The sequence below is a fragment of the Trachemys scripta genome, chromosome 12 (genome assembly GCF_013100865.1).
Source record: "Trachemys scripta elegans isolate TJP31775 chromosome 12, CAS_Tse_1.0, whole genome shotgun sequence".
Lineage (NCBI taxonomy): Eukaryota > Metazoa > Chordata > Testudines > Emydidae > Trachemys > Trachemys scripta.
In genome coordinates, this window is record NC_048309.1 from 44,735,600 (window position 1) to 44,807,688 (window position 72,089).

General features: G+C 43.7%; 4 protein-coding genes and 1 pseudogene across 4 annotated transcripts; 3 read left to right on the forward strand and 2 right to left on the reverse strand.

Annotated features, from left to right (window-relative positions):
* Positions 1-6,382: 6,382 nt before the first annotated feature.
* LOC117885584 (olfactory receptor 6F1-like) lies at positions 6,383-7,312 on the reverse strand. Its single transcript, XM_034786847.1, has one exon. It carries the CDS (start codon positions 7,310-7,312, stop codon positions 6,383-6,385), a length of 930 nt encoding a protein of 309 aa, XP_034642738.1.
* A 24,862-nt stretch (positions 7,313-32,174) lies between these two features.
* LOC117885585 (olfactory receptor 13A1-like) lies at positions 32,175-33,113 on the reverse strand. Its single transcript, XM_034786848.1, has one exon. It carries the CDS (start codon positions 33,111-33,113, stop codon positions 32,175-32,177), a length of 939 nt encoding a protein of 312 aa, XP_034642739.1.
* Positions 33,114-46,504: 13,391 nt separating this feature from the next.
* Positions 46,505-47,447, forward strand: LOC117885586 (olfactory receptor 13A1-like). The gene has a single exon (XM_034786849.1). It carries the CDS (start codon positions 46,512-46,514, stop codon positions 47,445-47,447), a length of 936 nt encoding a protein of 311 aa, XP_034642740.1. The 5' UTR covers positions 46,505-46,511.
* A 14,909-nt stretch (positions 47,448-62,356) lies between these two features.
* Positions 62,357-63,289, forward strand: LOC117886126 (olfactory receptor 13A1-like). Its single transcript, XM_034787766.1, has one exon. The coding sequence runs from the start codon at positions 62,357-62,359 to the stop codon at positions 63,287-63,289; it is 933 nt and encodes a 310-aa protein (XP_034643657.1).
* A 5,504-nt stretch (positions 63,290-68,793) lies between these two features.
* LOC117886188 lies at positions 68,794-69,701 on the forward strand (annotated as a pseudogene).
* Positions 69,702-72,089: the final 2,388 nt, after the last annotated feature.

The following is a 72,089-nucleotide window of genomic DNA, read 5'->3' on the forward strand; positions in this document are numbered from 1 at the left end:
AATCCAGCAACCCAAAAAATCACCCAGAGTCTCCAAAGTCCAACACCCCCAAAGTCTCTTGGGACCAGCAACCACCCAAAGTCCCAAAAGTCCAACAACCCCCAAAGTCTCTGTCCCTGGTCAGTGCTGCCCCAGAGTAAAAGGGGGACATGCAGGGTGTTAAGGGGCACTTTACATGATCCGAGGCAGGCCGTCTCTCCGTGGGCCGCAGCCTTCACCATGAGCCAGTCCACTTGCTGCTGTCCCACGAACTGCTCCGCTCTACAAGCTGCTCTGCTCTGTGACCTGTGAGCCGCTCCAGCCATCCCCGCAAACAGCTCCACTTGCCATTCCTTGGGCCGCTCCAACCATCCCCGCCAGGCTCCGTGCTGCTTGCTGCTCCTCCAGTCATCCCCACAAATTGCTCCGCCAGCTGCTTAGCAATATAGCTTCAGGCTCCCCCACTAGTTAACACAGCACTTAATAACTTTAACTCTTTTGTGATTTCAGCTTTTAGCGATTTCAGCTCAAAGTAGAGGAGCCCCAGTGCTGGTGCACCATTAGCCCCAAGTGAATTCAGCTCAGCAGCCTGTAACTAGACCCCTAATGGAATCAAAGTTAGCTCTGACATTCAACAGTGGAGAGAGGAGGTGGTGCAATTGGTGTTTCAAGCCCTCATGGGAGAGGATGGGCTATCCATATCATCAGGTACAAATACCTGTCCCCATCCTCTCTCAATTCACTGGGTTTTGTAACCCATGCCCCTTGTCAAGCAAGTGCTACTTAGGTAATGGTGGAGGACTCACTCAGTCCTTCTGTCATACAACAGTTCCACTGGCCTTGTTTCACAGAATCAGGGTAACAAAACTTTATTCTTCCTGCCCCAATAACAGAGAAACTGGGGATCCCACACCAGCCAAAGTAACCACTTTCAGTTGCTGTTGTTTCATGCCAGGTGAGTGGGTGTGCCTATGCAAACAAGATCAGCCCCTGGAGTTCTTTTCCACACTCACCATAATTCACCACCAGATGTCAGGGTAGAGCTCATCCTGACTCTGCTTACACTAAAATGAAATATTTTAGAAATTTAATTTTTCAGTACATTTCAGTGTTTGGTTCTGATTAGGGATGAAAGGACATTTCTGAAGTGTGCATAGAATGAAAATTCTATTTCCTAACAAACTTCCACTGGTATCATTATCTCCATTTCACAGACAGGGAAACTGAGGGCCAGGACATGAAAGTGGGGTGGCCAAGGTCACACAATGAACAAGTCTATTGCTGGCAGAATCCCTACTCAGTGTATCATCCGCAAGGTCATGCTGAATTCCTTGTCAAATAGCTAGTAAATTCCATTAGTTGACACATTTATCTTCAATTTTCCCACAGTGGACCAAAAGATGTCCTTTCTTGGGACTAGATTCTGCCACCCTTCCTCTCAGTGAGTAGCACCTTACTCCTTGAGTAGTCCCACTAAAATCGTGATCAAGGGTGATAGAATCTAAGTCTCAGTTTTTACTTAGGGTGGAGTTTTCTGAGGAGGTTGAGGAAGTTAAGTGCTTAAATCCCATTGAAACTCAACCAGGCTCATTTGAAATTCAATCCTTAGCATGGAAAACTCTCCTTTAACATCAATGGGAGTGTTGCCCAAGTAAGCACAGAGTAAAACCTTTGTACATGAGAAAATAAGAATGTCCATACCAGGTGAGACCAAAGGTCCATCTAGCCCACCATCCTGTCTTCTGACAGTGGCCAATCTCAGGTGTGTCAGAGGGAATGAACAGAACAGGTAATCACCAAGTGATCCATACCCTTTCGCCCATTTCCAGCTTCTGGCAAACAGAGGCTTAGGGACACCATCCCTGCCCATCTTGGCTAATAGCCATTGATGGACCTATACTCCATGAACTGTAAAGAAAGACCCGACATTTTGTCCCAAAGCCAAATAAAGCATGTGCGTGTTAGGCAAAGATTTAAGAATGATACATACACATTGCATTTTTTTCTGTACCGTGCTCATTGGGCCTGACCTTGATACCCCTGTTTATGATGAATGGTGCCTTACTGCGCACATAGGTTGGGATTTCCAAAGGGACCAGATGGACTGTCTAGTCTAGAAAACTGGCATAGCTGTGCCATCAGAGCCTGTCACAGAGCTGGCTGTTTCAGGGATTCAGATCCCAAGCCTACCTGTTACAGGCTCCACTGAAGGGGATGAGTCAACCCAGATCGACCAGGGGATAGTTACCTGAGAAGAAAAGAAGCTCCAAAAGAAGAGAGTTCCTCAGGAGCCTGAACTAGGCGAAAGGATAACAGATGAGGAGGCCTGGGGTAGACCTTAACAAAGCAGAAGAACGACTACAAAGAAAGGCTGGCAGAAATCATGAGCAAACAGGGGGAAGACTGCAGAGCTCCACAGGCAGTGGAGAAGCCTTAATCTGTACAGCAGAATAAGCTGCTGTTGTAATCTAGAGATTTTTGTTTTTGGACTTTAAAGTTTTATCCAGGCTCCGAGATGAGAGCTTTTCAACCTTTGTACAAATGCTCCTTTCAGAGGGCTTTATTAGAGGGAGATAAACAGCTGTGAAGTAGACTGTTTGGCTGCTCCTTGACCAAGCTCTTTAAGTAACCTCACCTTACTGTCACCTCATTAAGGAGGGGAAACTGAGGTAGGCCACAGCAGTACCATCCTCTGCTGCATGGAGAAGTTTGGGAGGTGATGGTGCCCCTTCTACAGTGCCACCTAGAGGAGAAGCAGCATATGCTGACAAAAGGAGTTCTTTTGTCGGCATAGCTACACCACCTCCCTGCATGACATTAGCTCTGCCACCACAATAATTGTTCTTTCAATATAGTTGCAGCATTTTTTTCATGCTCCTAGCCAACATAAGGACAGCGGGAAAGCTTTACAGTGCAGCCCAAGCCGAAGAGAAGTAGGCAATCTTCTCCCATTAGTGCCTAACTCCCCTAAGCTTCTTTGTAAATCTCAGCCATAGTCAATGTGATTAATGGCCAGGGAAGAGATTGGGAAAGTTCTTGAGTACTACCTCACCATGCAAGGAGTGGCATTGATTGATCAAGCAGTCTCCATTGTCTATGTGTTCTCTCTGAGAAGTCTTCTGGGATGGCTGTTGGGAAAGTGGATTCCCTTTGATGGGTCATCAGTGCGTCTGGCTTATCCATTGTTGTACCTAAAAGGCTGGTTGTGGGTGTTCCCAACTTCCCACCATATTTCAGTAACACACACATAGCTAAACTTTGTAACTTCATACACAATGATAGCACATACAATCCAACAGTAAATTTATGTCGAACAGATCAAGACTTTTAAAATGATACCTCACACGGCATACATTGTACAAAACATATCATAATTATATGACAGTGGTTAATATGGGATCCCCAGAGTGCTGTGTCAAAAATCTGGTGAAGTTGTCCTCATTTACACTGCTGTAAATTGGGAATAATTCCACTGAAATTTGTTGGAGATAGTTACAATGAATGTGAATCCAGACTAAGAGCAAAATGCTGCCCTGTATGTGAAATGTCTTGAGTTCCTGCTGTTTTATTCTTCCAGCTTTTCCGAAGACATAGGGATATCATGTTCTCTGAATACAGATGCAGAATTCCCACAGGATTTGCCCAAATGGGTTGAGATTAAGGTAAGTCCCTGAGCTTGTTAAGGCAAGAAAGGAAGCTCCACTACCCAGCAGCCCTACTTTCCATCCTTTGCCTCCAGGAAAGGGTCTTCATGCGTACCTTCAATGGAGCAGGAATAGCCAGTTACATGGTGATTGTTTCCAGTGCGCTCCATCTGTGACATCAAAGTTGAGTGCCAGGAGTCCCAACCCTGGGCACACACATATACTTTTGGTCCACTGCCTGGCCCCTTGTGCCCTATATCCACCAGTTTACAATCTTGGCATGGTATGGAAATATCTCTGGTATGCTGGAATCTGAGCATGACCGAATCTATCTTGTTAGGTTCCTTAGGCCTACTATGAAAGCAACCTGTTAGGGCAAAACAAGGATCATCTTGTAGATGGAAAAAGTTTTATACAACTTCTCAAAAGGCATTTTCAAAGGGGCTAAGTAAGTGGATTCTGATTTTCAATGGGAATTGGGTACCTAAGTCCCTTAGGCCCTGTTTAAAAATCCCAGCCAATATTACCTTGGGGCAAACCAAACTCTACCTTTCTGATAAAAAAAAACTTCCCTCTACAAAGAGCAAGCAACATCAGTTATGAGGAAAATGTGGTTAATTTTGTTCAGTACGCCGAATCTTTGAACACATCACTTTGATATAATCTAAAATACATTGATCAGAGACACTTAACATTTTGACAAGACTCGGACATGACTTGAAGGCTATGACAATACTTTGTCACATCTGTCAACATTTGGATATATATTTGACAGGCTTCTACAAACTTTTACATAACTCTAGCTCTATTACAAAATTTTGACAAGGCTTGAAAGCCCAGACCTTCAAAGGTGTTTGGGCGTGTAACTCCCATTGACTTCAGTGGCAGTTAGGCACCTAAATACCTTTGGGCATCTGGTCCAAAAACCTTTGCTATGTTTCAGAAAGCTATGAAAAAAACATGGACATGGCTCTGATAATTACAACATCCATTTGTCATGTGTCTACAAACTTTCACATGATGCAATTTGTATTTAAGATTATGACGAAAGAAAGACTTCTCTCTAAAATGTTGGCATTGCTTTAATGCATCTGAAGACATTTCTATGATGTTCCCATGTCCCTAAAATGTATTTAAAGACTTTGACATGTCATTAGAAGCTACAATAAATCTTTGACTTGTCTCTAGAAATCTGTAAATAACTTTGGCATGTCTCTGCAAACTTTGACTTCATTTGAAATGCCTCTATTATGACAAAATATTGGAATCATCTCAGAAATTAACCTCACTCGGTTATGTTGCTAAAAATGCTCCTTGGACAATGAAATACCTCTACTGTCTTTAAAAAGACTGTGATGTGTCATTGATAATTTTCATGAAAAATGGGATGCAATGTATTGGTATGTTTCCAAAACTATGGCATTTTGACATGCCACTAAAACCACTGACATTTATTTATCATGTTTCTAAAGGCATTAGTATAACATGCCTACACAAAACAACTTGACAATGGTTAGGCAGCTAGTGTGCTGAGATGTGTGTCATTCTTACCAGTAACATAAGAACACAGAGCATGGTTTTGCATCCCTGCCCATCCCGGCTAATAGCCATTGATGGACCTATCCTCCATGAATTTATTTGTTATAGACTTGGCCTTCATAACATCCTCTGGCAAAGAATTCCACAGGTTGATTCTGTTGTGTGAAGAAATAGTTCCTTTTGTTTGTTTTAAACCTGCTGCCTATTTATTTCATTTCATGACCTGTAATTCTTGTATTATGAGAAAGAGTAAATAACATTTCCTTATTTACTTTCTCCACACCAGTCATGATTTCCATAGATCTTTATCATATCCCCGCTTAGTGGTCTATTTTTTAAGTCCCAGTCTTATTAATCTCTACTCTACTATGGAAGCTATTTCATACCCTTAATTATGTTTGTTTCCCTTTTCTTCACCTTTTCCAATTCCATGTATCTTTTTTGAGATGGGGCAACCACATCTAGATACAATATTCAAGATATGGGCATAGGGTGGATTTATACAGAGGCAATATGGTATTTTCTATCTTGTTATCGCTTTCTTAATGATTCCCAACATCCTCTTCACTTTTTTGGCTGCTGCTCACATTGAGTGGATGTTTTCAGAGAAATATTCAGTGACTCCAAGATCTCTTTCTTGAGTGGTAAAAGCTAATTTAGACCCCATCACTTTATATGTATAGTTGGGATTATGTTTTCCAATGTGCATTACTTTGCATTTATCAGCATTGACTTTCGTCTGCCATTTTGTTGCCTAGTCACCAAGTTTTGTGAGATCCCTTTGTAACTCTTGACAGTCTGCTTTGGACTTAACTATCTTGAGTAGTTTTGTATCATCTTCTCATTTAATTACTTCTCTGTTCTCCCCCATCTATCTGTCAATATAAGACTGTTGTCTTTTGCCAAATATTTAGATTGTAAGCTGTTTGGGGCAGGATCATCTTGTTGTTCTATCTTTGTACAGCACCTAGTACAATGGGGTACTGGCCCATGACTTTGGTTCCTAAACACTATTATAAAGCAGACAATAGTACTACTAATAATAAAAATTGACATATCTCAGAAGTTTTATGTGATGTTCTTTGATGATACTTTTAAATGAGTTTGACATGACCCTAGTAACTTTGCTAAGGCTTTAATAGATTATTAAAATTATTGACATTGTCTCTTTCCATGTTTTCTGCTACAATCAGTGACCATCAGGACATCTTACAATGACTTCAAGTCCCCCCGCTGAATACCTTTTTCAAGATCTCTCTGACCTCTTTGTTTCTCAATGTATAGATGAAAGGATTTAGCAATGGAGTCACAATTGTGTTCAAGATGGTGACTATTTTGGTTAGTTCCAAAGAGGTTTCTATGGATGGTTTAACATGTAGAAAAATGGTGGATCCGAACCATATAATCACAACTGTGAGATGGGAAGAGCAGGTGGAAAAGGCCCTTTGCCGACCTCGTGATGAGGGGATTTTCAAGATGGTGGAGATGATATAAATGTAGGATACCAGGGTTATCACACAGGACCCTAGGATGACGATGGCAAACATGATGAAACAGACCATCTCAACAAGGTAGGTGTCAGTGCAGGAGAGAATTATCCAGGGAGCTATGTCACAAAAGAAATGATTGATGATGTTTGGACCGCAGAAGGACAACCTGGCAATCAGACCTGCTGGCACGGTAATAACCAGGAAACCACCCACCCAAGAGCTAAGGGCCAGCTGAACAGAGAGAGTGCTGCTCATAATAGTGTTATAATGCAATGGGTAGCAAATGGCCAGATAGCGGTCATAGGCCATGACAGCCAAGAGGAAGTATTCTGTGCAGCCAAAGGAGAAGACAAAATACATCTGCAGAAGGCAGCTGGTGAAGGAGATGGATTTGCTTTGAGACACAAGATTGGCTAGAGTCTTAGGGACACAGGCTGTGGTGAACCAGATCTCCAGGAAGGCAAAGTTGCAGAGGAAGTAGTACATGGGGGTTTGAAGGCATGTCTGGGTCCTGACTAGGAAGATGATGGCCACATTACCAGTGATGATCAGGACATACATGATGAGAAAGAGTATGAAGAGGGACAGTTGCAAATACTGAGACCCAGGGAATCCCAGAAGGATGAATTCCTTCACTCTGGTGTGATTTTCCTCGCTCATCAATACTGGGAGTTTTACCTGATGAAACAAATGGACCCATAAAAGAAAGATAGTTAAACCCGTAGTCAAACTTTGTCATATAGAGCTCATTTTTGTTAGATAATTGGGCTTTATAAGGACTTGATCCTTGTCAAGTATTCCAACACTAGAATTATGGGTATTTTATTGTCCTTGGATGGAACTGTCAATGGGGATCCTAAGGGAGTTTGGCACCCACTACTCAATAGGTACCCAGTTACAATAGGAACTGTTGCCTAAATATTTTAGGCCACTGATTTTGACAATCTCATGACATATAACTAGATCCCTGTCTTACAAACAGATCTTCATGGCACACAGATCTTCATGGTCCTGGATTAGCATCAAACAGTTAAGTACTCACCAAAAGCAACTGGTCTGTGTGCGACTAATCTACTGCTTAGTGCATTTTATGAATACCTATCTGTGCCCAAGCTGCAGAGTTTATGAGTCTGTCACAGGCCCAGCTAGAAACCCCTTGGTTCTTTCACTCAAAATATAGGCATTCATGGCTTTACTTATGCAGGTCCTTGGTTCGATCACTGAAGTCAACCAAGATGACAGGTGTAACGTATGTCTGGTTAATTGTCAACTATAAAAGGTCCTACAGGTCCTATAAACAACAGATATTGGGGGTCCTAATTCCTAGCACTATTAGGCACCTGTCAAAATCCCAGTCCTTGGAAATAGACCTACTCCCTGCTATCTCCCGCCTAGGAGTAGCAGGTAGAAGCAAGGTTAAAGCAGACATCAATACCAAGTAGCTGTGTGTGTGCATGTCTAGATATTCTTGAGCTATAAAAATTGCTCAGGTCTTAAAAGCTGCAGAGCAGTACAGATGAGAGGTTGCTTCCCGTGGCAGTAGGGACTGCTTAGTTCATCTGGGATTCCAGCCATTCATCATCTCATTTCATCAGGGGGTTTCTTTGAATATACTTTAAATGCTGGTTATGTTTGCAAATGCAGCATCTGTCCACTGACTGATATCGGAAGGATGGGCAAAGCTGCTGTTAGACCCATAGTTATCCAGGGTTATTTTAAACAAAACCACACACCTGGTGTTATACAGGTGAGTGTTTGCAAGAGCCTTGACATCATTGAAGTCACTGACACGCTGACATTTTTGTCACCAAATGTTTTGTCCAGATTTAAAACTGCAGTGAGGAGAATGAAACCAGACAGTATGAGCCCTCCCTGCTCTAACCAGTAAGCAACATACCCCTAATGAAATGTGTAATAAATCGGTGATCCGGCCTAGAGTTGAGTGAATGACCAATGTTTCATTTTGGTAGCCAAAATGCCAAATTTAAAAAAGAAAAAAATTATTTCAGATCAACCCAGAATGTATTTTTTCCAGTTTTTCTTGCTGAGGGGAGGGATAGCTCAGTGGTTTGAGCATTGGCCTGCTAAACCCAGGATTGTGAGTTCAATCCTTGAGGGGGCCACTTGGGGATCTGGGGCAAAATCATTACTTGGTCCTGCTAGTGAAGGCAGGGGGCTAGACTCAATGACCTTTCAAGGTTACTTCCAGTTCTAGGAGATGGGATATCTCCATTAATTATTATAAATGAAAAACTGGAAAAAAAATTGTTACAAGTGAAACAAAATATTTGTACAGCCAGAAATATTTTATTTTATTTTGTTTAATCTTTGGGAATTTTTTTCACACTGTTTAATTGTTTTTGAGAAATCTAGCTAAATTTCTAAACAAAATGTCCTTTAGAAGAAAAGTGAAAAATGTTCATTTGAAATGTCAGTATGAAATTTCTCAGTGTTTTCTTCTTTTTTTGGCCAAAGATATTCCATGAATTCATGAATAGTTTTGATTGTCTCAAAACATCATTATTTTTGTGAATAAATTATTCATCTCCAAAAATTCAACCAATTCTAGTCTCATAGACTTTAAGGCCAGAACGTACCATCATGATCATCTAGTCTGACCTTCTGCACATTGAGGTCATAGAACCTCGCCCACCGACTCCTGTAATAGGCTGTAAGGCTCAGTTACTGACGTCCTCAAATCTTGATTCAAAGACTTCAAGTTACAGTCAGATCATCAGCTGGTATGAATCAACTTAGCTCCATTGTAATCAATGTGCCAGAACTCAGCTGGTGAAAGTAATTACAGAAATTAAGTTTATTAAATATTTTGTGTCTTCTGTTAGAACCTTAAGGTCCCAGCTAGGGTTGGGACCCCATTGTGCTGGGCACTGCACTAACATAGCACAGAAGTCTTTCCCTCCTCTGAAAAGCTTACAATGTAAAAGACAAGCCCGACAAACAGGTGGAATCAAACAACAAAGAAAGAACTTCCCAGAAATATAGTAAAGTTGCATCACATTTTCCTTCAACATAACAACCCTCCTCTTTCACTCACCTCCCCTGGACTCAGCTTTCAGTCAAACCATTACAACCTGGGCTAGACCGGAACAATAGTCTAATTAGTTAGGAATCATGTTCCAATCACTGCCCAATGCCAAATGCTTAAGGAACAACGTATAACCCACCCTACAACTCTAGGTATTTCTGCCACATTGTACAGAGGATAGTCCTACCTGAACTGAGACAGCCATCAGTTTCTAGAAGAAAGAAAGAATTATTGATAGTCATTGTAGTCTAGTATTTCCCAATGGGTCAGAGGGAGTTAGTGCAATAGAAGCTAGGACACTAACCCCTTATGCTTCTTTGAAAATCATAGTTGTGATGCCTGTCCTCTCCATTTGAATTTATTCTTGCACAGCTAACAATATTTAGCACTTGTGCAGATCTTTACATCTGCAAAGCATGGCTATTAATCCACACAAGCCTTTCACACTAGAGACCTGCTTTACGGAGTGAATGGTGTGACTAGGTGAGTATGGCTTTTCCCTTTTTATAGGTGCGGAAACTAAAACAGGGATGGGAAGTGATCTGTTCAAATCACAGAGACAACTGAGGATAGAACATGAGAGCTGAGATTCCCACTTCTGGGCACTGATTGGAAATAGGTCTGTCTATCTACCTACCTACCTACCTGCCTATCCATCTACCTATCCTTTTATAGTTGCTTCAGTAAAGTTATTATACTAATAAATTCCACAGGTTAACGTATTACAGATGCTAGCAAAATTTCCGTCAACACCTTTTTTCAATGAATATTGTCTTTTTGATTAAACAGATTTTTGCAAGTAAATAAACAAATAAAATGTTTGGGGGATTTTCATGAAAACAAGATGTTTCTGGCAACTAAAGAACATGTTTAACTTTTGGTTAACTGAAAACTTTTTGGTTTGTGGTTTTCTTTGAGAAAAACCTGGACAAAATAAAAGAAAAATGGGTGAAAATGAAAATATTTTCATTTTTGTAAATTTTTTGAAGTAAAACAGTAATTTACCAATTGGCTCTATCAGTTAGAAAATTTACCAAAAAATACTATTTCCTTTTATTCATCCTAGATTTTATACTACATTAACAAAAGGAAAGAGATACACTGATACTTTCAGTAAAGGTGTGTTGACTCCTCAAGGAAGCAAACTTTTTGAATGGCAATTTTCAGGTTGCTCATTATAAAGAATGGCTAACCTATTTCACAATACAGTTACTTTTGTGGTTCTAACTTACCATGTCTTCCAGTAGAGCCTGTCAACACAAACTCCTTTCTTTCACAATCTTTTTTTCTCTGGATGACACACAATAGCATGCCTGCTGGAAAATGGTGCATCAGAGGATGATATATCTTCCTTTCCTCCCCAAGCTAAATATATATCAAATATAGGAATATTTCACACCTGGTTCATATTTAAATCAAGACCACTCTCCACCACTGTAGCAGTATAAAGGGCTTTAAAATGGGTGTGACATGTATGATTCACTCAGTTTTAAGCTCCAATTCTACTGCCAGAGTGGTGTGAAGTGTTGTTAATATAAATGAGAATCTGTCTCTTCAAAACCAAAAGACTCAGGCAAATGCTATAGATTTTGAGATTGGTGGGATTCTCTTTCCATCATCAACCAACTGGTTTTACCCCTACCTACCTTGCTAATGAGCTGCAACTCACACTGGCTGCATGAAGGGGTTGGTTTTGTACTCTGCCCCCACCCCCCTAGCACACTGGGGTATTTGATCTCAACAGAATTTCACAGACTTCCCTAGAATGTGCAATGGACTCTGCTGAGTCGAGCTGGTCACCAGGTGAAAGCACAGTACTGGTAGCCTGAAGACCAGCGTTCTAGTTCTGTCTTTGCCAAACACTTGCTTAACATTGGGAGCTTTGGAGTGTTACTTAAGACCTCCCTCCCCCATCCTCATTTTCCCCAGCTGTAAAGTAATGGTAAATGCCAACATTTGACCCTTTCCACTTTCTCGACACAAACAAAGAACTGGACAGAGGAAGCCCCAACAATGAATTTTATTGGTCCTACAAAACCAGGGAAGTATGCTTCATATATGTGACACCATCTACAGGCACCTAATCTATTCTCCATTTCAATATATACAGATATATAGCACTCCTGTAACAGAGGAAATTAAGCTGCACCATGTCTAGTGAGTCAGGGAAGAATTGTGCCTTGGAGCCGTGCCTCTGAAACAGACAGTAAAATGTGGACAAGTGTCTAAAGGCCAGATTTTTAAAGGTATTTAGGTGCCTAACCCCACTGAAATCAGTAGCAGTTAGGTGTCTAACCTGCTTAAGTGCTTTTTTGAATCCCTCAAGATATCTACCTGCAATTTTCAAAGCCTAAATAGCTCTGAATATCTAGCAAGGGTAAGATTTTTAAAGTGATTTAGGTACTAGAGGCTGTTCCAAAGGCATTTAGGTACCTTACACCCATTGAAACCAGGTGCTTTTGAAAATCCCACCAGGTGCCTAAATACCTTTAAAAATCTGGTCCTAAGAAACCTTTGAAATAAGACTTAAGCACCAAAATTCCTTTGGTGCTTTTCAGTATTTTAACCCAAATGCCTAGCAGGAGGTAACACAGAAGTAGGCCTCTTGTGTAGCAAGGTAAGCACATTTGTGTGTCACAGATGTAGTCCTTTAACCCTAGAGGTTGCTGGGAGTTGTAGTCTCCAGATAAGGCACATGATGAAGTTTGAGCAAGCTAACCAAATATTATGTGACTACCTGCTGGAGACTATGGAATTGGAGGTTATGGGATCAGTCTTTCGAAGATGAGGGTTGAGGAAAGACCTTCAGGTTATTCCCTGCCTAGATTCAACAGGAGGCCAAAGGGGTAGCCAAGAAGAGCTAGCTATTTTTCCCTCACACAAAAAGCTATTACAGCAGAAAATGTGTTTTTGTTTAAATCAACATTTTCCACAGGAAAACATCAAATCTGACAAAAATCTCAATTTTCTGGTGGCAAAAGTATTTCATTTTCAAATATGGACCCTAAATCATAGAATCACAGAAATGTCAGTGTCACGTTCTGTAGATCGTGGGAACACCATGCACCCCATGTTCATCATTATTGTGTGGTATCCAGTGCAAAGTTTGTCATTTCAGGTGTCTTCGGATGGCTCATAATGCACTGACCATTATTGTTAAAGTAATGACATAGTTATTGTTGTTATAGTAATGTTATAGTAATGTTATAGGTTGTAATTTCATTATGAGGCTGCAAATGTGTCCTCATGGCTTAAAACAAGCCCAGACAAAAACTCTCCAAGAGCAGCAGGGCAGTTCACACCTCATCAGGGCATGTATGGGACAAACCCAGCCCAGCCTCACAGGAACAAAGGACACTGGCCTAGGCAACAACAACAAAGGATCTGTTGGACTCTTGAGTGAGTCACCCGTGTTCCCTTGGTCAGTTTGGGACTACGGTGAGGTAATGCTCACCTGACTCTGAAGGCAGGGCAGCAAAGCCAAGAGGGAAGAAAGAACATGATAAAAGGGAGAGAAGTTTGTCATGCTCCCTCACTTCCACTTCCATCTACAGACATCACCACCAAGCGACTGAAGCACTGATCAAAGGGTAGAGCCTGACCGAAGAGCAACCAGCCAGTCTTTGGTTAGAAGCATCTGAGTTTGTAAGGGCACTGAAAGTGTTAAGATCAACTTAGAATATGTTTTGTTTTTATTTCATTTGACCAAATATGACTTGTTGTGCTTTGACTTAAAATCACTTAAAATCTATCTTTGTAGTTAATAAATTTGTTTGTTTATTCTACCTGAAGCAGTGCGTTTGGTTTGAAGTGTGTCAGAGACTCCCCTTAGGATAACAAGCTTGGTGTATATCAATTTCTTTGTTAAATTGATGAACTCATATAAGCTTGCAGCGTCCAGTGGGAAAACTGGACACGGCAAGATGGCAAGATGTCCCAGGGTTGTGTCTGGGACCGGAGATATTGGCTAGTGTCATTCGGTTGCACAATCCAAGGAGCAGCTTACATGCCAGAGGCTGTGTGTGAACAGCCCGGGAGTGGAGGTTTTCACAGCAGAGCAGGGTAAGGCTAATACAATAATACAAGCTCAAATTGAATGCATACACCAAAATAAAAAAAAAATAAAAAAAAAAACATAGTAAGAGGACCAAAAAAAGTGCCCCATAGCGAAACAAAGTAAAAGAAGAAATTAGAAGCAAAAAGTCATCTTTTAAACATTGGGAGTTAAATCCTACTGAGGAAAATAAAAAGGAGCATGAACTCTGGCAAATGAAGGTGTAAAAGTTTAATTAGGTAGGTCAAAAAAGAATGTGAAGAGCAGTTAGTAAAAGACTCAAAAACCAACAGCAATTTTTTTTAAGTACATCAGAAGCAAGAAGGCTGCCAAACCATCAGTGGGGTCATTGGACAATCAAGGTGCTAAAGGAGAACCCAAGGAAGACAAAGCCACTGTAGAGAATCTAAATGAATTAGAATAATAGAATATCAGGGTTGGAAGGGACATCAGGAGGTCATCTAGTCCAACCCCCTGCTCAAAGCAGAACCAATCCCCAACTAAATCATCCCAGCCAGGGCTTTGTCAAGCCTGACCTTACAAATCTCTAAGGAAGGAGATTCCACCACCTCCCTTGGTAACCTATTCCAGTGCTTCACCACTCTCCTAGTAAAAAGTTTTTCCTAATATCCAAGCTAAACCTCCCACACTACAACTTGAGACCATTACTCCTTGTTCTGTCATCTGTTACCACTGAGAACAGTTTAGATCCATCCTCTTTGGAACCCCCTTTCAGATAGTTGAAAGCAGCTATCAAATATCCCCTCATTTTTCTCTTCTGCAGACTAAACAATCCCAGTTCCCTCAGCCTCTCCTCATAAGTCATGTGATCCAGTCCCCTAATCATTTTTGATGCCCTCTGCTGGACTCTTTCCAATTTTTCCACATCCTTCTTGTAGTGTGAGGCCCAAAACTGGACACAGTAGTCCAGATGAGGCCTTACCAAAGTCAAATAGAAGAGAATGATCACGTCCCTCAATCTGCTGGCAATGCCCCTATTATACAGCCCAAAATGCCGTTGGCCTTCTTGGCAACAAGGGCATACTGTGGACTCATATCCAACTTCTCGTCCACTGTAACCCCTAGGTCCTTTTCTGCAGAACTGCTGCCTAGCCATTTGGTCCCTAGTCTGTATCAGTGCATGGGATTCTTCCATCCTAAGTGCAGGACTCTGCAATTGTCCTTGGTGAACCTAATCAGATTTCTTTTGGCCCAGTCCTCTAATTTGTCTAGGTTCCTCTGTAACCTGTCCCTACCGTCCAGTGTATCTGCAGCAGTCTGGGAGCTGACCTTGTTCATGAAGACAGAGGCAAAAAAAAAAAAAAAAATTACATTAGTTTTTTCCACATCCTCTGTCATTAGGTTTCCTCCCTCATTCAGTAAGGGGCCCACACTTTCCTTGACTTTCTTCTTGTTGCTAACATACCTGAAGAAACCCTTGTTACCCTTAACAAAAGTATTTTTTGCTTTAGTCTTCACTGCAGAGGATGTGAGGGAGATTTCCACTCCTGAGCCATTCTTTTTCAGTGACAGATCTAAGGAATTGTCCCAGATTGAGCTGTCAACAGAGGAAGTTTTGGAACAAATTGTTAAATTAGACAGTAATAAGTCACCAGGACCGGATGAGATTCACCCAAGAGTTGTGAAGGAACTCAAATTTGAAATTGCAGAACTACTAACCTTGATATGTAACCTGTCACTTAAATCAGCTTCCGTACAGGATGCTAGAGGGTAGCTAATGTGACATCATTTTTTTAAAAAGGCTCCAGTGGCAATCCCGGCAAATAGAGGCCAGTGAGCCTAACTTCAATACGGAAAGGGACATAAAAGAGTTAAGCAGCCAAATCCCATTGCCTGTCAATTGGATTTGGGCACCAAACCCCTTCAATTATCTTGAAAATCTGACTTATGCAACAAATCTCTCGCTGGAGGGAGCAAATGTTATTTTCCCTCATCTGCAACATGTGTGCACTGAGAAACAAGCTGGTTCAATGACAGAGCTAAGAATCAACTCCATTTTGACTCACTGTCAGCCATTCACCTACCTATAGTTGGAATAGGTAGCTTTAAATGTTCATGACATCACATGTCTACTGACTCAGAGGTATAGTTTGTTTGACTACACACATGGCTTGGTCTTAAAAATGTTCAAGAGACCAAATAATCAATCAGAGCTAAATGTATTGTCTAAAGTCAAAGCAGTACAATACAAAAAGGAGATATACCCTCATTCCTGGAAGCATATTCTTGCAGCGTGTTCACTTTACACAGAAGGTGTGCTTCAAAGAGATGCATTTCCGCTGGCAGTGTTTATAGTACAATCATTCAAGTTGCAACGTTCTTTACTCAACACTAAAATCCATCCCACTAGTTTGTAACTGTTTCTAAACTTGCTGCTTTGTTCTGTATTTTTCTAATCTCTCTTTTGGATTTAAAAAAAATTATTAAGGTGATGTTAAAAAGAAATAGTGAACAGAGTTTGAGCATAGAAGTTTCTGGTTATCAGGGAATAACATACAGATTATCGAGGGTGCAAAGTTTGGTTTAAGATCAGGTGGCATGAGGAATACATAATCTGCAATATCCCCGATTGGGGGTAAAAGGTTGATGGGTCAAAGTACAGACACTGAGATATGAGGGTATGACGTTCATAGAGTGGCTATGTTCGGGTGTGGAGTATAATGAGTGGATATGATGATGAGGGTGGATTGACCCTCATTTGGTGAGATTTAATGTTCAGGGAGTTTATGGTTCCAGTTCATATGATCCAATGGAGAAGGTCACTTGGTCCCTTTCTTGTAGTGGGAGAACGATGTCACTCTGGCTCACGCCTCCTGGTACTGTTGGTGACCGGTGGTGTGCTCGATGTAGATGTCCCTGGACCATTGGATGGTGTCTGAGACCATGAGGCGCTGCATGAGACATGCGTAGCGTCAACCGATCCCACAGGTCCTCAGCACACGCTCATTGCAGGGGTCCCAGGAGCCCAGGGCTCCGACAATCAAAGCATCCATCTGCACCTCGTAGCCCTTCGCTCTCAGGGTGTCAGCCAGGGGGCCTACTTTTCCAGCTTACGAGCTCGGGCTTCGCGAAATGCCGGGGTCCTGTTCTCAAAGGAGACCGTGACGTTGATGAGGATGATCTTTTTCTCAGCCTCGTCGGTGATGACCATGTCAGGTCGTAGCTGGCTGTCGGTACCGGGGATGGTGCAGTTCACGGAGATCTCCCCCAAGCATGGTGTGATGGCTTTCACCAGGCGGTTCTGGATGGCGTTGTGGCACAGCTGCCAGGCTCTGAAGTGGGGTTTGCAGCTGCACAGGATATGGGGCAGGGTCTCATTGGAGTAGCCGCACTTCCTGCAACGCTTGTCTCGTTTCCCGTGGCGGATGGCTCCGTTGAGCGGGACGCAGTTGAGCCGGGCACGGTGGATGAACCGGCAGTCGGTGAAATGGGTGAAGCCACCCCCGGCGAGGAAGTGGTTGCTGGCATCCCACTTGCTGGTCAACTCAAAGGCTTTACCCTGGTCCGGTTTACACTTCAGGGTTTCCACGTACAGCGAGTGGATGGCGGCCTTCAGAGTCTTCTCCAGCAAGCCCCTGGTGCTCAGGGTGACGATGGTGTTGTAGTCAGACGAGATGTGTGGCACCCAGACTCCCAGCTCCTGGCTCTCCTCGCACCCCTCCCAGTGGCAACCGATGTGCTTCCCCAGGCGACGCGTGGCTTTGCGAGTGCGGGACCACAGCGAAGCGATGTCATGCCCGTCCCATCCGAATTCCCCATCCAGGGAGCCGCACAGGAAGGTGGCAATGTCTTGGTTGGAGGGAGCTCTGCTGATCCGCTTCTCTGTCACATCATGCAGGGCGTTCGCCGCGATGTTCATTATCGTGGTGTCGGGACATGTCAGCAGGCGGAAGGCATGGGTGATCACCGCGACATCACACAGGTCACCCATGCGGGGGATGTTGGCGCCGCCGTGCCTGTGGGTGATGTAGACCAGCTCATTGCTGGCTCTCTGGGGAAGGAAAAGCCTCTTCTTTACCAGCTTCCAGATGATCTTGTCTGCCTTGTTGAGGGGCACCTTCACCACAGCGGATCGTCTTAGGGTGAACGAGATGCATGGGATCAGGAAGGTGTTCAGGGCATTTATCTTCTGCCACGGTGCCAGTAGGGAGGCATCAATCTTGGAAGCGTCCTGCAAGATCTCCTGGATGGTGTCCTCGGGTGTCTGCCGGACACAGAAACCTGTTGGCGTGCCCAGGTGCTGGTATGCCTGCCCCTCTGCCAAGGGGATGACGGGCTCACCCTGGATCTGGAACTCCGTTGCCTGCACCGAGTCCCTTTTGCTGCCGTCAATGTGCAGAGTTGTGCATTTCTTTGCATTGAAGCATAGCCCCATCCAGTCAGTAGCTCGGCTGGTGGCATCTAGCATACCTTGGAGGCTCTCTGGGTTGTCCACGGTCAGGACCAGATCGTCCGCGTAGGCCAGAATGCTGATTTTCTTGACATGCAGGTTGAAGCCAGTTGGGCCACTGGAGATGGCTCGGATGAGCGGTTCCATGGCCAGGTTGAAGATGATGGGGCTAAGGGGGCATCCTTGTTTCATGCTGCGGCGGATAGGAATGGCGTCCATCTCTCCGTCCGTGGCACTGATGGTGGTGGTGCAGTCCTTGTAGAGGTCCTGGAGGATCTGGATGAAGGTTTCTGGCATCCCAAACTCTCCCAGGGTGGCAAAGATGTGAAAGTAGGTTATGGACCCAAAGGCGTTTGTCAGGCTACTGCGCACTGCCTCTTGGACCTCCTGGCCTCCTGGATGGCCGTCTGAAGGAGAATGTTGTGCTCGTAGCATCCCTCGCAGGACATGAAACCCTTCTGCACTGAGCTGACAGCACCCCCGCACACTTACCAGTCTGTGATCCTTGCCGCAAAGCAGCTGGCATACAGCTTGTAGATGGTGGAGCAGAGGGAGATGGGCCTCCAGTTGCCTGGGTCGTCTCGTTCGCCTTTTTTGTGGATGAGCACAGTCATGGACTTTTTCCAGGAGTGGGGAACGTGATGGAACTGCTTGCATTTGTTGAAGATGACAGCGAGCACCAAGCAGCCAGGGTCTCGCTTCTTCAACATGGGGTAGCGGATGCCATCTTTTCCAGGGGCGATATTTTTGGTTCTCGCCTGCACCTCCTGCGGGGAAAAATCTCGCTCCAGGTCCTCTGTGAGGTCGATCCAGGGTAGTGGGGGAAGGCACTCTGGGCATCACAAGTTGGTCTGGGCCTCGTAATCAGACACGTCCTTGAACTAGGAGTAGAGTCTCTCGGGCTGGATGGCACAGTAGGAGGAGGTCCCACCGAGGATCTCCCTCATGGCTTTCATCCGGTTCTCCTGTATAGTTTCTGAATATGGGATGCAGCCACTGGATCATAGTGGTGGCTGATGTCCCCTCTCCTGCCTTCTCTGGCGGTGTTGTTATGGCTCGGTGCAGGGAATCTGCGAGTGGCCCACGTGGCCTCCTGGGGTTCCTTCCTTCTGGCTGTAATTTCCGCAGACAGTTCTGCAGTCAGTCTGTCCATCAGAGTGTCGAAGTTCTTGAAGTCCTCAGCCTTTCCCAGATCCTCCATCCAGGTGGATTGCCACGGCGTGGCGACCCTCGCTCGCAGCTGTTGCTCCTCCTGCTGCGTTGTCTCCGCGGGTTCAGGTGCTGCGGGGACGGTCTGCGGCCTTGTTGTCCCTTGGACTGGGGAGCGGTGTTCAGGTGGGTCTTGAGGCGGGGGTACTGGAGAGGTGGGGAGGGCAGCTCTCAGTGTCTCCGAGGCAGCGCTGGATCTTCCGGGAGGGAGTGGGATTCTGGAAGCACCGGTGCTGGGCTTTGTCGGGGCGCGATCGTGTTTGTAAGCGCTGGGGATGGTTCTGGTTCTTCTGCGGGCGGCATTTGGCTGGGGGGTCCTTGGTGGGGCATGGGATTTTTGGTGGTGGGAGGTTCGTTGAGTAACCTTGGAGGAGGTGTTGGGTATCCCGGGGGCGGGGTCTGGGCGTGGGATCTGGGGGCTGCGGGAGGCTCCTCTGTTCGCTGCATCTTGCCATGCGGCCTGGGGGGGTGGTGGTAGTTGCTCCTATGACAGGGCGGCATGAGGTTATCTGAGGGGGAGCGTGGCACCATCTCGTATCCGTGTTGTGCCAGAATGTTTTTATGAGGTCGCTGAGGTGTCTGGTGAGGTTGCTGACTTGCGAGGTGGCGGTGGTCCCCCTCACAGCAGAGTCCAGCGTGGGGATTCTGGAGATGGGACTGGTCCTTTTGGTGGCATCATCAGTCCTCGAGGCGGGGGTTATGCTTCCATCAGTTGGCGGTTGGTCCCCACTTACCTGCTGTGACTCTGGGGATGCTGGCTGGGGTGCTGAAGCCAGACCATTGGTGGGGGTCAGGGTTGGAACCTGCAGGATGTCAGTTTTCAGTGGGATTCACCTTTGCGGTCGTGAGGGGTCTCTTGCATGTGGCTTGATGAAACTTACATTTCTTTTGGGTCTCAAAGGGGAGATCACAGCGGCTACACCGGAAAGCAATCCGTTTGTTGTAGGTCTTACGAACGTGTTTGCTGAAGGCCCCGAGGGTCTGGACTCCATGGACGGGGAGGCAGAATGGGCAGAGGAGGAGACCTGTAGGGAGCGGGTACTGGAGGTAGATGTGGTCTTCTTCCCCTGCCTCATCCTCTGTGGGGCGACCTCTGTTGTGCCTGCAGACTCACCAGGTGATTCCTCTGGGTCTGGTAGAGAAGCTTGGGGAGGTGAAGTCGCTCTTGGGGGGGCGCTGGACTCACTGGCCATGATGTCTCTTTGCCCGGAAGGACAGCATGCAGCATCGAGATCTTTGGCTCTGAAGTGCATTCCCCTTCGAGGGGCCCTCCTCTGGACAGCCGGGTGGTAAGTAGTTTCCGGGTCTGGGGTTGAGGAGGTGGTTCCTTCTGGAGCATCACTTTCTGGAGCAGCGGGGCAGCGATCAGCATCCTGGTTCTGGGTCGTCGGGGGGGCTCCTCCGGTGGCATCCTTCCTGGTGGGGCGGCGCTCAGCATCCTGGTCCTGGGTCACCAGGGGGGCTCCTCTCGTGGCAGCCTTCTCTGGAGCAGCAGGGCAACGTTCAGCATCCTGGTCCTGGGAAGCGGGCAGGGTTCTCCGGGGGTCCTCCTCCTGAAGAGCTGTTGAGATATTCTTGCTCCTGGATGTGAGGTCCCGAAGAGCTGTCCATCTGGACCCAGGTCTCCCTGCAGAGGTATCCACGGGAGGTTTCTTCAGCCAGCTCCTAATGTTTTCGTTCTTGGAGTTGGTCCGGGTCTTCCATGAGGCACCAAGGGTGGTCTTCGGGATAGGTTTCTGCTGAGCTTTCTGGAAAGCAGGGAACGCAGGAACAGTAGCAGCTGACAATAATGTAGCTGAGGGTGAAGAAGAGTTTTTTTCCGAAGCAGCAGTAGTGAAGTATATCTTCAACGCACCATCATTTTTTTTCAAAAATGGCTGCAGGAGATTCCATCTTCAGGACAGGTGTTTGCAGATGTCCATCAGAAAAAAATTAAACTGATAAATGCTAAACCAGTTGGGTGTAGAGATTCATCCCAACCCGATCTAGGACAAAGCCATTGGCTTTGACAGGCTTCCTATTTCCTAATGCCAAAGCCAACTTCAGTTTTGCGAAGTGTTGTGGGATACTCGACATGGGCAAACAGAATCATGGGAAGAGCATAATACATACAGTTAATATAACTTCCCAACACATATATCAGTAAAAGTTCCCCCGAATCAATGGCTCAAAGATATATTGCATATTACATTAATAGTGCGCATAATACCCATTGATGTGGTGTACGATATGCACAACTTGTATGTATTGGCTAACACCTCTGTTGAGGCCTAATTCTACTGAAGTCAATGGAAAGACGCCCATTCATTCAGTGATCATTGGATGAAGCCCGTGGCCTGGGATTTTCAAAGGAATTAAAGGGAGCTAGGGCCAGATTTGCAAAGGTATTTAGGCACCTAAAAATGCAGCTGGGTGCCTATTGGGTTTACATAAGCACATAATGAGGTGAGGTGTCTAACTCTATATGTGTCTATGTGTACCATTGGTCTGTGTCCATCCTCCTGGGTACATGTGTGGTAGGAATGAACATTCAATTCATATTTGTGGCAGAAGTTGGATATTGTGATTATCTTACAGCTCTGACCAGGCCTCTCTGTGCATCACTTGATGCTACCCATCAAATTCATAGCAGCAATGGGAATGAATGAAGTTACCTGGACATCAAGGTCTACTACAGAAATCACCAATTAACACCCTCAATGATCTTTGTGAGACTCAGGATCCACAGCTAAATTTCACAGCCTAGGTCAGTCATTATTTATGAGTAGATCTGCAGCCATATGAAAATCACAGCACCCATGTATAACACCAATTGGCAGGCTGAGAAGACAGGTTAAGAGAAGACAGTCATGGTGTGGGTGCTGTCATCTGGTTCTCACCTAGAGAAATGATCTCCTTTGATCAGTTTTGAAGCACATTGCTGGATGGGACAATCCATAGTGTGTGTGTTTGTGAGCGAGCGAGAGCAAGAGCTTGTATTTTCACTGCTCTCTGTCCAATCATCTGTCAATCTAACCATCCACCTAATTATCCATCCTGTTACCTATCTGTCCATCAAGATGTCTGTCCATTTTTCCTCCCCCTGTGCTTTGCCCATCCAATTATCTATCCACGTGTATTTCTAGTTGCCCATTTACACTTCCGTCAATCTGCGATGTCATCCGTTCATCTGTCTAATCATCTCTCTGTCCACTTCGTGTTTACATTCACCTGCTTCTATCTACTGCTAATTGGCCCATCCCTGTGGGAAATGGACTTCAGTGATCGGGGCTGCTGACATTTCCTTATTGGTTTTTAAGGCCCTGGCTGGGATGATTTAGTTGGGGTTGGTCCTGCTTTGAGCAGGGGTTTGGACTAGATGACCTCCTGGAGGTCTCCTCCAACCCTAATCTTCTATGATTCTATGACATTTCTCAGTCATGGACACTAAAGGTAATTAAAAAATATCTATCATGATTATTGGTAACTAAAGGATATTCATTCTGACTCTGTGTGCAGCTAATTTCACAGGCAAAGCAGGTGGGAATTGAAGCAGAGTGTCACAGTCATACTGCAAGTATGACTGTGACACTCTGCTAAGGGTATCAGTGGCAAGGGGATAAACTGTAATAGGAGTTATCTCAGTCCCTGGTGGCTGACCAGACAAGTGGCAATGAACAGTCTGTCCCTAGGGTGTAAAGTGCTTGACCTTAAGGATGCAGCTGTTTCTATAGGTCTGATTGCAGATCTGCAGTGACAGATCTCCAGCATGAAGGAACCCAGAGCAATATCATCTGAAACATGTTAATTTCATTGACTCTTGCTTAAGACAAAAATAATAATCAGTTAAAAAACCCTGCTTCATTATGTGCTCATTAAAATCATCCCCGCTAGCAACACAGCTACTAAAGAGAAATCTCTCCAAGTAGGCAGCAGCTCTATAGGGATTTACAGGAGGACACACAGGTTGTTATAACTCCTCATGTCTTAATCAGCACTCTGAGAAATGTTTTGCTCAGCTGAGACCTGGACACTACCTGGAGATCTGACAAACCTCTAAGGGAATTAAGGGCAAGCGCCAGAAACAAAGTTACTTGTCATTTTAATGGGTCCCATGGAGGCTATTAGAATGGAAGCGCTGTTGGAAAATGCAGGTCACGGCAACAGTCCCATTGGGGTTGATTAGCAAGGAAAGTCAGAGGCATTGATTAATGTTAGACAAAGGAAGGGGAGGGTTTGTTCCTATGCAAGTAGGCTCCTGATGTGTAAAGTGAAAGGGGTCAAGCCAGTTCGGCCAGCTCCTGTGAAGGGTGATCCCTTCATTCATAAATTCCACCAGAATCTCACCTAGCTAGTGGATGTAGTGGGCGGGTGTGTGGAGTGCAGTGAAACTGACATGTAAACAAACCGGAGATTCCTACTGGGTTAGGCGAGGCAGAAGGGCCCAGGTGCAGTGAGTGAAAGGCAATTCCAGGTGCCTAGGCCTCAGTCACAGATCAGCCAACGTACCTGGATTGTGACAGGCTTTGCTGTCCTGCCCACACACCCCCGCTCTACCAGTGCCCCTCAGTTCTGACACATAGCCCTCTGCTTTCCCAGTCCTTGGTTCCCTCCACAGCTGTGCTGATGTGCCTCAGTCCAGTCATGTAATACCCCTACTATTCCTGGCCCCAAGCCACTTTCCAGCACTGCCAATAATCATAATAATGAGTTACAACCCCCTCTTTCCTGGCTGACCTGCCCCAAACACAACGCTGACAAATAGTCAAATTTAGCCCTGCCCCTCTCACTCCCTTCCCCACACAGAGCTCTCTCAATGCACCAGAGCTGTGACTTGCAGCTCCGCCCGCCCCAGTATTCCAGGCCTGGGTGTGCATGCACACAGTCCTGTTGGCACACTAGTCTGCGGCACTGGCCAAGGAGAGTACACCTGCACTGCGTTTTAACAGCCAGTCTCAGAGCCTGGGTCTGCAGACCTGGGCTCACAGGGCTCATGCTACGGCCCTACAAACAGCATGTCAGGCTGGAGCTCGGGCTCTGAAGCCTGGGGAGGGGATGGGCTTCAGATCCTCAGCCCAAATGTCTCCGCAGCTGTTTTCGGGGCTATAGCAGGAGCCCAATTCCTTAGATCCAGGCTCTAAGGCTCGCTGCTGAGGATTTCAATGGGGGACAAGAGCTAAATACCCCTGCACACATACACACGAAGCAGAGCCCAAACACTCCGGCAGGGGGCAGCAGCAAAAGACACAAAACAAATATACACACACATTCCTTCCATCAGGGGGCATCAGTCACACATATAAGTCCTGAGTAGATCTCAATCTTTCCAGCAGGGGCCAGCAGTGAAATACACACACACACACACACACACACATTTGAGATCTGTGGCAGTGCCACAGATGAACTACGTCTGGCATTTTGAAAGGAGATTATAGAAATTAGATGTCCAAACTCCATTGACGTCAGGTGTCTAATTCCCTTTGGCTCCATTGAAAATCCCAGCCTAATTATTATTTTTAGCCTGAATCATCCAATTTTGAAAATGTTTGGCCACAAATCAATGTGGCAGTGAATTATTATGTAGGCAAACCTTCCTAAATCTCTTCATTTGGGAGGAAAGGGGGGTTACAATTTTCATTTATGGCCAGGGTGCTCCAGGCTAAAAGAATGTTTTCAACGCATATTTTATCACATTTTCTCTAAGATCAGGTATACACTTAAAAACTCACACCCCTAACCAGAAAAGCTATGCTGACAAAACTCTCAGTGTCAGGGGCACTGGAATGGGCGGGGGGGACAGGGAGCCATGGCCTTCAGACTTTTTGCCATGCCCCCCCCCCAACCTCTTCCTCCCAAGTTCCTGCCCCTCTCCCCTGGACAGGCTGGCAGCTAGAGCCCAGTTGGGGAGTCCGGGCAGCTGTAGGGAGCTGCAGACCCCACCCCCTGGACTCCCCACCCAGGGCAAGTGGAGGATCTGCAGCTCCACACAGCTGCCCACACATCTCTTACCATGGCTGGGCTTCGGCTTCTAGGCCCCACCCCCCGGCTGAAGCTGAGTTGGGGTAAGAGTTTCCCAGGCAGCTGTGAGGACCTGCGGACCCTCCACCTGCCCGGCGCGAGGGGCCTGGGAGAAAGGGGACATGGGCTGGGAGCTGCTCTCAGGCTACCCCCACCCTGGACAGGTGGAGGATCCGTGGTTCCCCAGAGCTGCCTGGGCTGGGCTCATACTGCTGTCTCGGCCAGGGACAGGGCCTCATAGGGAAGAGGAGAGGAGAAGTGAAGCCACAGAGGGGTTGGGGGCCCCTGGTTCCCCCTCTTTGGGAAGGCTCTGCCACCCCTGCTCAGTGTATGACATCTGTTGGCATAAGCTATGTGGTGTAGACTTAGGGTCATATTTGTAAAGGTATTTAGGCACCCAATGAGATTTTGAAAAGTACCTAAGCACCTAACGCCCATTGAAATAAATGAGTTTGAGGGGCCCAGGGGCTTTGGAAATTCCCACTAGGCCCCTAAATACCGTTAAAACATGGCCCCTGTATGGACAGAGCACATAGCACTGGCCAGAGACCATCGCCCAGCCATTACAGCATGAAGATGAAGCCAATCTTATGTTTCAGGCACTGGACTGGCACTCAGAAATCTCAGCTCAGTTCCTTGCTTTGTCCCAGACTCTCTGAGGGACAATGAACAATGATTTCAACCTAAAATTAATGGGAATTGTGTGTCCAAATCCCTTAGGAAGGTTAGAAAAGCTCAACCTTCATTCTTGTGGGCCATATCCCAAGCTAGTGTAAATCTGCCTTTGTTCCACTGGATTCAGTGGGGCCAGACCCCCAACTGATGTAAATTGACTGTAACTACATTGGAGTGAATGGAGCCCGATTCCCAGCTGGTATAAATCAACCTTCACTCCATTGTAGTCCGATAGGTCAAATCCCCAGCTGATATCAACCAGACCTAGATCCATTGGAGTAAATGGTCCAGATACCCAACTGGTGTAAATCAGCCACAGCTCCATTGGAGTCAATGAGACTGTTACTTAGCTGGTGTCAATCAACCATCACACCACTGAAGTCAACGAGCAGGATTCCCAGCTGCTGTAAAGGAGCCATAGATCCATCCAAGTCAATGGGCCCCAGGGGCTACCTGCATGACTGCATGTTACTTAAGCTGCCTGGTGCTTCAGTTTCCCCATCTGTGAAATAGGGATAATGGCTCCTCCCTTCCTCCTAGGGGTGTTGTGACAGTAAATTATTAATTCCTGTCAGGCCCTAAGGTACCACAGTGCCTCGGAAGGTGGCGTTATAGAGTCTGAGGAATCAGCCATCTGTGTCTCAGCTCCCCTTCCTTTGGAATGAAGATAAAGCTCTTTCCCTATCTTACTGGCTGTGGAGAGTTGGGACACTGCTGTGCTCTGAAACCTTTAGCTACCTGGACAGACATTGCAATCCCAAACAATAGGCCCCAAACATAACCCCCCGGAGAGCAAAGCCAAGATCCCATTGGCCTCATGGTTACCAGGATTGTGGCCTGTGGGCCGTGCTTGCTGATGGATTAATAATAAAAAGGCAAATATCTTAGGTGACCTGGGACACTGTGATACAGTCCAAGTTCAGAGTGCCCCAATGAGGCTGGTGTTCTGGAATTATCACTGGCAAATACAGTGCCATAATGTAAGAGTGAGGAAAAAAAGATGGAGCATGCAGATGATATCAAAGAAATTGTGTTTTCTTTATGAGATCACAAGAGAGCAGCAAAGGAGAAGGAATGAGACAGAAGAGGCACTGGATAGAAGGAGATAATAATTCATAGATTTATAGATTTTTAAACCCAGAAATGATCACAGGGATCATCTATCCTGACTTAGATAACACAGTACAGAGACCTTCTCTGAATTAATTTCTGCTTCAGTCCAATAGGTGGAGGTCAATTAGAGAAACAAATTCAGTCAGCGGCAGCTACTGTGAAATTAGAATGCTAAATATGAATACATTGACCATCTCAATATGTTTATTAATTATTATTATTACTATTATTATTATAGCACCCAAAGCCCCTACATAGAGACCAGGATTCTTTTGTAGTATCCACAGTACAGAAACACAGTAAGAGACAGCCCCTGCACCAAAGTGCTTGCAATCTAAATAGAAAGGCAGCAAAGGGTAGGAGGGGAATCTGAGACATGGAGTTGTTGGGGTCCACTAGGCATAGCTACCAGGGAGAGTGGAAGGCCAAAAGTGCCGATGAAGCTCTTTTGCTCTGGGTCTGTGAACCACAGTGACTCCATCTTGGGAACTCTCACCTACTTCTATGCTAACTGCTTACATGCTCTGAAGTAGGCTGAAGCAGAAATGTAATGTCAGCTTTTTAGCAGATGGCTGCAGTTTCACTCACACTAGCAGAAATAATAGAGATAAGAAGTGGGGTAGTTAGTTTGCAGGCGTCTAACTCAAGGTCGCAAAGACTGAGAAAGTTTTCTCACAAGCTTATGTAGAGCTTATTGTAACAGTTGTCTGGAAGGGAGGGAGAAGGGGGAACAGCCAGACAAAGAGATGTATGCAAACAGTTTGGAGTATAAAAGGTAAAATTTGTTTGTATTTGTTGCACTGGATTTGAGACATGCTGGTCTCCTAGTGCCATTTCAGAGCTCTGAAATAAACTTGGCTTGCTTTCTCCCCTCGGTGTCTTTATTGGTGCCAAGCACACCGGGCGACGAACCCCCTGTTTGCCATCTCGGGCCCAGTTCTGGGCAGGCAACAGAGTGAGGAAGTGACTTGCCAGCTTCACACACAAGGTCAGTGGTGGATCCAGGAACAGAACCCAGGGCTCCCTCTTTACACTTTAGGAGAAGGGAAAAGTTGAGAGCTTGATGGTGCCCTGAAATGAAAACTAACCAGCATGTTTACATTATCCATCATTGTTATGCATTACTATAGCAACTAGAGTTCCAAATCAAGCTCAAGGCCCCATTGTGCTCTGCACTGTAGGAACACACAGCGAGAAACAGTCCACATCCAAAAGAATAACTATACAAGAAAGACAAAGTGTGGGAGGAGAAAGAGAGGCACAGAGGAATTAAAAATGCTCCCATGAGTATGACAGTCATTGAAACACAGGAAGAGTGATGGGAAGTCATATATTCCTAGATTTCAAGACCAGAATAGACAGTTCAATCATCCAATCTGACCTCTGGTATATCACAGGTCATTCAACTTCACCCAGGTGCCCCTCTAATGAGAATTTAGTCAAATTAAAACTTTACAGTTCTCAGGGGTGCTCAGGGCAGTGAGGCACCTTGCTACCACCTGTTCTGAGCTTGTCTGTGCCAGCCATGGGTCAACTCCCCAATGCCACCAGCCACAGGCAACACAAGCCACTCCCCTCTCAGCCTGCACAGGTGCTGTTGTCCCTCGGCAGGTCAGTGATAGACATGCTCCTCCTGGAGTGTCCAGCCCCTGGTGCATTGGACACTAGCAGTATTCACAGGTTAATTGCTCCCAAATGAGCAATATGCTACAGCTTCCTAGTTACACCTTAGATCAGCCACTCTGATGAACATGTAGCACTGAGATACATTGATAGTGAAAACAAGTAAAAGTTTATTTAACGATTCATAGCGATGTAAGTGATAGCAAGTAGAAACATTGAAAACAAATTGTTACATATAAAATAAAATCATCATATGCATTCTAGACTCTTAGACTTACTTAATAAGATGCTCTCAGCTGCAATAAAGTATTGCTGACCAGCACTTTTCAATCAAGCAGGCTGTGATCCCTTTTTCATGAGACAAACCATGCTATCCACCTGTCCCCTAAATGATGGATACCAGGTGTCTCCTTGCATTCTTCTCGTATACCAGACTAATTCTTTGATCTTTGTAATAAAGAGGACACTCTCCCGTTCTGTGTCCCTTCCTGCAGATTTTGTTATCTCCTGTTGATTTTGTGGTCTTTATTATCTGGTGGCTGTGTACGGAAATTGACTTGCATTGTGAGGCATAAAGTACACCGTGAGCAAAAGTAAAGCCAAGGTATTTACTGCACCTTCCTGAACAGCACCTGTTCAAGGTATGTCACTTCCTGATGGTCTGCATTTAACATCAAGGCTTTAACAACATCATTTCTAGTATAGATACTTTGCTTCTTAAATAATACATACATTCCTTTTATAATGATTATGATGACCAGTGGGCTACTGGCTCTCACTAGAGACCTTACATGCCTCCCTGTGTGGAATTATTGTACAAATACTTACCCAGGATATCCCTGTAAAATTCTATATCCCCTGGTGCCCTCTGCCCATTGGCACAAAGGAGTTCCTAGGCCACAAAGACTAAACTGTGCAGCACAGAGACCAAGTTGCCCTCAATGCCCAATGCAATTGGAAGGAACCGATTAGGTGAGACATGCCCAGATGACCCCAGCTGGTGATTTACACCTGATGCTGCAAAGCTAGGAGAAAACACCCAAGGTCCCTGGCTGTTTGACCTGGGGGAAAACTCCTTCCACACCCCAGATCTGGGGGTATGTTTGAGCCTGAGAAACTGATTAAAACATGATCTAGAAAGAGGCTTCTCTGTCTATGGAGGTTGTGGAAGCTCGTTCACTGGAGGTTTTCAAAAAGAGGCTGGATAGCCACCTGTCTTGGATGATTTAGACACAACACATCCTGATTTATGCAGGGGGTTAGACTAGACAAGCCTTGAGGTCCCTTCTAACCCTATGGTTCTATGGTTCTCTGTACATCCTCAGAGCACTGGCCCACCCTGTCTCCAGCTGTGGCCAATCTCTGATTCTTCACAGTAAGGCAAATAAACAAACAAAATTCCAGAACACCTGTGAACTACTGTGCATTGGGTGGAGAGGGGACTTCCTTCCTGATCCCTGCAGGCCACTGGCTGAGGCCCTCAACCCTGCTATTGAATTATAGTCATTTTCTTAACACAGAGCTGCACGTGTTATGAATGCGTTGAGGGCAATTTGGAGCTTCCTGTTCAGTCCATGGCTTGTGAAGAAAGAGGATGAACAGGGGGACTCAGAATCACAGATTCCAATGCCAGATGGGACCATAACAGTCTGAACCTCCCATGCACTGGCCATAGACTTTCCCACAGAAGCTGGATTGAAAAAAAATCTTTCAAAAAGATATCTAAATGAGGCTCCACCATCTCCCCTGATAAGCTGTCCTAATGTTTAATCACCTTGACAGCTAGGAAATTGCATCTTATTTCAAGGTTGAATTTGTCCAGCTTTCACTTCCAGCCCTTGGATCCTGGTATGACTTTGTCAGGCAGGTTGGAAAGCCCCCACTTATCAATGTGTAAATATCTAGAAACTGAGATTAATTCACCTCTCAATTTTCTCTTTGAGAAGTTGGATAAATTGAGCTCCATTAGTCTCTCATCATAAGACTTGTTCTCCAGCCCCTAGATCCATTTTCTGGCTCTCTTTTGAACTTTTTCTGGTATTTCCACATTCTTCCTGTAGTGTGGACACCAAAACTGGATGCAATATTCCAACCATGATCTCTCAAATGCTGTGTTCAGAGGCAAGATCACTTCCCCACATTTTTATGCATCCAAGGATCACGTTAGCCCTTTTTGCCACCACATCACACTGAAAACTCATGTTGAGTCAATTACCTGTGATGATCTCTATATCCTTCTCAGAGTCACTGCTTTCCACGAGAGCCTCTCCCAACCTGCATTCTTTGTTCCCCGATGTATTACAGGGTGTGGCGGGACGATGACTCACCGGCATGGCGCCTCCTGCCTGTTGTCTCGGGAATTAGCTCTTCCAGCCTGGAGCGCCCTCTGCAGGACGGTGTCTCATCTGCCACTGGCTCCGTGTCCCGTCCAGACCCCAGTGCCCTTTGCCCATAGGTTCTGTCCACCATAGTACCCCCTCACTCTGGGTCTCCCCTCCCAGGGGAACCCCCAACCCTCTAAACCCACCTTGCCTCAGTGGCTACTGCCAGTCACCATCTAGCCCCTGCTCCCTGGGGCAGACTGCAGTCTGTAAACCACTCATCATCGGCAAGGGGGGTTGGACCAGCTGCCTCTGCCTACCTCTGGGCTGACCCTCTGCAGCCCTAGTACCCATTTGTGGGCCCTTAACTCGGCCTGCAGCCTGGGGCTTAGCTAGGGTGGAGCTCCCCAGCTCCCTCTGCCCTTCTCCAGCACTGCTCCACCCTAGATACCCTTCTCAGCTTCGCAGATAGCCAGGTCCTTCTCTCTACAAAGCTAGAGAGAGTGTGCCTGTGTAAGCTTCTGACCCACAGCCCTCTTATAAGGGCCAGCTGGACCCTGATTAAGCTGGCCACAGCTGTGGCTGCTTTCCCCATCAGCCTACCTTTTCCCAGCTGTAGCCCTCTCCAGGGCTGCTTTAACCCCTTCAGGGCTGGAGCAGGGTGACCGCCCCGCTACACAGAGATATCCAACTAATCATCAACAATGGAATATAAATTTTATTCTATTTGAAATGTAAGTACAATGGCAAGAACTTTCAAGTACAATCACCCTTTCTCAGTGCATAAATACTAGATAGATAGATAGATAGATAGATAGATAGATAGATAGATAGATGTTGTAGCTGGGTTGGTCTCAGGATATTAGAGAAACAAAGTGGTTGAGGTGATATCTTTTACTGAATCAACTTCTGTTGGTGACAGAGACAAGCTGTTGAGCTACACAGAGCTGAAGAAGACCTCTGTGTAGCCCAAAAGCTTGTCTCTCTCACCAACCAGAAGCTGGTTCAATAAAATATATTACCTCATCCATTTTGTCTCATAGACAGACAGCTAGCTAGCTAGCTAGATAATATTATTGTCTTTGAAATAACCCAAGTCTACTTATTAGTTTTCTGAGGGCCTCTTTGACTTCATTGTTTCTCAGAGAGTATATGATCGGGTTGAGTGCTGGAGTTATAACGGAATATAGGACAGTGATCACTTTGTCTCTGTCTGGAGAGTAGGCTGAGGAAGGGTGTATGTAGGTGTAAATGGCTGTGGAGTAGTACAAGATGACGACTATGAGGTGGGAGGAGCAGGTGGAGAAGGCTTTCTTCTTGCCTTCTGTGGAGCGAATCTTTAAGATAGTTCTCAGGATGAAGAAATAAGACATTAAAGTTATCACACAGCTCCCTACCCCAAAGACTGCATCAGCCAGAAAAGCTAGGGTTTCATTGAGGCTGGTGTCTGAGCAGGAGAGTTTTAGAAATGGTGGCAATTCACAAAAGAAATGGTTGATGATGTTCGAGTTGAAGAAAGAAAGCTGGAGCACAAGTCCAGTGTGGACTGCAGAATTGGCCACCCCAATTATCCATATGCCAGCAATTAACCCAACACAAACCTCCTTCCTCATGATGATGGTGTAATGCAAAGGGTGGCAGATAGCAATATAGCGGTCAAAAGCCATGGCAGCAAGGACCAGAACTTCACTTACCAGAGTCCAAGTGAAGAGATAGATCTGTGCAATGCAACCTAAGAGGGCAATGGTCTTCCTGTGCTCCAGAAGGTTGTGCAGCATTTTGGGGATGGACACTGAGATGGATAAAAGGTTTATCAAGGACAAGTTGATGAGCAAGATGTACATAGGGGTGTGGAGCCTGCTGCTAGTAGTAATAGTGAGGACGATGAGGAGGTTTCCAGTAAGGGCTGCCATGTAGATGAAGATGAATACCACAAAGAGGAACATCTGGTGTTCAGGGAAGCTGGACAGACCCACCAAGATGAACTCTGTGAAAGAGGATTGGTTCTTCATTTCTGAATCTCCGCTACTCCTCACCTGTCGATATAAATCATATCATTGGGCCAGACCCTTAGCTGATGTAAATAAGTGTAGCTTTAAGGAAACCCAGAAGCCAAAGGAAAGACACTGATTTGCACCAGCTGTGGATTTGGTCTATTTACTCCAATAAAGCGATGTCAGTTTACACCAGCTAGGGGTCTGGCTAATTGATTTCAGTATAGCTACACCAATTCCTACCAGCTGGCCAGCTGGCCCATTGACTTAGAAGAACCTTATATAAATAAGAAGTAACTCCAGTGAAATTAATGGAGTTTCACTGAAATCATCATAGGGGAGATAAGAACGAGGCACATTACACCACAAATTTTAAAATTATCCATATCACAATGAAGGGACTAGAGCTGGTTTCAAGTAGCACTTTGGGGAACAGATACATACATTCCAAGGCCAGAAGGGACCACTGTGATCATTTAGTCTGACCTCCTGTATAACACAGCGATAGAACTCCCCCAAAGTAATTCCTATAGGAAAACTTTTAGGGGGAAAAATATTAATTTAAAAATTATCAGTGATGGAGAATCCATCATGACCCTTGGTAAATTGTTCCTATGGTTAATTATCCTCATTGATAAAAACATTACTCTCCCCCCCGCCCCCATTTTAAACCAATGATCTCTGTCAACTTGACTAAGAAGTAATTCATGATTTACACCGGGGTGAGTAAGAGGAAAATCAGGCCCCATCCCATTGAGAAGGGTGTGTAGCAATATTTCTTCCTGAGAGGTCAATCATTAGAGACAGAGATATCAGCTAGAATTTTTGAAGGAGACTAAAAAGGAAGGCACCAAATCCCATTGACAAGAAATCCCAGTCTATACACACGGACTCCACATGTTAGCTGAGTCTGTCTACTCCTCTGATCTATCTATCTATCTATCTATCTATCTATCTATCTATCTATCTATCTATCTATCTATCTATCATTTTGAATACAGAACATTAATTCTATTAAAATAGATCTGAATAAGTAGCTGTGAAAATTTACAATAGTGCACTATTTGGCTCTTTATATTTGAAGCTGAATTAACTATTTAAAAAAAAAGTTAAAAATAATTGAATTCCTCAATATTGAAATAACATGTCCAGACAAGCAAACTAAACCAGTATAGATAATATGTGACAATTATAAAATATCTGTAAGCGATAACAACAATAGAGATATTACATGGTAGCCATGTGGCGATAGCTAGAGAGGTAGAAAGGATAGATAGATAGATAGATAGATAGATAGATAGATAGATAGATAGATAGATAGATAGATAGATAGATAGATAGATAGATAGAAGTTCAAATTCTTCAGTAATTAGATTAGTAAAAGAAAGAAAGAAAGCCTCTATTCCAATTCATTTATGACAGTCCAATGAATGATGATTTACCTTTAATATATGAAAATGTATAAATGGCACTGCCCTTTGAATTAGATAATTCAGTCTCCTTAGCTCTTTCAACCACTTTAAAATTGTCACAGCTGGGAAGAGCTTTCTACTTCTTCTATTAGGCTGATGGCTGGATTTAAAGAGTTGTGTTTACTGTTGTCACAACCCTCTCATGGATTTGAAGATTCCTTGGCCAGAAGGGACCATTGCAATCAACTACTCTGACCTCTGAACAACACAGGCCAGAGTGTGTCTCCCAATTTTACTATGGTCACCCTATCAGTTTTCAGCAATGAATGATCAGCATCACAATACTTGTTAAATAACCTCCCAGTGTTATTAGAAGAGCGTACCTTATGTATCTTTTAGATGTTAATTATCTAAAGGCAGCACTGATTTTGTGTTTTAATTGTTTATGTTTCCTTTGGTATCATGAACAAAACACCAAATTCCTTGGAGTGCAATAATGAGGGATAGATAGATAGACAGATAGACAGATAGATAGATAGCGTTTTATTATGTCCTTCCTTAGGAAAAGCTCTAATTCATAGATTCATCGAGTTTCAGGGCAGAAGGGACCATCTGATCATCTACTCTGACCTTCTATACATCTTATGTCATTACATTTCACGCAGTTACCCCTGAGCTGAGCCCAATAACTTGAGTTTGAATAAAACATCTTTCTGAATGGCAGCCACTCTGGATCTGAAGACATCAATAGATGGAGAATCCACCACTTCCCAGGGTAGTGTGTTCCAACGGGTAATCACCCTCCCTGTGATTTTCATCTCAAGAAGTCAAAGGAGATGTACTGACTTATGTAAGATGTGGATCTGTCCATGTGCATGAAAGCATATAGCTCCTGTATGCATAGGACCCAGTGTCGTGCCAGTGCAGACTCGGGCAATTGGGACCCCATATTGGCACCCTGTGCATGGCACAGGGTGGTGGCAGCTCCTTGGGTCACGATGGAGAAGTAGGGGTGACATCAATGCCCCATTTGATACCCCAGCTGTCATCTGCATCAGCACTCCGGACTCGGTGAATATTCCCAGAAGGCAGCCGGGCAACTCAAGCTTGAAGCACGGAATGGAGTTCTATAAGGCAAACTTTCAAAAGAGGCCTTTAAATCTAGGTGAACATAAGAACGGCAATACTGGGACAGACCAAAGGTCTATCTAGTCCAGTATCCTGTGTTCTGACAGTGGCCAATCCCAGGTGCCCCAGAGGAAATGAACAGAGCAGGTAATCATCAGGTGATCCATCCCCTGCTGCCCATTCCCAGCTTCTGGCAAACAGAGGCTATGGACATCATTCCTGCCCAACCTGGCTAATAGCTATTGATGGACCTATCCCTCCATGAAATTATCTACTTCTTTTTTGAACCCTCTTATGACTGCCCAACTTGAGACACATCAAAAGCCAATTTCCAGCAACATCCATTGGCTTAAGTGGCAGGTTTAAGTCCTATATTACCACTAATATGCAATGTGACCTCAAAGGCCTTACCCAGACCTTACCCCTGGACTTCTCCAACTAAGGTCAGTGGGCAAACTGAGGGCCTTCTTCAGGTTCCACAGCCCCCTTCCTCAGGATTCACTTGGTCAAACTCTTATGGACAGGTTGAAGGTTGAGATTTTTTTTATCCAAGTTATAACACTCAGGCCACCCAATATTATATTTAAGGCATCTTTGTGGTTCCTATTCTAATAAATGTGTGGTTAAATTGTAAATATGCAGTGAACTTACACAGATAAAATACTGCCTACTAATCTAGCAAAGGCAAAACAAGAACTAATAGCTGGAAGCTGAAACCAGCCACATTAACATTAGAAATGAGGTGTAATGACAGACCCTGGTCATTGGCAGGCGGGATCAAACCTGGGAACCTCTTGAACTACTGCATGAGCTAAAAACCACATGGCCCCTAGCTAAAGCTGTAGCAAACTCATTAATTTCTAAGTGGTCTTGGTGCCACTAGCGGAGACAGAGAACCACACCCAGGAGTTGTGAGGGTTACAAAGGCATGAATTGTTAACAGTAAGAGTGATTAACCATTGGATCAAACTACCAAAGGAAGTGATGGAGCGTCCATCTCTTGGTGCTTTAAAATCCAAACTGGTGCCTTTCTGGAGGATATGCTTTAGCCAATCACAGGTTATGCTTTAGTGAAACAAAAGTTGCTGGACTTGACTGGATGAGATTTCATAGCCTGTGTTATACAGGAAGTCAGGATAATGGTCACTTCTTGCCTTAAACTCTATGATCCTATGAAAACTTTAAAAGTAACATGTTTCTTATGTATTTTGGGGTTGGGGAGTGGTCTGAAACAGATGTGGCCAGCATACTAAACTGTGATTCAGAAGCTCTTGGATTCTATTTCCACCTCTGTCACCTGCCTGCTGGGTGACATTGGGCAAATTGTTTCACTTCTCCATGCCTCAGTTTCCTCATCTGTAAAATGGGGTTAATGATGCTTAGCTGCTTTGTAAAATGCGTTGAGCTCTACTGATGAAAATGCTATATCAGAAGCAGGCTGTGGTCCATTACTAGATGCAGATGGTAGAATTATCAATAATAAAGCAGAAAAGGAAGAAGAGTTCAAAAATATTTCTGTGTTGTAATGGGGGGGAGCAACAAATGATGTAATGTCATCATATGATGATGACAACAATCTTTCCATTCCATTAGTATCTGAGGAGGATGTTAAACAGCAGCTACTAAAGTTAGACATCTATAAATCAACAGGTCCAGAGCATTTGCATCCAAGAGTTTTAAAAGAGCTGGCCAATGAGCTTGCTGGACCATTAATGTTGGTTTTCATGAAGTCTTGGAACATCAGGGAAGTTCCATAAGACTCTAAGAGAGCTAATATTGTGCCAACATTTAAAAAGGGTAAACAGGATGATCAATTTAATTATAGGCTTGTCAATTGGACATCAGTCATGGGCATGGAATTATAGCAGCAGATCTGGGACTCAATTAGAAAAGAGGATAATATAATTAATGTCAATCAATATGAGTTCATGGAAAATAGATTCTGTAAAACTAACTTGACATCCTTTTTTGATGAGATTACAAGTTTGTTGTTAAAGCTAATAGTCTGGATGTAATAGACTTCTGTAATGCATTTTACTTGATACCACATGACATTTTCATTAAAAAGTAGAAAGTTATAAAATTAGCATGCCACATATTAAGCGGAATAAAAGTTGGCTAACTGAGGTCTCAAAATATAAATATAAAAAGGGAATCATTATCAAACGGGTACATTTTTAGGGGGTCCCCATGGGGATCTTGGCCCTAAGCTATTTCACATTTTTTATTAATGACCTAGACAAAACCATAAAATCATCATTGATTTTCAGGTGACACGACATTTAGGAGAATGGTAAATAAATAATGAAGAGGATAGGTCACAGATACTGAGTGATCTGGATCACTTGGTAAACTGGGAGCAAGTAAATAACATGACTTTCAATATGGCTAAATGTAAATGTATACATTAGGAATGATGAATGCCAGTCATACTTGCAAGATGGGGGATTATAACCTTGCAAGTAATGACTCTGAAAAAGATCTAGTGGATAATCAGCTGAATATGAGCACACAGGATGGTGGTATAACCAAAAGCACTAATGTAATCCTTGGATGCATAAACCAGGGGATCTCAAGCAGCTGTAGAGAAGTTATTTTACCTCTGTATTATGCATTGGTATAACTTCTGCTGGAATATCTTGACCAGTTCTGGTGCACACAATTCATGAAGGATGTTGATAAATTGGAGAGGGTTCAGAGAAGAGGCACAAAAATGATTAAAGAATAAGTGAACATGCCTTGTAGTGATAGACTCAAGGAGTTACATTTATTTAGCTTAACAAATAAAAGGTTAAGGGTTGACTGGATTACAGTCTATAATAGTGGTTTTCAAACTTTTGTACTGGTGACCTCTTTCACATAGCAAGCCTCTGAGTGTGCCCCCCCCATAAATGAAAAACACTTTTTTATATATTTGAGACCATTATAAATGCTGGAGGCAAAGCGGGGTTTGGGGTGGAGGCTAAAAGCTCACGACCCCCCATGTAATAACCTCATGACCCCCTGAGGGATCCCAACCCCCAGTTTGAGAACCCATGATCTATAAATACCTACATGGGGAATAAATATTTAATAATGGGCTCTTCAATCTAGAAGAGAATGGTATAATGTGATCCATTGGCTGGAAGCTGAAATTCAGATTGTGAACATTTTTAACAATGAGAATAATTAACCATTGGAACAATTTACCTAGGATTGTGGTGGATTCACCATCACTGACAATTTTTAACTCAAGATTTGATATTTTTGTCTAAAACATCTGCTCTAGGGATTAGTTCAAGGAAGTTCTCTGGCCTGTGCTATACAAAAGGTCAGATTAGAGGATCACAGGGATACCTTCTGACGTTGTAATCTATTCATGTATAATCCTTGATTACAGCCATAATTACAGGTCTGGGACCAAGACTCTGTAGTGATGTATAAGCCAAGCATGGATCCTTCATAAAGTAAGGATAAAAAGGAAATCTCTACTTATTCAAAATAAGTCTGAAGGATACCACAATTTATTGCAATCCCCATTACAGATTAAATACTACCTTTTCCTGTCAAACAGCTGTGACAACTACTAGTGCAATCATTAAGCCAAACAATCAGTATGACCCGGGGACAGTCAGGGGACTTCAGTTTAAAAAAATTATATTAAAGAAAGTCCATGTAATTTTTTTTTCCTGAAGATCCATTTTGCTTAATTGACACAATGGGTTTCCATAAGTATGGTGACACCAAAACTTTGGATCACAGTTTTAAGAGTTTATCTGCTTCCCTTTTAAGCATGTGAGTACTCGATTGAAGTCAATAAGATCACTCATAAACTGAGACTCAAGCATGTGCTTACGTGCTTGGCAGTAATGGGGTCTATATAATTTTAAAGATTTTCCACTTTGTAATTGCCATCCCTGAAATATCTCTCTCATTTGAAATTCAATATGGGTTTTTTTTCCTACACAGGGTTATTGTGTGACTCAAATTTGGCTCTCATTCACATATTATCAACAGCACTACCTTCAGAGATTGTGTGGAGTGACACCTGTGCAGCTCCATTCCATCCTCAAGTGTTGTAAAACAGAGCAAAATCAATGGAGCTTTGCTTGTTAACACTATTGACTTTGATGCAGTTAGGCTGGTTCATTCAGTTGGGAATCTGGCCTGTTGACTGTTAGGTGGCTTATTCTTTCACCCTCTCACTTCCCTGGTCCTTCTCGCATGAACAGAGAGCAACAATACCCAAAGACCAAAGGTGCAAACAATTTGATGTTTATTGGGGTGAACTTTCAGCAAGCATGATTCCAGTTTCCTTCCTCAGTGTCCCCCTTCCTAGCTCTGACACCACCAGGGCCGGCTCCAGGCACCAGCTGAGCAAGCTGGTGCTTGGGGCGGCAGATTGTTCGAGGCGGCATTCTGCCCAATCCTAGGGCGGCACGGCCGCTTTTTTTTTGTTTTTTTTTTGTTTTGTTTTGTTCCACTCCGGCCGCCCTGTAGGGAGCGGCGGTGAGGAGAACCAGAGCGCCCTGCAGGGCAGTCCTCTTCCTTCCCTCCCCGCCAACCGGAGCCGAGCCCTTGTGGCAGGCAGCAGGAGGCGGCGCAGCAGGAGGGGCCACGTGGCAGCGCCCCTTCTGTAGCCCTGGCCGCCTCCTTCTCTCTCTCCCCTGCCCCACCCCGCTGGTCCCTCTGCACCCGCGCTCCGGCCGCACCACAGGGTTTTTTTTTTTTTTTCCCTTTTTGCTTGGGGCGGCCAAAAAGCCAGAGCCAGCCCTGGACACCACAGAGCCTTGCCTGTGTCCCCGTTCCTGTTCGTGTTCCCATTCCCTGTTCCCATTCCCCCTTTAGCAAAACATGATTCCAATTCCCCCACCCCCAGTCCCTGTTCCCATTCCCCCCTTACTTCCTGATTGACTGCAGACTATATAGTAAAACTTGAATTCTTCTTAGCTATACCTCAACCAATCATTTTACTGAAATTTAACTAACCAATCCTAACATACTGTAACATGGTTATTTAACCAATTATATTTCACCACCTTAATTGGTTTACACCCAACAAAATTAATTCTACAGCAGACAGAAGCAATTACAGAACCAGACAGAGACCATGCAAATAAACATACAAAACAATATAGAAATAGGGATTTTACAACTACATCTATACAGACATAAGGGTTTTTCAGCTGTGTTTATTGATAAGTAACTTTTTACCAGACAGAAAACTATTCAACTAAATTTCCTTTTACATGTTCTAGGCTCTTTCCTTTCTCTGGAGGTGACAGGAATATCAGGACAGGATTGGATTCCTAACCGCCAATAGCACCTTATTTCCATGGGACTAGTTTGGAATGTGAGGATGTGACCGTTCACTTCTCAGCTTATGGCTGCCTCTGCTGCTTAGCCAAAGGCCTTGGCCTAAGAACCAGGCCTCAGACTGTCACAGTAGGAGAAGGCCCTTTCACAGACAGACAGTGATTCTGATTCTTTCTTTTATACCTCTATAACTAGCTAAGTGATAAAAATACATGTAAATTCCTAAAGTATAGGCCTTTACACTCAGGCCTGAATATCTATATCCTAACACTCCACCCCCTTTTTTTTCTTTTTCTTTTGGGATCCTCCTGCCCAGGTATCCCTGGAAAAGCATAGGACATATGGCGACACATTTCCTGATAGGGCCAGGCATCAAGGTGAAAGGTGTTGATATTTTATTTGTTTCACTGCCCCTTGTGTCGTACAGTGCCCTGCACCTTCTCTCGTACGGGCATACCGCACCTATTGCAATAAGTGTTCCAGACTTCCCATTAGAGTGGGACCGAGAAGGTTGGGTCCGGGTTGTCTTGCACACTGCGGGGTGGGGAGGGCTTACAACATTACTTATAGGTTACTTTCATATGCAGCATAACACAGGTACAGTTAACAATTTACAGCAACACCGAGTCCTGACCACTGCAGTATGGTCCAATATCGGAGCCACCACCAAAACACTTCTCCTTCGACAGGGTTAAGATCTTAATGTGTCCAGTTGCTGGCAGTTGCAACAAGCTGCCCCTGCAGGTTTTTCATGCTTTTGTTTACATCATAAGTTCATTGATGTTTACAGAGAAATGGGTTATTGTCCAAACCAACTTAACCACTTGGTATGGAATCACCAGTATGCCCCGGTTTGATTATTTACAGCAATAAGATTTACAGATCCATTTGTGCTCCAAAGTCCAGATAGCAGCGTGTTGATGTATGTAATTTGGTTAGGGGCTGGTGTAATTGTGCCCCCAGTAATATGTACATTTCCAGCAAAACACTTTATACACAGTGCACCCAAATGTCCACCCCTTGCCATAGGCCATTGATTCTGCTCCTCCATAGTCATAGGAGATGGGCACATCCAAACATCTTCTCTGGATTTACACCATTTTTCACACCCCTCCATTGATTTCCAGTGAGCTCCTCCTCTTCTCATTATTTCCATAGGGCTTGTGGGGCCCACCTTAGTTGCCATTCTATTTCCAGGCACCATGGTAGCTATTACACAGGTGCTGACCTCCTAGTTGAGCATTTTGCATTCCCATACACATTTCCCCCCCAGGTCAGCCTTTTGAAGCCATCCCCCACCCAGGTCATGCTAGCAACAAGACAAACACCACAGGCAAAAAACACAAAACAGATTCATGGTATTTTGGGTTATTCTTCAGCTGGTGCCAGCATGCTTGTAGAGTGTTTGAAAAACAAAAGAAACAATTTCCACCCCGCTGGTGGGAACAGATTATTGCTTAATAATTCCTTTTATAAATTTCCTTGCTAATTGCAGGAAAAACAGAAGAATTACCTCCAGGCTCTCCTTATTTTGTTCTATAGTCAGACTAGTGAATTACCCCACTCGCTGGTCATTTATGAAATTCATGAGGTGGCGTGCTCAGTTTCTCCTCTTGTACAACAGACCAGATTTGCAATAGTTTCTCTGCTGTACCAAGCTTTACGTTTATTTTCAGGTAATAGCTGAGAGACAGCTTCAGATTTCAGCTTTGTACACCTCTCCCCCCTCCCCCCAGGGTTAACCTGTCCCCTTTATTTTCAGGCTTGACTTGTTTTTCTCCTCCCTCTTCTGGGGGGCCATAATCTGAGTCTTCTAGTAGCTTGTTTGCTGACCAGATGTATTCATTATTTTCAGATTCTTTGTGCTGCTACTTATGGGTAGTTTGCTCCTTCCCCCATCAGCTAGGTAATTTGCATTTACACAGAGGCTTTCTTGGCTTGCCTCTGGAGTCAAAGCTATCAGCAGCTCAGAGACTGTCTTAAAAGGGACACATTCCACTTGCACCAGAGTTTTCATTACTTTTCACTTTCATCTCCTGCTCCAAAACACACAGATCTGAAAAAGAAAGCACAATCTACTATGGCTCCTTTTGGAGCCCTGATAGGATTTTAATTAAGTACCATGTTTTGTTTGCATTTCTTTTACCCCTTTTCTAATATACACTGCACATGTCCTGGGAAATAGTTTAACTTCCATGACATTATATTAGCCATATTAATTTTACACAAGGTGTAACTGTCTTCCCATGCCCACAGAGTTTTCATGCACCCCCAAAGTGACAGTCTGATCGCCCAGAGCCACCCCAAGGCTCAGTGTTCCCATCATTGCTCCCCTTTTCTTTTTCCTATACACACACAAAAAACTATTTCTTGCCTAATATCCCTTGCACTGTGATTACTCTTTTTTACACAACTGTGCCCTGATTACACTCCCATCTTGTACAACCAGAAACAGCCAGGGGCAGTTAAGTTAAGTTCCAATAGAAACCCCTGACATTCCTTTAGTGATTTTGATTACATTACCCAATAGTCAAATAATTTAGATTATTCCTCCGCCTGCTGCCTGCAGCAGTCCCCTATAGACCATTTCTGTGGGAAAAGGGCCCATTTTCCCTCAGAATAGCTGTAAAGGCTTCTGGGGACAGAAGCATAGTGGTGGTAGTAGCCACTCTTCCTGACCCCCTGGTATAATTTAATTACCAAGCTTCCATCCAATGTGACTGCACAGAGTTGCACATACAGTTACATTTCTATAACTGGGTTTTATTATTAAACCAAAAACTTGCTTTTTTAACACCACAACTGTTACCTGTACCATTTCCACAACTCCCAAAGGTTTACTTTCCTCCAAATCCTGTATTATCAATTTTTGCAAAAGGTACTTGTAAATTTTCACTTTCTTTTTTAAATCACTTACTCCTACATTCTTGTTAACACTATTGACTTTGATGCAGTTAGGCTGGTCTATTCAGTTGGGAATCTGGCCTGTTGACTTTGTTGAAACAAACCTGATTTACACTAGCTCTGGCTCTGTCTCACTGACTGTGATGGAGTTATGTTGATTTACACCTGATGGAGAGCTGCCCCATTGACTTCACAGGACCAGCGGAGAAGACACTACTCAAAGTTTTCAGAAGTTGGCCTGATAATTATATTAGTGAAGACATAGAGGCATTTAACACAGAGAGTGAACTCAGATGATTCAGTGTGGACTAAGGATCACTGATAGTAGAAGTCTTAGTGTGAAATCCAGACCCCATTGAAACCAAGGTCAGCCTTCCTATTGACTCCCATCAATGGGGCCAGGATTTCACCCTGAGATTTTATTCACTCACCTTCACTGATTAATATGGAATCTCTCTCTACTGGTAGCACTATGTTCAGAAAGAAATGCATTGATGGAAAAAAATGCTTTCCCCTGGACAATGCAGCAGAACAGACATTTGAACCTAAGATCTAAAGGAATTTTCCAACTTAATGTGGAAAGTTTATTCATATTGATTTAGGTGACTCCCATTTACTTTCTCCTTTGGGGCCTTGTTTGAGAGTTAACTTTTGTCCAGATTCACAAGGGATGCAAGATCTCCCGACAGAAAGCTACTATATATGAAGATGAATGAGTCATAATTCAGTCTCTGCATTTAAACTACAACTTGATCCATTGTATTGGAGGATTGAATGAGAGGTGAGAATATTCTTCTTGCTTGCTTGCTTTCTTCCTTTCTCATAACTTGTGTTTCTAAAGTTTTCTGACCTTTTTAGGCTGGCATTTCAAAGTTTGTAAGAGACCTTGTGAAATTCAGTGAGTTGAATGATTAATTCATTTATACTAATTGGAAAATTGAGCTAAATTTCATTTCTGTGTTTTGTTTAATTTTTTTGTTATTTAGCTAGAAGTTCTTTGCAGGAATACACATTTCCACCACTTGTTTATGAATCTAGGACCAAATGCTGATCTCAGTTTGACCAATAGAAATCTGATGTAAATTCACATACATCAGGAAAGCTCCTCTGTATTTAATTGTAGTTGAGACTAAAGTTAATGGAGATATAATATTATAACACTGATCTGAGCTGTGGAAGATTGACTACTTATAGTGTGTGCCCTCAAAAGTATGCAATTGAATTTGAAATGTAACACAATGAGTGACTTTAAAAAAAAAAAAAAAAAAACCTCTAATATGCCTAGAAGTCATGGAAGCTCCTTCACTGGAGGTTTTCAAAAAGAGGCTGGATAGCCATCTGTCTTGGATGGTTTAGACACAATAAATCCTGCATCTTGCCTGAGGGTAGACTAAATGACCCTCTTAACCCTATGGTTCTATGATTCGAAATGACTCTAATACAATCTCATGATTAGTTAGTTTTGTTGGCCCTGCGGCTCTTCTGGTTTTCACCTTTTTTACAATTCAGTAACTCCATTGACTTCAAAGGAGATATTCCTGATTTACTCAAGGAGGAGTGAGAGGAAAATCAGCAGAAGCAATAAACTAGTAATAAGACTAGAGACATCTGAACACTGCAAATGGAGACTAAACAGTAATGCAGTAGGGAGTACTTGTCAATCATGCAAATACTATTCCTAATAATAAAGCAACACACACACACACACACACACACACACATATATATATATATAGGAGAGCACTAGTCCCCATTCCTTTATACCAGTTTTATACCAGTGTAATTCCAGTGAATGGAGAATCATCCCCATTAACGGCAATGGAGTTATGCCTAATTTATACTAGCATGAGTTAAAGTGGAATTTTGTGCATCCTCATTTCACCTAAACATATATATTATTATGTTATGTTTTTTCTATGTTTTGTATATTGTATGTGTGATATATACTGAAACCATCCTATATTGCAACAGATATAATTTGTGAAATTAGTTTGCAAAGTGGAATCTTGGTTATTAATAAGACTATTGGTGTATGAATGATGTTTAAGATCATATTGTGAACTCCTATCACGTGCAGTTTTTGTAAACAGCCCGAATGAGTTCATGCACCTGTATTTGAGCACATCAAGTGTGTTATGTTCTCCCTTCTCCACTCAAATGTTGGGAGAATATGGAGCAGCTGAGACAGATTATTGTGCTAATATATTTTAATGTAATTCACTTTGTTTATATGCTGTATTAAATGTTTACAGTATGACAAGACTCTATCTATCTATCTATCTATCTATCTATCTATCTATCTATCTATCTATCTATCCAATACACCCCCACCCCCATCGGCCCCTCTAAATGCTTCACTTGACATATAGCTGTAGGTTTCATAGGGGTAGCCGTGTTAGTCTGTATCAGCAAAAACAAAGAGGAGTCCTTGTGGCAAGTTAGAGACTAACAAATTTATGTTTTTTGTATTTTTTCTATATTGTATGTGTGATATATTCTGAAACCATTCTATATCCAGAAGTGGGTTATAGCCCACAAAGGCTTATGCCCAAATAAATTTGTTAGTCTCTAAGGTGCCACGAGGACTCCTCATTGTTTTTTTCATATTGCTGTAGTTTCTGATGCAATACCTGACCAAAACTTGAGTCTTTTTTGCTATAGAAGGAACACTCAAGGAATGGAACATAGTAATCACACCAGAGAGACTGAGTTCATCATGCAAGGGCTCTTTGACCATCCTCACCACCAGGGGCTGTTCTTTGGGCTATTCCTGTGCCTTTATACAGCTGTCATCATGGGCAATTCCCTGATCATTGTGGCTATTGTCATCCACCCACCTCTTCACACTCCCATGTACTTCTTCATCGCCAATTTAGCCCTTGTTGATATTTTGTGCACTTCCTCGGTTGTACCTAAAATGCTGGAAAACCTGATGCAGGAGAAGAAAACCATCTCCTTTGGAGGCTGCATCACCCAGCTTTTTGTCTTAACATCAGCACTGGGGACAGAGCTTCTGCTGCTCACTGTTATGTCATATGACCGATATGTAGCCATTTGCCACCCTTTACATTATGTAAAACTCATGAGCAAGGAAATTTGTACCTGTTTAGCAGCTGGTGTCTGGGCTGTCGGTACCATCAATTCATTTGTCAACATATTGCTTGTGCTGCGCCTGGATTTTTGTGGGCCCAACCTCATCCAGCATTTCTTCTGTGAGTTCCCAACAATACTGGCTCTGTCCTGCAGCTCCACCTACCTCAACGAAATCATGATGCTCATGGCTGACATCTTCCTGGCCATGGGGAACTTCCTGCTGACCACCGTGTCCTATAGCTTCATCATCATCACCATACTGAAAATCCAGAGCTCCAAAGGGAAGCAGAGAGCCTTCTCCACCTGCTCCTCCCACCTGCTTGTGGTCACCTTGTACTACTCCACTATCATCTATACCTACATCCAGCCCACCTCCAGTTACTCATTGGATAAAAACAAGAAGGTGGCCATAATGTACACCCTAGTCACTCCCACCCTGAACCCTGTGATCTACAGTCTGCGCAATAAGGAGGTCAAAGTGGCCATGAAGAAAGTCCTTCCATTCACCACAAAAAAATAATTTTTCCAAGCGTGAACCTGATTATTACCTGCCTTGTTCCTTTTAAGCCAGGTCCACAGGTGGTGTAAATTGTTGCAAAACTATGAACTTCATTAGACATAAATTTGAACTATGGTCCATTCACTTAAATAGAACTACAATGATTTACACCAGATGGAAATGTGTTGCATTGATTGCAGTGGGGCTATGGTGATATACATTAGCTGGGAATCAGGCCCCATGGAATGTACTAGTCACACTAGCTGGGCTGTCATGTTGGGTCAGAATTGTAAAGGTATTTACATACCCAGTGGGATTTTCAAAAGCACCTAGGCACCTAATACGCATTGATTTCAATGCATGTTAGGTGGTCCAGGAAAACCGTTTAGGTGCAGAAATATTGATAAAAATCTGGCCCATTGTGGAGCACATTACAGAAAATGCAGTCTCATAGAAACACAATATTCCATTCTCTGCCTCCATGAGAAAATATGATAAAAAAAATCAAACTGACTTTTTCTCTGTGCCTTATTTCCTTGGGAGACTTAAACCCCAGAAACCTTTCAAACACATATTTGTTGAGTTCTGGAGGTCTCCAGTCCATGTGTCATGGACTCAGATCAGAGATTTTAATACAATAATTTCTATCATCTAACTATTTTTTTTCAAAAGACCAGTTGTGTTAGTAAGGTAATGTCTCAATCCCAACAATGTATCAGAGCGTCCTGTGGCACCTTTAAGACTAACAGAAGTATTGGAGTACTGCTCCCAATATTTCTGTCAGTCTTAAAGGTGCCACAGGACCCTCTGCTTTTTACAGATTCAGACTAACACGGCTACCCCTCTGTACTTAACAATGTATAAGATATTAATCAAACCATTGCTCACTGTTACAACAGTAAACAATTCACTGAGGGTATGAGTTTCATGTTCATTTATTGCTGCTGACTTATATTATAACATCCATCATTGAATTTCTTTTTTAACTTTTTATTAAAGTCCCAGAAAAAGAAATATACAAACAAAACCAGTTCAGATATATTTAAAATAATATATTAAATAAGGGTTTCATTGCAACAATTTCCCTTATTCTCTTTCCTTTTAGATATATAGAGACTTTCATATGCAAAACCTCTATTTAGAGGTTGGTTTTTTAATGGTCTTAAAGATAATCTTAGAAAAGAGAAAACATCAGTTTTGACGGCCATGACATGCTGTTGTTGGATTCCGATCCTGAAACAAGTCAAACATGCATGAAAAGAGACAGAAAAAGACAGCAAAGATTGGCAATGCTGCTTCTGAGTCCTGTGCTGACTCACACTTGTAACCTCACCCTAAAGAAACACAGGCACAGCATACAGTGTGATTAGCCACACTTACACCTGGCAAACCAGGGTCTGGCTGTTCGAGGGGTTGCTTTTATCTGTCTTTTTGGTCACAGTCCCACAGCACTGTAGACATGCCCTTCCTAGACTAAAGATAAATGGAGAGAAATAAGAAAAATGGAGAGACAAAGTGTTGGCATAGACATAGGACATCTGTCTTCTCCCTGTTCATGCATTGCTCTGGACACCTTGACTGGAGCAGCAGTGTGCATGCTCAGATACAGCAGCAGAGGTGCTGGGGAATTTTTACTACAGTAAGCATGGTCTGAATGAGCTCTCCCCTGACAACTAATGATGAGCTGGAGGAAAAAGGCTTCAGGACCAGGCTGTGTTTACATGAACACCCCCTACTCTGCCTAGGGATCCAGCAGAGAGAGCTGTGTTGCCAAAGTGATCAATGTTGGCTGGCGTTGGGTTAAAAATCACTTTAGTGTTGAATGCAGGGTTATTCTGATTGTACCAATTAAGTGAAGCAGAACTGTGATTAGCCTGTCCAGATTGAGGGGGAAGACGGCTCGGATGCCAGATCACAGTGGAAAAAGGGAGAGAGAGGGTGGGGACAGGTATTTCTGCATGGTGGTGTGGGCTCTGCCTAAGAGTCATAGGAACCATTTGACCTGCTCAACTCCCCTGCCTAACAGTAGAGCCAATTAGGCTCCATTGAGAGTGTTTTGTTTTGTTAAGTGACCGCTAGAGCTGAAATCACTGATAATCAGTTCTAAGTGCTTAGATCAGCTGTGGGACAGCATTTCTGTGGAGGAGATGGTCCAGCCTTAACTAGCAGTGAGGTTCCCTCACTGAGAGCTGAAATCACTGAGAGCTGGGTGAACCCCCAGGAGACCTACTCGCAGAGGTCACAGTAGAGAGGCAGGGGTCAGCGGAACATGAAGGTGTAGGGTGAGGGTGTAGGGACATCAGTGACACAGCATACGATGGCACAATGGAGCAAATGAAGACACGACAAACGAGGGTGCAGCAGCGGCAGCAGGCAGCGAGGCAGAGTGCATAGCATCAATTGTGAGTCAGTTGCAGTGGTGGTGGCAACTAAGACATTGCTGGACATTTCCCCCCCCCCCCCCCCAAACCACCCAGCTGGACAGTGAACTCTCGTGAATGCACCTCTGAACTCTGGATCTCCACAGGTCAAGCACAGCAGCTGTGAGTGGGGGGCAGTGGAGGGAGAGGGGAGTGGCATCTTAAAGGGACCTTTGTTTGTTGGCTTTTCACACCATAAGATGAGAAATGGAGGCAAATGACACTGCTCAAAGTCCCCTGGAGAGGGAGTTTTGCTCATGGTTGGATATATTCGAATCATGGTTGTGGGGTTTTCCCAAATTGGTGCAAGGTTCCTTTCCTCTTTTCATTAAAAGTTTTCTCTACTGTACACAGACTCAGTGCTTGTGAGTGAGGAAGTGTTGCCTCCTAGAGGCACCTGGTGTGTGTGTGTATTTAATATTCCCCGACTACTGCATGGGGGTTGTGTGTTATATTGGTGAGAGGGACCCTGGATATTGAACCCGGCCCTTGTTGTTGCTGACTTCACATAGCAGAAGGGTTACGGTGCAAAAACATAGTGCCAGGCAAAGATCCCTATAGTGTTTGGTGATAGCTGATCAGGGAGGTTGTGAATCCCAGTGAGGTCTGATACTGGGATTTAGGTACCTAAAGTGGCAGTTAGATGCTGAAATCCTCTTGTAAATCTAGTCCCTAGATACTTTTGAATATCTTACTGAGTGCTTAAATATAAAATCTGGCCCCAAGTGCTTAACTCAGTTTCAAACTCTGGCCCCAGTGCACAACCTGCTCAAGCACTTGAGAAAATCCCATAAGAAAGTGTTCACCCAATAGTGTAACAACTCAGATGTTAGACAAAACCCTTATTGAACAACTGTTTTTCACATCAATACAGCTCCAGCAGCTAAGTACCATAATAAAGCCAAGTTCATATAGTACTAGAGCTAAAAAACAAGATATTTATCTTCCATTGTTATTAAGAGATTGAAACTTTTAATAATAACTTATAGAAATGTACTAGTTTTTCAATGGAAAGACACCCCTCTTCAAAATATCTGTCCCTCCTGACCAGAGTTTTTCCAGGCTGCAAAATGCCCTGACTATCCTGTGTTATTTCCAGCAAGCCCTAAAAGGCCTGTAAATGCTCATAGTCATAAATTACCACACAGCCCTTTCTAAGCAGGCACATTTATTGTTTAGGTGAAAGCATTACAGTGGAAACATCTTAAAACAATAAAAGAACCTACACGGACGCTAATGAGCCAACCAGCAATCACCCCACCTCCAACCCCAGGGTCTGGTATGAGTCAGTCCTTCAAACTCCATCTAGGGGGTTTTCTATGGTAACAAGTTCATAGCAGCTTTAGCTCAGAACAAGAACCTGCATGCATAGGTCAGTCTTTCCTTTATACAGTGTGGGTCTTTGATCTTCAGATTCTGGGAAGAGGTAATCAGCAGGTAATGGTAATTTCTTCATGGAGTAGCTTCAAAAGGTTGGGGTTTTGCACAAGCAGAGGTGGAAATTTGCAATCACCTCCCCCTAGAGATTCCCCTGGCAAATTAGTTGACACTGTTTGTTCAAAAGTCCATTCTTGTCCATTGAAGTTCATAATTCTTCCCAAGACTCACAATAATCCATCACCTTTGCATTTAATGCAATGGATGCCAAAGAGACTTAAACATAATGTAAGCAGTTTATTTCAAGGATACTGCAGAAAATTGGCATATCTATCACACCTATGTAGGAGCAGCACAGGGAGCTGCCCATCACATCATCTAAGTAGGAAGAGAAGGAGGGATAGAACAGGAAGGACTGTGCTTGGGCTCAGTTCCTTCCAAACTTCAGACTCCCAGAAGGAGTGAGATCAGACAAGGATCTCTTTTTATTAAAACTCTTGAGTGCTTTTGAGAGTAAAGTGAGTCTGTGTGGTGGGACGGAACTCCCCCCTGCAATGCCTCCTGCTGGTCGTCCAGGGAATTAGCCTTTCCAGATTCTGGAGCGCCCTCTGCAGGCTGGTGTCCCACTGTCCCGCTTCGCCCAAGTTCCTCCTGGACCCCGGTGCCCCTTTCAGCCTGGGGTGCTTCCCCCTGGCAGTACCCTCACAGATCTGGGTCTCTGCTCCCTGGAGAATCCCCCCATCCTCTATCCCCACCTTGCTTCAGTGGCTACTGCCAGTCATCATCTAGCCCCTGCTCCAGGGGGCAGACTGCAGTCTGTAAACCACTCATCATTGGCAAGGGGGTTAGGACCTGCTGCCTTTGCCCTATCTCTGGGCTGCCTCTCTGCAGCCCCAGTACCCTTTCGTAGGCCTTTAACTAGGCCTGCAGCCTGGGGTTTTCCAGGCTGGAGCTCCCCAGCTCCTCTGACCTTTCCCCAGCCCTGCTCCACTTTAGGTACTTGGTTCAGCTTCCCAGCAGCCAAGCCCTTCTCCCTCTAGAGACAGAGAGAGACTCCTTGTTTGTGCTCCTGGCTCACTTCCCTCTTATAAGGGCCAGCTGGGCTCTGACTGGGGCAAGGCCGCATCTGTGGCTGGTTCCCCAATCAGCCGAGGCTTGCTGCTTTTCCTAGCAGCAACCCTCTCTCAGCCTCAGCCCTCTCCTAGGGCTGATTTCAAGCCCTTCAGGGCTGTAGCAGGTGGCCACCCCACTACAGTCTGGTTAAGAAATCTCTCTGCCTGGCCTTGCTTTTCTGCCATGCTGTCCCTGACGGGTTTAACTAGAAGCTCAGAGAGACCGTGGTGGGATGGAACTCTTGGGGAGTGCATGTAAGCAACTAGAGTAGCCCAGGAGTCTGGGACACTGATTCCAGAATCAGGAGGCAACAGGATACCAGGGGTCTGAACCTGGGAGTGTGGAACAGGGACAGTGACCAGACTCCACCCAGACCCAGTTAACTTTAAAAGCACATGGGAGCCACTGACCCATAACCCGGGGTAGCCAGAAGGATCTCATGGTCAATTTGGGGAGGGGGTTTACTTTCCATATTTCTGTCTCCACAGAATGTTGGTGAGCAATTTTAACAATAATTTCTCCTAATAACAAATCAGAATTAATCATGCTGGAAACATATTGCATCCATTAATATTTGTAGGTGTCAAACAAGGACCTCTTCCATTGTTTTAAAAGATGCGCTAATACTCTAACATTCCCAGATATTACCCAAAATATTTTGTGTTCAAGTGATTCTAAACTAAGAATTTGCATCTCAGTACATCATATGGCCAAGTCAGTTTTATTTCCTAATTCTCTTTGTTGTTTACACAGCAGTCAGGAGGTGGTGTTCAGCCACCGCCACATATTCCATTTTGCATTTAGGTTTCCCAGACATATTTGTACCAAGTCCACACTAGTATCTGCCTGCTTGTGAATGAGACTATCTTGCAGTTGTGACGAGGAACGTAGCTTATTCTTAATTACCTCCAGGTCTATATTATTCATAATTCCTGCTCCAAAAGCAACTCCTCCTAATATGGTGTCTACTACATCTCGTTTTGCTCAGCCATTGGAGTGTTGATGTGGTTTTATCCAGGCCGATATAATAGGAAGGGAGTAGGGTGAACATTTGGGTTCCATTTTAGACACGTTCAACTGAGTCCAGTCCATACCAATTTTTATTTTTACTAATAGTTGATTTAACAAAACTTTTACTACATCACTTTGAGTCACAAACAATTTTGGTTTCTTTATCTTGATTGGGGTACCTCTTTTGAATGTATAGTCTCTGCACCAGGATCTGGTGTGTGTGTCTGGGAACCATAGGTTCAATTCACCATGGGGTATATGGTAATCATAGGTAGCTGGAACTCCTCTATTTTAACCCCTATTTCCCAGTGGTTTGGTATCCCTGTGGTGTTTATAAGGTGAACTTTAAGTCCCACTTCCCCTTCCCAGGCATACAAATTGGTATTTCCTAAGGATTTAAAGATTTGGCTAGCGTTATTATCATACCATTCCATGAGGATCACCAGATCACAGATAGGAATCCATGATTGGTTGGTGGGGAGTGACTTATTCCTTAAATATTGGCTTATGAGGAGGGCTGCATCTTCTCCCATGATTGCTCTAATTATCTGTGCACTAAAAGTTCCCAGAAGCAGGTAAAGCCAGACCGTACACTGGAGTCTCATTTTCTGTGGATTAAAATTGTGGTGGTTAAGCAGCGCCTCATGCTCAGGTTTTGAGATGTCCTTTTCTGCAAAGAATTCAAACATCATTATTTATGTAAACAGTTTAATTTATGAAACATGTACCCATTTCAGTTTTTCATTTTTTTTCAATGTGGTATACCAATAGGCTAAGGTGGTCCACTATGGAGTAAGGGCCTATCCACTTTGATTCCAGTGAGTGACCCCTTTTTCCCATTTTAAGGTACATGACTTGGTCCCATTTCCCACAGAGTGCCTTTGTGGGCCTTTGTTTCTGAATGTTGTTGTTCATGTGTTCGATGGCATGATTAACCCTATACTGGAGGGTGGTTTTATCTTCTTGTACCCCTGTTTGAGCCTTTGAAAATAATCATGCTGGGTTATATTAGAACTCTTTTCTTCACCCTGTACCAGGTAACTAGGATCAATCATTTGGCACATTGGATGTTGAAACAGAATTTGAAAGGTTTGAATTTTTGTCCTTAGTCTATTACTGCTCTGGATGGCAGTCAAAATCATGGGCAGTTTATCCGGCGAGTCTTTTCCTCTGTGATTTACTACCTTCTGGAGCGGTTCCTTAATAGTGCGGTTCATGGCCTGAGGACTGAAGCCAGCTTTTGTTTAATTCCCAAGGTTTGTATCATTATTGTAAAGATTTCTCCTACAAAGGCTCCCCCATTGTCAGAATCTATTATTTTGGAGGTGCCATATCTATATACTACCTCATTAAAGAACTTTTTGGCACCACCCTGGTGCTATCATCTTTAGTAGGAAATGCCTCTACCCATCCTGAAAAGAAATCAATTATTACCAATAAGTACTGGAATCCTTCCCTACTCCTTGGCAATTTATCAATAAAATCAATTTGAACCCTGTGCCACAGCCCAAGCCTTTGTTGGTGCATCATGGGTTGCCAGTGCGGAGGACGAGCCTTGTCCTGAGAGCACCGCAAACAATTTTGTTCCCATGTTTTAACATCATCTTCCATACACTCCCATTCTGCTACTTGCTTTAGCCTTCTTAAAATCCCTTCCACTCCTTCATGCATAAACTGATGGGCTACATTAAGTAACTCCTGCCTTTCTATTTTTCCTGGAACTTGGTTAGGGCAGTCTGTAGTGCGATCATTTGGCTCAGATGTGTCAGCACCAATGTTCCTTTTCTGACCTCTGGTTAAAATTGCTATGTCATGCTGTCGGGCTATTGTATCTACCAGATTATTCCAGGTCTTCAAGCGCATAAGGAAGGGAGGACTAACTGTTAAGGCTAAAAAGTGTCAAATAGGCCTAAACAAAGTAACTTACCTTGGACACCAGGCGGGTGAAAGAACTATCAACCCCCTACAGGCCAAAATGGATGGTATCCAAAAGTAGCCTGTCCCAAAGTCAAAGAAACAGGTCCAATCCTTCTTAGACTTGGCCGGATATTACAGGTGATTTGTAAAGCACTACAGTGAAATCGCTGCTCCACTGGCAGACCTAATGAAAAAACAAACGAACATACAAAACCAGCCAAATGCAGTTCAGTGGACTAAAGAGTGTCAGAAGGCCTTTAACCAGATTAAAGCGACACTCGTCTGACACTGTGCTAAGGACTCCAGACTTTGACAAACCTTTCCTAATACCCACAAATGCGTCTGATCGTGGTTTGGGAGCAGTCTTAATGCAGAAAGGACGGAATCAAGAATTCTATCCTGTCCTGTTTCTCGTCAAGAAACTGTCTGAGAGGGAAAGCCACTGGTCAATCACCAAACAAGAAATGTTACGCCATTATGTACTCTCTAAAAAAACTACGCCCATATGTTTTGGGTCAGTGTTTCCACCTTCAAACCGACCATGCTACGCTAAAATGGCTTCTTACCGTCAAGAAAAATAACAAAAAACTTCTTTGCGTGAGTTTAGCTCTCCATGATTTTAATTTTAAAATACAACACATTTCAGGAGCTTCTAATAAAGTGGCTAAAGCACTCTCCCGTAAAAGTTTCCCAGAATCAACTGGTTAAAATCGTCCTTAAAATGTGAAAAATATTGTTAGATTTTATATAATCAGTAGTATATCTAAAGGTGCATGTGTTTTATTAACTCTGTTTTCTCCTAGAGCTCCAGAAAGAAAACACAGCCAGTGTGGAACAGGCTGTCCAGTACCGTCTGCGATTTGGGGAGCGGGTCATAAATATAAAGGGAAGGGTAACAACCTTTACGTATGCAGTAACATCAAATCCCTCCTAGCCAGAGGTACAGACTCACTTACCAGTAAGGGATTAATTAGTTCAATTAACGTAGTTGGCAACTGACCAGAAGGACCAATGGGTAAAGAAGATACATTCACATTTGGGGGTGGGGGGCGAATGTTTTGTTTGTGCTCTTTGTTTTGTTCCCTCTCGGGACAAAGAGAGAGACCAAGCAGGTAATCCAGCTCCTACTGAAATCATACAACTAAAATCACAGAAATTGTAAATAATAGCAAGCAAATGCATTAGATTATCTTTTGTTTTAGCTTGTGAATTTCCCCTATGCCAAGAGAGAGTTTTATTCCTATTTTTTTGTAACTGTAAAGTTAAGCCCAGAGGGGAGTCCTCTGTGTTTTAAATCTTTTATTACCCTGTAAACTTAACATCCTGATTTTGCAGATGTGATTCTTTCACTTTTTTCTTAATAATAAAGTTCTTCTTTTAAAAACCTGATTGATTTTTAGTGTCCTAAAAACCAGGAATTTGATCTGTGCTCACTTTGTTAACCTATCGGTTGGTATATTATTCTCAAGCCTCCCCAGAAAAGGGGGTAAAGGGGCTTAGGGGGGTATTTTTTGAGGGGGATAGGGCTCCAAGTGGCCTCTCCCTGAATGTTTGTTTAAATCACTTGGTGGTGACAGCAATACCATCCAAGGAAGGGAATTTGTGCCTTGGAGAAGTTTTTAACCTAAGCTGCTGGAATATAAGATTAGGGGGTCTTTCATGTGGGTCCCCATAGCTGTACCCCAAATTTCAGAGTGGGGAGGGAACCCTGACACTGTTCCTTTATTGTGTGCCTTTACACGATGCATCTTTAACAGTTTAGGGTTCTTTGTTACCCACTGGTAAATCCATTTCTATTCCTCTGAATATGCAATATCCTTTCCATCTGCTACTTTCCACCCATTCCTATACCAATCATGCATCCAAAACTGTATCCCCTTTACACAGAAATCACTGTCAGCATAAATATACACAGGCTGTGGGGAATTTTCATATTCCCTTAAAACCTGATAAATTGTGTGGAGCTCAGCATGCTGAGCCGATCCATGGTCTAAATGTCCCTGAATGACTTCCTCTTCTAACTTAATGGCAGCAGGTGACGTTGTGCAGTCTATATGGTTTTATAAAAATATGATAATTAGTGAATATATTGTAACTGGGATATGCTTCGTGCAAAAGGTCTCTTGTAAGGTATCATTACAAAGCTTATAATCTACTGAGTGTGATCATCCTATTTGTATAAATGTACCACTCTTGTATCTGAAACTAGAAATATGAAATATAACTATGAGGGCCTATTGTAATTATGCAAAATGTGGGCCATTAATGGTGGTTTGGAATATTGATGACTCCCATTAAGCAGGACCATTGTCTGTAGATGGCTGTGTTTTACCTGTGAATCTTCCTGTATATGTGTGTGCTGGCAAGTGGGTAATAAAGTCTTGCAGTGACATGTGATCATGTACCTGAACTGGAATCCATCTTTAACTTGATGCTTTTCCAAGGGGGGGTGGAAACCTAGAGGGACAAAGGGTTCCCGCCTTATGCAAAAGATATATAAAGGGGTGGAACAGAACAAAGGGGGGGAGGAGTAGAGCCATCATGAAGAATTCCCTGGCTACCACCTGAGCTGGAACAAGAGCTGTACCAGGGGAAAGAATTGTTCCCAGGCCTGGAAGGTGTCCAGTCTGAGAAAAAAAACTTATTGAAGCATCTCTGAGGGTGAGATTATCTGTATTCAGTTTAATTAGACAGAGATTTGCGCATTTTATTTTATTTTGCTTGGTGACTTACTTTGTTCTGTCTGTTACTACTTGAAACCACTTAAATCCTACTTTCTGTATTTAATAAAATCACTTTTTACTTATTAATTAACTCAGAGTATGTATTAATACATGGGGGAGCAAACAACTGTGCATATCTCTCTACCAGTGTTAAAGAAGGCGAACAATTTATAAGTTTACCCTGCAAATGCTTTATACAGTGTAAAACAGATGTATTTGGATTTAGACCCCATTGGGAGTTGGGCATCTGAGTATTAAAAACAAGCACACTTCTGTGAGCTGTTTTCAGGTAAACCTGCAGCTTTGGGGCAAGTAATTCAGACCCTGGGTCTGTGTTGGAGCAGACTGGAGTGTCTGGCTCAGCAAGATAGGGTGCTGAGGTCCCGAGCTGGCAGGGAAAGCAGGGCTAGAAGTAGTCTTGTCACATCAGGTGGCCGCTCCCAAGGGGGTTTCTGTGATTCCAGCTGTCACACACCATATTTTACACATCTTTACCCTCTTACTACCATTGCACTCCCGTCAGTAAACCAGATGTGCTTTACTTGACCCACGGTATCTAATTCTTCCAGTGGGGGTGCCTCTACTAAGATAATTCTTTGCTCCAGAGTGACCTCTGAACATTCATGTCAATTCCCTTTTTCAATTAGGGCATGTGTGTTAGCATGTCTGGCTTGGACACTGTTTCTGTGGTCACCCCTCTGTTAACTAAAACAAGTGTCCAATGGGCCATTTGGGTGTTTGAAACTTTACCTCCGATTCAGTCTCCCTGACAATATGTACTTGAGAGGAGTGTGGGTGCTTTGGATAGTAATAGGGACTGTTCCTGTGAGAGGCTCCAAAGATTGTACTGCCCAGACAGCTGCTAGACAATCACGATTACAGGGGTCAAAATTAATTTCTGCTCCTTGTAATTTCCTGGATTCATGCTACCAGCACTAGCTTTCCCTCTTCATTGTTTTGTAATAGTGTGGTAGTCAAGGCCATGTTTTTAGGCACCAAACAAATAACAAAAGGATGTGATTCATCAGGGAAATGCAGGGCTGGGGCTGAGAGAGCCTTCTGTTTTAGCAGGGTTAAAGCGGAGTCCTGCTCTTTTCCCCATTCCTATTTTGTCTTTTTCTTTAGCAGTTTCCACAATGGGTGAGTTATTTCAGCAAATTTATAAATGTGTGGTCTAAGAAAATTAAATCCTCTTAGCAGAACTCTTAAAGCGTGAGCGTTGGCAGGGGCCAGCATTTCTATCAGTGCCTTTACCTTCCTCTGATCGACCTGTCTCCCTTCTTATCCAACGACTATGCCCAGGTATGTAACCTGAGGTGGCACCAACTGAGCCTTGTCCAAGCTACTTTGCCTCCTGTTTCCTGAATAGTGCCAAAACTTTTTCCGTTAGTGTTTGAGTTTGTGCCTCAGTTTCCCAAAATATGAAAATGTCATCTACATATGAAAACACAAAAGGCCTTTCTTGTGGATTCAACTGGTCTAGCATATGCACAACATGCTGATGAGCAACAGCCGGGCTGTTGTTATATCTCTGGGGCAACCGACAAAAAGTCAATTGTTGCTCCTTTATTATAAATGCAAGTCCGGATGTAGGGGTATGGCAAAGAAACAGTTGGCAAAAACAATAACAGAGAAATATGTACATGTGGCTTTCACTTTTTCTATGATCTGTGTCATATCAACCACAATAGGGGCCATAGGAATGGTGCCCTTATTGATTCTTCTATGATCAATTGTTAAACGCCAGGATTAGCTGTCTGCTTTTAGCACTACACTCACAGGGGAGTTAAAGGATGAATTCATTTTTTGAATGTCCCCTTGTTTTTCTAATTCCTGGATGTTTGCACCAATTGGGCCTCTGCCTCTCTTGGGTAAGAGTATTGGTTTTGGGGAGGCACAAATTCCCTAACAATCTTAACACAACCTTTAATTTTACTGCAATCTGTTTTCTTTAGAGTCCATACTGAGGGGAATTTTAAGTGCCAGTTTTCAGCTTGTTCAGCTGCAAGTGCAGCTACTGGACTCTCTCCCCCTTTTGTTCATATAACACCCTTCCCAATTTTTCCTGAATCGGGAGGAGGAATTTCTAACTTCCAAAGAGTTCCTCTAGGCATATTAATCACCACATTGTTTTTGAACAACCAGACAGATCCCAGAATAATTTCATCAGCCATATCGGGAGTCTGGATCAAATCCCCTAATGTCAAAAACCCTTGTAACAAAAAGGGGACTTGTGTCCATTCCCACCTGAGACTAAGTTTCCCTTGAAAGGATTTCAAAGCTACTTGTTTTAATCTTTTTCCTGCTTTTGGGGTTGTTTTGATTAAGGGTACAGTGGCTCCTGTATCTGTTAAAGCTAGTGTAAGGTTATATCCATCCTGCTGAATGTACACACAAGGTAGTCCCCCAGGATCCCTTACCTACGAACCTCTACTTCTGTGCCGCTACTGGTGGTGGGGGTTCCTCATTCAGTGGGCCCCTCTATTCTTGCCCCGGAAAAGGGAGTGGGTCTGGGAAGCATTGCATTGAGGAAAAAGAGGGTGGTGCACTAGGAGTTACACTAGCCATCTCTTTTGGCAGAGTTTGTAACCTCATGGCTTCCCTGACTCGTACTAATGTGGGGCCCCCATTCCACTGTTCTTGGTTTGCCCCATGCTGCATTAGTGTTTGGCAGGCTATTTTCATTTCTACTCTTTTATGTGATTGCCATTTACCTTCTCCTTCGGGGCCTTGTTTGCAAGTTAAATCTTCACCAAATTCACAAGGGATGCCAGATTTCACTACAAAAGCCTACTCTATATGCACGACAATAGTCTTCAACCAGCTATATCTCATTCAGAGTCTGTATTTAAATTGCTGTTTGGTTTATTGTATTTGAAGATTGAATGAGAGGTAAGAATTTCTTTCTTTCTTTCTTCCAAATCAAGTTTTCTTCTGAAGGATGATATTTTCAAAGGCTTCTGAATGTGTTAAGCACCAACTTCCTATGAAATTCAATAAGAGTTAAGTGATGAATTAATTGAAAGTCAAACAACATTTAATTTATGTGCTGTATTATATTTTCTGTCATTTGTCTAAATGTGCTTTGCAGAAATACACATTTCTACAACTCTGTTTACGTATCTTGGACCAGATTCTGATCTCAATTTGACCAAAAAAAAAAGTGATGTAAATTCACATACATCATTGCAGTTCTTTTGAATTGAACTGTACTCGAGTCTAAAGCCAGTAGAGTTACAATGTTGTGACAATTATGGGAGGGGTAGAAGACTCACAACCTTCTGTCTGTGCCCTCAAAAGTTTGCAATTCAATTTGGCATGCGATGGAAAGCGTGACAACATATTTTACAAAATACTCTATTATGATATATGAAAAATTACTCTAAAATGATCTCATAATTAGATTTGTTGGCTCTGGTACTTTTCTTTTTTTAACCATGTTTACAGTTAAGTAACTCTATTGACTTTAAAGGAGTTACTCCTGATTTCCTCCAGGAGGAGTGAGAGGAAAATCAGCAAAATCAGTAAAGCAGTAATAAGACTAGAGATGTCTGAAGACAATTGAGGGAAACTTATCTGTAATGCAGTAGGGATTGCTTGTCAAATCACGCAAATACTATTCCTAATAACGAAGCAACATTTGTGTATTGACACATAGGTTATCATAAAAATGAAATATGGGGGGCCTGATTCCCATCTCATTATCACTAATTGTATACCAGTGCAACTCCAATGAGTGGAGAATTTAGCCCCATTTATTGCAATGGAGTTATGTCTGATTTACACCAGAGTGAGTTAAAAGGAAATCAAGTCCTGCCTTTTGTGCATCTTGATTCCACCTACATATACATATAATTATGTCAAGGTTTGTATTATATACTTTGTATGTTATATATACAGAAAATGTCCTAGATTGCAACAGAGATACTAGTGTACAAAGTGGAATCTTGGTTACTAATGAGACTACTGGTGAAAGAATGATGTTTTGAGATCATACTGTCAACACCTAAAACTCATAGTCTAAGTAAATAGTCCAACTGATTTACATGCCTCTACTTAAGAACACCGGAGTGTTATTTTCCCCCTTCTACAGTCAAATGTTAGGAGAATATATATTCAGTAGCAGAGGCACTTTATTGTGCTAATATATTTTAATGTAGCTCAGTTTGTTTATATGTTGTGTGAAATATCTAGAGCATCATGAAAGATCTATCTATCTATCTATCTATCTATCTATCTATCTATCTATCCCCATACATCCCCCTCCCATTATTCCATCTAGATGCTTCAGTTGCCATATTGCTGTAGTTTCTGATGCAATACCTGACCAAAACTTGAATCTTTTTGCTATAAAAGGAACACTCAAGCAATGAAACATAGTAATCACACCAGAGTGACTGAGTTCATCATGCAGGGGATCTTTGACCATCCTCACCACCAGGGGCTGTTCTTTGGGCTATTCCTGTGCCTTTATACAGCTGTCGTCATGGGCAATTCCCTGATCATTGTGGTTATTGTCATTCACCCACCTCTGCACACTCCAATGTATTTCTTCATCACCAATTTAGCCCTGGTTGATATTTTGTGCACTTCCTCGGTTGTACCTAAAATGCTGGAAAACCTGATGCAGGAGAAGAAAACCATCTCCTTTGGAGGCTGCATAACCCAGCTTTTTGTCTTAACATCAGCACTGGGGACAGAGCTTCTGCTGCTCACTGTCATGTCATATGACCGATATGTAGCCATTTGCCACCCTTTACATTATGTAAAACTCATGAGCAAGGAAATTTGTATCTGTTTAGCAGCTGGTGTCTGGGTGGTTGGTACCATCAGTTCATTTGTCAACATATTGCTTGTGCTGCGCCTGGATTTTTGCGGGCCCAACCTCATCCAGCATTTCTTCTGTGAGTTCCCAACAATACTGGTGCTGTCCTGCAGCTCCACCTACCTCAATGAAATCATGATGCTCATGGCTGACATCTTCCTGGCCATGGGGAACTTCCTGCTGACTACCGTGTCCTATAGCTTCATCATCATCACCATCCTGAAAATCCAGAGCTCCAAAGGGAAGCAGAGAGCCTTCTCCACCTGCTCCTCCCATCTGCTTGTGGTCACCTTGTACTACTCCACCACCATCTACTCATACATCCGTCCGACCTCCAGTAACTCGCAGGACAAGGACAAGTTGGTGGCCATAATATACACCCTAGTCACTCCCACCCTGAATCCTGTGATCTACAGTTTGCGCAATAATGAGGTCAAAGTGGCAATCAGGAAAATCCTTCCATTCATCACAAAATAACAATATTTCAGAGAGTGAACCCAATTCTCACCTGCCTTGTCCCTTGTAGGCCAGGTCCAAAAATGGTGTAAATTTTCATGGAACTAAGGATTTCAATAAACATAAATTTGTGGATAATCTAAGCACTATACCCAGATGTCCAGACACAATTCTCTTAATCTATGTATTACATACTTTTTTTTAACATTGGCTTTAATAAAATTTTAAAATTTGAATGCATGGTTCAGTAAATATTACTGATTGTACAAGTAAAGGGAAGTAGAACTGTACTTAGCCTGTCCTGATTGAGGGGGTCACCCTCAGCTGGACTGAACTTGCTAAGCAGGGGGCACAGATGCCAGATTGCAGTGGAGAAAGGGAGAGAGAGGGTGGGGACAGGTGTTTCTGCATGGTGGTGTGAGCTCTGCCTAAGAGTCATAGGCACCATTTGACCTGCCCCTCTGCCCTGTCTAAAGGTAGAACTGACTAGGCTCCAGACAGAGTGTTTTGTTTTGTTAAGTTACTACTAGAGCTGAAATCACTGATAATCAGGTCTAGGTGCTTAGATCTACTGTGGGACAGTGCTTCTGTCAAAGAGACAGCCCAGCCTGCACTAGCAGCGAGGTTCCCCCACTGTGAGCTGAAATCACTGAGAGCTGGGTGAAACCCCAAGAGACCAACTCGCAGAGGTCACAGTAGAGAGGCAGGTGTCAGCTGAAGGTGAGGGCGTAGGGACATCGGTGAAGGAGCATATGACAGCACGATGAAGTGAACAGTGGCACGACGAAAGGCAGCAGCAGCATGAACGAAGGCGCAGTGGTGGCAGCAGGCAGCGAGGCAGAGTGCATAGCATCAATTGTGAGTCAGTTGCAGTGGCGGTGGCAACTAAGACATTGCTGGACATTTCTTCTCCCCTCCCTCCCAGCTGGGAGGTGAACTCACGTGAATGCACCTCTGAACTCTGGGTCTCTGCTGGTCAAGCACAGCAGCTGTGAGTGGGGGGCAGTGGAGGGAGAGGGGAGTGGCGTCTTAAAGGGACCTTTGTTTTTTGGATTTTCACACTGTAAGGTGAGAAACGGAGGCAAATGACACTGCACAAAGTACTCTGGAGAGGCAGTTTTGCTCATGGTTGGATATATTCGAATCATGGTTGTGGGGTTTTCCCAAATTGGTGCCAGGTTCCTTCCCTCTTTTCATTAAAAGTTTTCTCTACTGTACACAGACTCAGTGCTTGTGAGTGCGGAAATGTTGCCTCCTAGAGGCACATGGAGGAGGGGTGTTTAATATTCCCTGATTACTGGGTGGGGGTTTTGTGTTATATTGGTGAGAAGGACCCTGGATATTGAACCCGGCCCTTGTTGTTGCTGATTCCACCTGGAAGAAGGGTGCCAGGCAAAGGTGCCTAAAGTGTTTGGCGGTAGCTGATCAAGGGGGTTGTGAATCCCAGTGAGACCTGATTTGGGGATTTAGGTGCCTAAAGTGGCAGTTAGATGCTGAAATCCTCTTGTAAATCTAGTCCCTAGATACTTTTGAAAATCTTACTGAGTGCTTAAATAAAAAATCAGGCCCCATGTGCTTAACTCATGTTTCAAATTCTGGCCCCAGGTGCACAACCTGCTCAAGCACTTGAGAAAATCCCATAAGAAAGTGTTCACCCAATAGTGTAACAACTCAGATGTTAGACAAAACCCTTATTGAACAACTGTTTTTCACATCAATACAGCTCCAGCAGCTAAGTACCATAATAAAGCCAAGTTCATATAGTACTAGAGCTAAAAAACAAGATATTTATCTTCCATTGTTATTAAGAGATTGAAACTTTTAATAATAACTTATAGAAATTTACCATTTATTCAATGGAAAGCCATCCCACTTCAAAATCAGTATTTTATTTTATTTTTTTACTTTGGTTAAAGATAAAGCTCAGTTGTCAGTAAATGTACTGCTCTGGAATATTTTTTCCAAGTGTTGGTATTCTGTTTTTTGTACAAACACTAAAAAATCCCACCACCAACAACATAAAGAAGAACCTGGAAAATTCAGATGGAAACTAATAAATGTCCAAGAACACCACTTAAGGGAAAAGAGGGAGAAAACACCAAAACGTAGTGCAGGTTATATATGCAATCAAAGAAATTGGGCTCAGTAGTATTCAAAGAAAAGTGACAAAGTAAGGTCTCAGTCCTGCAAACACTTAAACATATGCTTGTCATTACTCCCTTGTCTTTACTACCGTGACTGGTTGCAGAATCAATGGGATTACTAACAGCAGTAAAGTTAAGCATATGTGTATTTGCAAGATTGGGGACAGAAGTTGTCCTTGCTTTGAGTGACCACCTCTTTTCCAATTCTGCTGTTTATGTGTAAATAAAAAGTCACATTAAGAAAATTAAAGTCGCATTAAGAAAAGTCACAATCCTAAAATGTGTGACAGAGTGAGATATTTCTGTATGAAATTATGAATTCCATTTTGTTCTGTGTGGTAAATACATATTTAAATGTGCCCAAGATGAACCTATTGAGTTGCATTTCAGACAGCTGCCCTGACCATTAAAGATGCTTGGTACCGTGCAGAAGGACACCTCTCACACCAGCTGGCCAACGCCCCTGAACAATGGTTTTCCTACTCAGCAGCCCACAGGTTGGGTGAGCAGGACTGAGGGATGGAGCATATGGCAAGTTGAGCACATGGCAGGAAGACAGGGATCTTACAGCAACTGTGCCCGTATTCCCCCTCTGAGGTACAGCAAGGGTACTCGCCTTTAGGCCTCTGGCTCCTCATCTGTCACGTCCTTGGCCATGTCCATCCCTCCTGACCAGGGACAGCTCTAACTTTTCTGCCACCCCAAGCAAAAAAAAGAGTGCTGCCCTCCATAGCGCCACCATAACACACACCCTCAGCCCCGCGATGCCACTTCCCCCGCGGAGCGCCACGCCAGCGACCCCCCCCCGCCGAACCCCCCCCAGCCCCTCGCGGAGCACCGCCGAATCCCCCAGCCCCCCACGGAGTGCCGCCGAATGCCCCCCGTGGAGCGCTGCGCCGCCGAACCCCCCAGCCCCCTGCGGAGCACCGCACAGCTGAATACCACCCTCGCGGAGCGCCGCCAAACAAACCCCCCCGGGGAGCACCGCCGAACCCCCCAGCTCCCCGTGGAGCGCCGCGCAGCCGAACACCTCCCCCCGCGGAGCATCGTCGAATGCCGTGCCACCGAACCCCCCCAACGAGCGCTGCCAAACACCCCCCCCACAGAGTGCCGCGCCATGCTGCTGAACCCCCCTGCTGAGCGCCGCGCTGCCGAACCCCCCCGCCGCCACACACACCNCCGAAACAAAAACAACCCAACCCACCCCACCCCCAGCGCCGCCCAACCAACCCCCCACCAAAACCCTGAGTGTCCCCCGCCACCCCAAGATTGGCCGCCCCTTACCAAGTGCCGCCCCAGGCACGTGTTTGGTCGGCTGGTGCCTGGAGCCGGCCCTGCTCCTGACCAGGGTTTTTCCTGGCTGCACAATTACCTGACTATTCTGTGTTATTCCCAGCAAGCTCTAAAAGGCCTGTAAATGCCCACAGTCATAAATTACCACACAGCCATTTCTAAGCAGGCATATTTATTGTTCAGGTGAAAGCATTACAGAGGAAACATCTTAAAACAATAAAAGAACCTACCCAGATGCTAATGAGCCAACCAGCGATCACCCCACCTCCAACCCCAGGGTCTGGTATGAGTCAGTCCTTCAAATTCCATCTAGGGGTTTTTCTGTGGTAACAAGTTCATAGCCGCTTTAGCTCAGAACAAGAACCTGCATGCATAGGTCAGTCTTTCCTTTATACAGTGTGGGCCTTTGATCTTCAGATTCTGGGAAGAGGTAATCATCAGATAATGGTCATTTCCTCAGGGAGTAGCTTCAAAAGGCTGGGGTTTTGCACAACCAGAGGAGGAAATTTGCAGTCACCTCCCCCTAGAGATTCCCGAGGCAAATCACTTGACACTGTTTGTTCAAAAGTCTATTCTTTCCTGGCCCATTGTTCAGTACAGTCCTCTGAAGTTCATAATACTTCCCAGGGCTCAGAATAATCTATCACCTTTGCATGTAATGCAATGGATGCTAAAGAGACTTAAACATAATGTAATCATTTTTTTCAGGATACTGCAGGAAATTGCCATATCTACACCTATGTAGGAGCAGCACAATGCTGTGATTGGGGAGCCTCCCATCACATCATTAAGTAGGAAGAGAAGGGGGGATAGAACAGGAAGAACTGTGCTTGGGCTCCGTTGCTTACAAACCTCAAACTCCCAGAAGGGGTGAGATCAGACAAAGATCTTTTTCTATTAAAACTCTTGAGTGCTTTTAAGAGTAAAATGAGTCTGGTTAATAAATCCCTCTGCCTGGCCTTACTTTCCTGCCATGCTGTCCCTGACGGGTTTAATTAGGAGCTCAGAGAGACCATGGTGGGATGGAACTCTTGTGGAGTGCATGTAAGCAAGTAGGTTAGCTCAGGGGGTCTGGGACACTGATTCCAGAATCAGGAGGCAACAGGATACCAGGGGTCTGAACCTGGGAGCATGGAACAGGGACAGTGACCAGACTCCACCCAGACCCAGTTAACTTTAAAAGCACATGGGATCCATTGACCCATAACCTGGGGTAGCCAGAAAGATCTCATGGTTAATTTTGGAAGCATGCTTACTTTCCATATTTCTATCTCCACAGACTGTCAGTGAGCAATTTTAACAATAATTTCACCCAATAACAAATCAGGCTTAATCATGCTGGAAACATATTGCATCCATTCATATTTGTAGGTGTCAAACAAGGACCTCTTCCATTGTTTTAAAAGATGCGTTAATACCCGAACATTCCCAGGTATTACCCAAAACATTTTGTGTTCAAGTGATGCTAAAATAAGAATTTGCATCTCAGTACATCCTATGGCCAAGTCAGTTTTATTTCCTAATTCTATTTGTTGTTTATACAGCAGCCAATCACATAATCAGGGTAACAACACTTTATTCCTCCTGCCCCAATAACAGAGAAAATGGGGATCCCACAGTAGCCAAAGTGACCATTTTGGGCTGCTGTGGGCTCATGCTAGGTGGGGTGCCTATGCAAACAAGATCAGCCCCTGAAGTTCTTTTCCACACTTGCCACAATTCACCACCAGATGTCAGGGTAGAGCTCATCCTGACTGCTTACATAAGTAAATAGTCCAACTGACTTTAGGTGCCTCTACTTGAGAACACCAGGGTGTTATTTTCCCCCTTCTACAGTCAAATGTCAGGAGAATATATATTCAGTAGCAGAGGCGCTTTATTGTGCTAATATATTTTAAAGTAAATCAGTTTGTTTATATGTTGTGTGAAATATCTAGAGCATCATGAAAGATCTATCTATCTATCCCCATACATCCCCCCTCCCCAATTGGTCCATTTAGATGGTTCAGTTGTCATATTGCTGTAGTTTCTGATTCAATACCAGACCAAAACTTGAATCTTTCTTTCTATAGAAGGAACACTCAAGCAATGGAACATAGTAACCACACAACAGTGACCGAATTCATCATGCAGGGGATCTTTGACCATCCTCACCACTAGGGGCTGTTCTTTGGGCTATTCCTATGCCTTTATACAGCTGTCTTCATGGGCAATTTCCTGATCATTGTGGTTATTGTCATCCACCCACCTCTGCACACTCCCATGTACTTCTTCATCACCAATTTAGCCCTGGTTGATATTTTGTGCACTTCCTCGGTTGTACCTAAAATGCTGGAAAACCTGATGCAGGAGAAGAAAACCATCTCCTTTGGAGGCTGCATCACCCAGCTCTTTGTCTTTACATTGTCATTGGTGATGGAGCTTCTGCTGCTCACTGTCATGTCATATGACTGGTATGTAGCCATTTGCCACCCTTTGCATTATGTAAAACTCTTGAGCAAGGAAATTTGTATCCATTTAGCAGTCAGTGTCTGGACTGTTGGTACCATCAGTTTATTCCTTAACATATTGCTTGTGCTGCACCTGGATTTTTGCAGACCCAATTTAATCCAGCATTTCTTCTGTCCTGCAGCTCCACCTACCTCAATGGAATCATGATGTTCATCGCTGACATCTTCCTGGCCATGGAGAACTTCCTACTGACCACCGTGTCCTATAGCTTCATTATCATCACCATCCTGAAAATTCAGAGCTCCAAAGGGAAGCAGAGAACCTTCTCCACCTGCTCCTCCCACTTGCTTGTGTTCACCTTGTACTACTCCACCATCATCTACATCTACATCCTGCCCACCTCCAGTTACTCACTGGATAAAGACAAGATGGTGGCCACAATGTACACACTAGTCACTCTCACCCTGAACCCTCTGATCTATAGTCTGCACAATAAAGAGGTCAAAGTGGCCACGAGGAAAATCTTTCTATTCACCAACAAATAGCAATTTTTCCAAGAGTGAACTTAATTCTCAGCTGCCTTGTCCCTTCTAGAGCAGGTCCAAAGGTCATATAAATTGTTGTAGAACTATGGACTTCAGTAGACTTTAATTTGCACTATGATCCATTCACTACAATGGAACTACAATGATTTACATCAGTTACAATGTGTTGCTCTGATTGCAGTGGGGCTATGCTGATTTACACTAGCTGAGGATTGGACCCCATTGACATCAGTGGGGCTATTTTGAGTCACACTAGCTGGACTATTGCACATGGGATAGATTTTTAAAGGTGGCTAGTTACGTACTGGGATTTTCAAAACCACCTAGGCACCTAAAACGCATTGATTTTAATGCATGTTATGTGCCTAGATGCTCCAAAAAAACCCTTTAGGTGCCTGTATACCTATAAAAATCTGACCCAAACTGTAGCATATTACTTCATATGCAGTCTTGCTAAATCAGAATATTCTATTCTATTCATCAATGAGTAAGTATGATAAAATAAAATTGAATATCTCTCTATTCACTAGTTTCTTGTGACACATTAAAAACCCAAAACTTTTCAGTCACCTATCTGCTGAGATCTGGCAGTCTCCTGGCCATGTTTAATGGACTCAGGTCAGAAATTTTAATAAAGCAATTTCTATCCAAATGCATTTTTATCTAACTCTAAAAATACTTTTCAGCTTTAGAAATTTTGAGTTTTCTTCAAAATACCTGTTGTGCTCATAAGGCAATGTCTCAATCTCAACAATGAATAAGATATCAATCAAACAGTTGTTCACTGTTACATCCAGAAACCATTCACTGAGGTCATGGGTTTCACATCCAGTTATTGCTGCTGAGTTGTATCATGATCTCCATCACTGAATATCTTTTTAAACTCTTTTATTAAAGTCCCCCCAAAAACCAACATACAGACACAAACAGTTTAGCTCTAATTTAAAAAAAGCATTAAGTAATGATTTCATGGAAACAATTTCTCTTATTCCCCCTCCTTTTAGCCATATCGTCTTTTCTGTAGAAAACATCTGTTTACAGGGGGGTTTGTTCAGTATTAAAGATGGCCTTAGCTGTCCTTTTGGGGGAGAAAATAGAAAAAAAATAGTTTTGATGGTCATGAGCTCTTGTTGTTGTTGCAGTCCAAACCTAACACAAGAGAAACACACATCAGAAAAAGAACAGCAAAGATAAAGAATGCCAACTTCTGTCTCTTGTGCTGACTCACACATGGCTAGAAAAACATAAGTCGAGCACATGATCTGATCAGCAACTCTGAGAACTGGCAAATGCTTGTCAGGCTCTGGTTGTTCAAGGGGTTGCTTTTAGCTGCCTTTCTGGTCACATGCCTACAGTTCTGTAATGTAGGTTTGAACTGCTGTGGCCTCTAAGCCAGACTCTTACTAGATAGAAGACAAATGGAGAGGGATAAGAAAGAGCAGAAACAAAGCAAGGAAGGAAAATGACACATGGGGGAGGGAGTGACAGCAGGAATCAGAGGCTCCTTTTCTTGTGTTTTTGAGGATTTAGCCAAAGCCAGGGAGGTGGGGGTGATGTCAGTTGGTTCCCTCTGTTTGCCCAGGTTTGGTCCAGGCATCTTTCAGAAGCTGGACAACAAAGGTCTAAAGAGGTTGTGGTGGAGCCAGGGTCTTGGGTGTTGGTGGGGTTAACCGCCATGATGATAAAGCTCTCTCCTTCCACTTCATCCATCCCTTTGTGATCCCATGGAGTGACCCCCAGATAAATAATATTCCAGATGGTGTGGCCAAGCAACTAGCATTGGCCACTGTCAGAAACCAGGCTACTGGTCTAGATGAACCTTTGGTCTGGCCCAGTATGGTCATTATTATGTTCTTAACCTCACCCAATCACCATTCACCAATCATTTTGGTGATTTCAACTGTAAACATTTCCACCCATTTCTAGACGCTTTCAGCTCGTTTCCATGACAATCTGTGAATTTCCCAGGAGCTCTGGAGACTATTTACCACAGTTCCATTCACTTAAACATGCCAGTTTTTACCAGTCTAGTTGATACCCAGTTTTGCTGATTTTCAGAATTTTTTTTTTAACAAGATGAGTTCAATTTTTGTTGCTTGCCAGTCTTACAGTACAGGCCACTGCACAACTGGGCCTGGTCCACTGATTTCTATGGAGCTCCTCCAATTTACACCAACGTGGATCTAGTACTGTGTTTTAGGTCAATTCACAAAGGGTTTAGTGGATTCTCCCTCTCTGGCTATTTTAAAATCCAGATTGGATGTATTCTTCTAAAAGATCTTCTATAGATCAAACAAAAGTTAATTCAGGGAAGTCTTATGACCTTTGTAATTTAGGAGGGCAGATTAGATATTTGCAATGATCCTCACTCTACATCACTCTGGCAGT

Bases quoted from the DNA above. Each gene is read 5' to 3' on its own strand.
- LOC117885584 (XM_034786847.1), bottom strand. From the start codon at position 7,312: ATGAGCGAGGAAAATCACACCAGAGTGAAGGAATTCATCCTTCTGGGA.
- LOC117885585 (XM_034786848.1), bottom strand. From the start codon at position 33,113: ATGAAGAACCAATCCTCTTTCACAGAGTTCATCTTGGTGGGTCTGTCC.
- LOC117886126 (XM_034787766.1), top strand. From the start codon at position 62,357: ATGAAACATAGTAATCACACCAGAGTGACTGAGTTCATCATGCAGGGG.
- LOC117885586 (XM_034786849.1), top strand. From the start codon at position 46,512: ATGGAACATAGTAATCACACCAGAGAGACTGAGTTCATCATGCAAGGG.